The 72089-nt window shown below is 36.5% G+C and overlaps 1 protein-coding gene across 1 annotated transcript; it reads right to left on the bottom strand.

Annotated features, from left to right (window-relative positions):
* Positions 1–27451: 27451 nt before the first annotated feature.
* fut8b (fucosyltransferase 8b (alpha (1,6) fucosyltransferase)) lies at positions 27452–67240 on the bottom strand. Its single transcript, XM_067382887.1, has 9 exons — positions 67038–67240; positions 58412–58527; positions 53930–54095; positions 47182–47296; positions 43166–43403; positions 32463–32709; positions 30240–30416; positions 27963–28113; positions 27452–27781 (listed from the first exon to the last, which is right to left on the bottom strand). The coding sequence occupies exons 1-9, from the start codon at positions 67238–67240 to the stop codon at positions 27452–27454; spliced, it is 1743 nt and encodes a 580-aa protein (XP_067238988.1).
* Between the last annotated feature and the right edge of the window lie 4849 nt (positions 67241–72089).

The raw sequence follows: 72089 nt of genomic DNA, 5'->3' as shown, positions 1-72089 counted from the left end.
CAACATTGTGAATGTAGTGCGTTTGAATTTCATTCATACTACACACATACATACTACATAGAACATTTGTTTTAGCAGTTTCAAAGTAATTACTTATTCAAAATAAGTACCTACTCAAGAAAGCATGTGATTTCGAACGAGATATAGAGAATGATTGCAAGTTAAGGACATTACAGCCTGCACCATCTACAGTTTCATGACAGAAATTTGTATTTGTGACAAAATGTTCAAGAAATGTGATGCACTAGCTCATTTTAAAGAAGTAAATGGAGCAAACAACACAATTTTAGCTCTCTCAAATAATTCTTTGAAAGAAGTGTCACACAGCTCTTTTCCATTTAATGAAAATGATGCTGTCAAGCACCAAAAAGACCAAAAAAGTATCATAAAATTATCTTAATAGTAGTCCATATGCCTTGTGTGCTATATTCCAGTTCTTTGGAGGTTTAATGTCATTGATGTCAGCGGCTGCATGTAATATGTGAAAGCACAAATGAGATTCGTGAGCTACTGTGAAGGCAAGATTATCAGTGAATACTGACAAATGTCAGTTTGTTCCTCACACAGCTATCATATGAAGAATTTTCTGTTGCAGTCATTATTGTGTGTGTCTATGCAGTAGAGAGAGATCTACAGCTGTAACTGGTGTGGGATGTGTGCTGCACTTTGATGACAGACTTGCTGCAATGAGAGCAGAGAACAGAGAGAAAGACAGTGAGATGACTAATGAGAAAGTGTCTTACAGAGACAAAAGATGGGATTCTGCTAGAGAGAATGGAATTACTTATCAGGGTTGGGCAAATTCATTAGTTTGAATTTGAATTGAACTGACCGCAGCACACAGGAAATTGACCTGGAATGACAGGAAGAGGAAATTACTGAAGTCACAGTGCGAGTTGCATTAATCTGACATGCATACATAAACATAAATGATTACATGATAGAGTTGTGATTAATTATGCCCATTTATTGTATCATATTAAAAAATTAAATTATATAAACTGATTAAACATTTTATCTAAACTAAATTCAATACTGTCAAAGCAATTAACCAGCATCAGATTGCACCACATTATTTTCAAACTGTATGCTGTTTGCCTGCATTTCAAGAATTAGGGGGGAACTAGAGCATTCTGGGAATTGAAGTGCAATATAAATAGAATTTCTGCATCCTGTTTGTCATTCAACCCTATTAAGGCAAAGATAAAAGATGCACACATGATATGCAGCACATAAATATCCACACACACTTTTCACATGACCCTGTGTGCCATGATAAGCTTGTTCTGCATTCAGAAATATGCCTGCCGCATGTTAAGAGTCCTTGAGTGGGGCCCCCTGAGGCCCTTGCGTGTCTCCTGCTGCGCTGATGCATTTCTGCACACTCTGCTCTCTATCAGCCCTGCTCTCAAAAGCCTTTCTTCATCTGTCCCTTTTCTCCTCCACTCCTTTTGTGCCTGTTTCTCAGATCAGAAGAGTTAAAATCTTTCAGAAGATGCACAAACGTGAGTGTCAGTGAGGTTTTACAGGTGTTCATCAAACACCAGACCAAAGTCAAAACATGTTCTTCAAAGGCACAAATCTGATTGTTTCTCCTCTCTTTACATAATTCAGCAACACCAAAAACTGTTTGGATACTTAAAGGCACACTTAAAAATGTCTGAATGTCATATGCATTTAAATAAAACATCAAAACAAATATCATCTTATATATATATAAACTTTGTGTAAGCTTAACTATTGTTGTATATACAGTATATTCAACTATATGTATTGCTTTGGAGTTAAATTGTATATATATATATATATAGTGTAGTGCATATATACAGCATAGTTACCCGTGCTCCGTCCGCTCAGCTCTCTGGAGGACACATTTCTATCTTTCTGCCCCAGTTTCTAACCCGTTTCTCCAGTAAAACACCTCTCTGGTCTGTCCTGTCCTCTACTGCACTGCTGCAATGCGCTTTAGAGTGAAACGTGCCATCATAAGAGCACAGTACGCCCAGATTAATAATTAATAAACACTTGTGTCAGTGATAGTGTTGCAGAATATTATAACACACACACAGAGGCACTAAATATCAGCATGTGCTCCTGTATGGCGTTGTGTCAATGTCAAAACTGTCATGTCAAGTTAACCCTGTAATGAAAACATGGAAATCTGGTGGGCAGTATGACTTAATAGAGTTAATGATATAGAATACAGAATAAATATAGCTCTTTTCATCTATAGATATACTATATTGTACACTGAGTAGGTTTGTAGTGCCAATTCTGACAGTTAAAATAGACAGACAGACAGATATATTTTGTAATATTTATCCAGCCTGTATTCTCAATATCCTCCAGCAGGTGTCAGTATATCCCTGATTTTCCATTAACAGTGTTCACCGCTGGAAGCAGAGCTGCATCATGACCTGCTGGTAATTGCAAATAATCTGCTGGAAAGGCCCTGTGGCTTCACGCGTCACCCCGGCTAAGATTAACACTCTGAGGTCTGACGGTATCGCCGGCGATACCACCGTGGTTTTTTTCTTATCAGTGTGAAAGAGACTCAAAATACTCCGTCAATGTTGCACATACAATTAAGAGTTATACACCATTTTAATCTGTGGAATATCTTCTTTCATTTGTGTACACTCAGAGTAAAAACAGAATTTTGTGCTTTTTGTAAAATAAAGAAAACTAACATGATGCGTGATTTCTCCTCTCCCTCTGAACGAACTCCAATCTGATAGTTCTCAGAAAATGAACTGTAACTTAGTGAATACTAATGACAAAAAAATTACACTTATGTCTAAAAAAACGTTAAGATGTCAGGTTTTAAATCATGTAAGTCAAATCGAAAACAAACCTTCTTTGTTAATGTAATCTGTATGAAAAGAGAGCCATGTCAGAAATCCGTGATTCAGCTCATTATCTGCTAATGCGGCCACGCCCACGGAGCCAGCGCTATTCAGACGCTAATTCAGTCAATACATGCATTTATTATCTCAATCGTGTATTTATTGTCTTGAAAAGTGTTTATCTGGATGTAAAAGTCATGGTTAGCGATCTCTAGAAGACATGCAGTTACTTCCTGTTTACTTGTCTTCTACAGATGAAGTTTAGATGAGTTTTTGTTTCTTTAGCGCCCTCCTGCTGCTGTATGTATTGGAAACTCCATTCATGGAATAGCCTCTTCTTCTTTTAGATGAATTTGTGGACTAAAATGCACAGAGCGCCCTCCGACTTCAAGGATGAATTGAAAACACCAGCGCTCATAGTAATGACAGTGAATATTAAATAAAAATAACTCCTCTGTATAGAAAATTGACATAAGCATATGAGAATCCAATATTTCTCCAAATGTGCATGCTTTTAAACTAAAAGCCTATATTCAGACTCTTTGCATCACAGAAATACATTATATTTTAAAGTATAATATAAAACCATTACTTTATATTGTAATAATATTTTTCTGTATGTTTCATATATCATAATGAGCTTGAGACATCACAGAAGGTTTTTTTTCACAGCCTACCTGACTGAAATGCCTCATTAATATGCAAGTCATTTCAGCTCATTACTATCCAATTCTTTTGTCTTCTCAGGTGAGAATGGCCCATTTTCAGTGGTGATTCACGCCTCCTTGCATACTGTGTTTCTTGGCAAAAAGTGTCTTACAAAAACTAAATCAATATATTGTTAAATATGAAGGAGTAGGCAGCATAATTTTTACATAATTTTGAAGCAAAAACTCTAGTCTACAACCTCCAATACCCTAAAGTCTTATGAACACAGATTTATTATACTTTTTTTGGCCTTATTTCAGTGACTTAAGTTTTTTGTTTTTTCAACAACCACGCATAAATGTTATTCCTTCAAAAACACAAACATGTACATACATGTTCCTCACATATTATTGTAGCCTAGTTTGTGCTGAATACAGTGTAATGACACTTTTTCCATTAATATGTTTATGAACAACTGAAAAAAGCACAAATGTCAGGGCATGTCAAAAGTTCTCCAGGCCCCAAATCAGCCTCAGACTCCAGAGGGTTAATGGGGTTTCAGCCAGAGGATCCAGACAGAGTGTTATAATTTATTCCAGCTAAACAGCAAAAAGTGGTGTGTTCTTGCTGCAAAAACATCCCCTGAGCCATGAACACAATCCCACAGACAAGCAAGAGTAGACACACGTGTGAAAAACATTCAGGCCTGTTAATAAAACAGCAGCAGGGCCAAACACAGAACTCAAACCGGTCAGTGGAGGCGGGTTACGGTGGTTGTTTTAGCATGTGAAAACTGTATTTCTTCTTGCACTGAGCATCTACAGCATTTGGAGACTTTAAGGGACAAAATGCACCACAAAAGTACCGTAAAAGTAATCCGCATGACTAATTTTCCTATGACAACAGGTTGAGTAAATGAAGACAGATTTCCAATTTTGGGTGAATTATTTCTTTAATTGACTATCATACAATTTAATTTTGTTGAGAATATTTCAATTACACATTAAATAAAAAATAGCCACCCAGCCTCAACCAAAACCCTACTGACACCCTCTCACTTTGCTGAATAAGAAGCATGATTTCATTCAGACCAATTGCTGTTTTCAGATGTATTAAACACGCCATAATCTCCTTATATTTGTTCATGCTGTGTCGTTTATGACAGCAAAACTGATAAAGCTTTCCTAAAATGAAGCACACACTGTGCATGTGTGCGAGGAGAAGAACTCCATTAATGGCCAATAAGATGAAAGGGCAGCAGAGGAGGATGAGACAACATCTCATTTTTTCAATTAATCCAATTTAAAGAAGAACACAGGCCAGCTGAGACCGAGACAGAGCGCTTGTCTTCCATCTGAATTCGCTCAAGAGCCGAGCAGCATACAGGAGAAATCCTGCCAAACACACACACACACACGGCTCATCGTGACATTAATGACAATGGACAGATGTGCAGATAGACGGCTATCACACGGAGAATGAGGATTTGAGGTTAGGTCATTATCTGTAGTGCTGCAGGGGACTAGATAGAAATTTGGATCTGCATCAAGTCAAATTACACGAGACAAATGCGAATAAAAACAAAACGAAATCAGTCAACCTTCGTCTCACTCTCTTGTTATGTTTTAATAAAAACAATGCAAAGCAATCATTTTATTCTGACAATATCTAACAGCTAAAGCACATCATGTTTCATCCCAAAATCCAGAAAAAAATATTTTGCTACAGAAAATGAAGTCCATTAAGATTTGTTGCTTATTTTCATGACAATTAAGCACATTTTCATACTAAAGTCTCATTACTTTAATGTGAGCAAATGTCATTCAGAGTACTCTCTGTCTGGACATTTTAATTTGTCTGGATCTTTTAATTAAGATCAGCATTCATTTAAGGAACTGCTACATACCATGATAGTAAAAATGCAATTTAAATAATAAATAAATATATATTTTTTAGTCATAATAATTTGAATGAGATATTGTTTTTAATTATATTAATGAACATTTTGGGTGAAAGGTCAAGAAAATAATGTACTGATTCAAAACAATACATTTAATTTACATTTACATTTACATTTTTTTTTCTTTTTCTTCTAAAATGTTAAATAAGTTTCTCAGATTGGCTCAATATAGCGAAGCAAAGAAAATGTTTGCGGTCATGTTTGCAATGCCTCCGGGCAGCTATTTCGGCCATCCAAGACCAAGGCTGTGTTCCAGTTCGGTTTTTAAATGCCCTTCCCTCGCTAACTTCTCTCAGTCTCGTTGACCCAGATGTGCGTCATTGCTTACGTTGCACGAGTGCCCACTACTGGTGGAACCTTTGCATTGGGCTGAACTGGAACGTCCTAAGCCCTTGATCACTTGGAATCCGCAATGGAGCTGATTTATTATTATTTTTTCCCCTTGCAAAATAATTAATATATCATAGAGTTGTTTGTGGTGGGGTAAATTAAATGCGGTATGCCGTGACGTCACAATCGTGTTGCATTCTGGGTTATGGAGCTGCCTGAAGTGTAGATATGAAGTCTACTTCACGAAGTGGAGCAGGGATTCCCCCGAGGGTAAGTGCTTAGGGAAGTTCGCGAGGGCGTCTAAAACTGGAGTGGAACGCAGCCCAAGTCCTATCTATTTGAATGGGGGAATCCTGAAATCTCAAAAACCACTTGACAAAATCACAATTAAATAACATATTTCAAATCAGCAACAAAATCTGACACGAACTGTCAAATAAATGCTGTTTCTTATGCTCAAATAGCGTTAAAAAGCATATTTTTCAGGCTAGACAAGCCAATGCGCATGTGCAGTCGTACGCGTGAGTCTCAGGTTTCTATGGGAACCGTAGCTTTTAACGGCAGCTGCAGTGACGCAATAGCTGCGTCCGAAATCGAAAACTACTCTACTCTATAGTACACAAAAAACAGTATGCGAACAGAGTAGTATGTCCGAATTCATAGTATTCGAAAAACAGTAGGCCAAAAGTACCCGGATGACTTACTACTTCTGGCGAGATTCTGAAGTGTGCATACGATGGACGCTTTACTATCACGGGAGAGGATTTGAAGGGACGTAACTGACACTGGTAGGTCATGTGACAGTAGCGGATGTAGTACGTCCGTGAAGTAAATTTAAATTCAAATGTAGTACCTACTCAACAGTACGTGATTTCGGATGCATGAAATTATATATCAATTTTTTTTTTACTTAGAAGGGTTAGAAGTCAGAGATCTCGATAAGAACTCATTCTCTCTAAAACAAGTGATCTGATTCACTTTATAACTCTGTATGTCAGCGTAACACTTGTGTCTATTTTAAATTCTCCTAGGGCATTTTAGGAGAAGCATCTAATACTTTCATACTGAATGAAACATAAATGAGAACTCCATTAAGTTTCCTGCAATATGAAAGAGCAACCTCTGAGCGATAACATGTTTCTCTTCTCTCCTCAGTCTTTGACTTGCTTTCTGTTGTTTGCTCCACTCTGAAAGGTCTTGTTCTCTATTCTGATGTCATTTCTTCGCTATCTGACCTCCTTAACCATCATCTTCATCTCTCTTTCTATCTGACTCACAGTCACAGCAGTGCTGTTGTTCTCTCAGACTCTCTCTGAATCTGCCTTTTTGCAGCATTTGTCTAGCATACAGTAAAATCACAGCAATGTGTCCTGACATGTGTCCATTCAAGTATGCAAATAATTGCATGAATGCTTGATTAAATGCAAGCACAGGGTTCCATTTTACACCTGTCATGTGCACTCCAGCATTGCTGTGGCGGTAACACACCTCAGACACTCAAGAGGGCGCTAGAGTTTCCTTCAAAAGTCTGTGGTAGCTGAATAACAACGCAAAGTTTAACCAACTTTTAACTTGCTCAATGAAATTTTCTGCAAACTCTGCCATGACAGTAGTTGAATTAAAGGTGCAGTAAGCAATTTCTGAGAAACATTGTCGATATTTGAAATCACCAAAATAAACACGCCTCTACCCAAAAGGATCACACCCCTATCTTTATACCCTTTCAACAGCGTTTCTCAGAAATCCCTTACTGCAACTTTAAAAGAGAAAAATGACTATAGAAAAAGTTTTTGCTAATGATTTGATCAGACAGTTGAAGTTAACATTAAAGGGGACCAATAGAGTGCCCCAGGGATGACGCGTTTTTGTAGGCCAACCCGGAAGTTAGCGGCGCACGGGTTCCCTCGACTGAAAGCCTATTCATTTTTGCCATAGACTTTTGGAAAATCGAAGAAAATAAGCTCTGTGTTTAACAAAGGGTTATGACACTTACACGTTTTGTCTATCAAGATAATCTTTACAAGTTAACATAACATTTATAGATTTTGAAGCCTAAATAAAGTCGTCAGATATAAAAGGCTAACAGTAGGCTATAAACGGACTACAGCACACCATGGTCGCAGATCAACGTCGTCACCACCAAGCGTCCTCAAACTTTATTTAGAAAACAACTCTATTTAAAAACATACTCACTGATTATGATCTGCGCTGTGTATGAATACTTATCCACTTTTTCATGAGAAATGCTGTCCAAATGTCCCGTTTTTAATGATGTCTAAAGTCCCCGCCAAAGGAAGTAGTCCCTTTTAGCAATTTGTTAGCAACCGCCGATTTGAAGACACAGTAAAAGTTTTAAAAATCACAAGTGGGTTATAACTGGTGTGTTTTATGTCATAGATCAAAACGTGAAAATATTTAGAGGCTTTGTTTACCACAGACCTTATTTCAGGCGATTTAGCAAAAACCCATTCAAAAAACCCATAGACTTTACAGCATTGGAACCGGAAGCCCTAAAATGCTAACTCGCTTCCGGGTTTTGCCTACAAAACGCGTCATCCCTGGGGCACTCTATTATGGCCCTTTTCACAAGATGTAATATCAGTCTCTGGTGTCTCCAGAATGTGTCTGTGAAGTTTCAGCTCAAAATACCCACAGATCATTTATTATAGCTTGTCAAATTTGCCCCTGTTTGAGTGTGAGCAAAAACACGCCGTTTTTGTGTGTGTCCCTTTAAATGCAAATGAGCTGCTGCTCCCGCCCCCTTTCCAGAAGAGGGCGGAGCTTTAACAACTCAACAACAACAAAGCTGGAGAATCTCATGTAGCTGAAATGACGAAAGTGTTCAGCCTTACATTGTTCAAACCGGAGTCGACACTGATGGAGAGACTCAGGAAGAAGTTACAACTTTTAGACGTTTCTGAATGGTTAGTGGATAAATTGATGTAGTTGCTGTGGAGTTGATTCAACTCATTGACTAGCATGTGCCGTCATGTTAATATTTTGTGCAAATCCAGTGTTGAATTGACCCTTGTTTGTGAAGCAGTCCGGCGTAAAATGACGGCATGGTAACAACACTACAACAACTCTTCCTCTTCTCTAAAGCAGCCCAACATGGCCCCACCCCCTTTGTGGTGTTTTCTCAGGGGCGGGGTTTATGTAAATTTTAGGGTGATGTCACCCACCAGGAAGAAGCTCGTTGTAGTCCTTACCAGCTGTTAAACAGCGAATTCTTTAAAAGAAAATTTCTCCCTTTGCATTGAACTTTGAGTGTCGTAACTTTGCAGATGTTGTTTATGATCAAACAGCAACATTACACACTAACTAAAGTTAAAAAAGTCAAATCATAATCAAACACCCCTTTAATTGACCCTTTGCCGGGAGTTTGATTGACAGGCGATCTAACCAATCATAATGCCAAATCCACCATTTTGTCCGACAAAGCATTCAGGAGTTTGAAGATTAACCTTGGTGGACTTGAACTTGAAAAATGGTGTGTACTGACATCTTTCCACGTTTGAAACAACATTCCTTACCATGTTCATTCATGTTTACTTGATACTATAAATTAACTAATAGGAAGAGATGATCTGAGGTGCTACAGTGATCTGTCACGACACATTAAAGAGCCTCAAAATTGTTTGAACTTCTTTAAAAATTACACAGTTTGAAGTCTGGGACTTTGTTTAATATCATAAGTAACCTGCTCTGTCTTGTCTGTCGATGTGTTGTCAGTGTCCTCTTCGCTCCGCGATGTATTTTTCACTCTGTGTGGCGTGACAGCGCCATGGCTTGTCGGACAAAGCAACAGTAACTAAGGGGGGCGGGTCTTTGCGAAAGGTCAATTAAGATTAATAAATGCTTTAGAAGTATTTTTCATTGTTAGTCCATGTTTACTAATGCAGTAAACTAATGTTCACAAATGAAACCTTGCTGTAGTTACCGCTACCTTTATGCCAATTTAAAATACTATTAATTAAGTTGGAATTTGAAAGACAGTTTCAACTCAGTTGTGTTCAGTATCCTGTATGTTTCAGGTCTTGCAGTTACATGAAGTGGGCTGAAACAAATTCAAACACAGTCAAGTGTCTAAACAATATCGTTGTTCTTATTCACGAAGCACCCAAAATAACTTATTCTTCTTCCTGTGTCAGTGAATGTGTTTGTAGTGAAGAACAGATCTCCTGAAACTGGTTCTAACCCAATTAACAGAGACATTTTTTTGCACTTTTTACCTTCATTCAAATGAGCTGAATATGAGCTGAAGCTCTTGCTCTGTAAATTCCCATGAACATAAAATCCCTGATGGGATTTTGTTTTATTTATTATAAGACTTGAGCTTGCATAATAAAATAAGGCTTTGTGAAATGGATCAGAGGGAAAAAAAAAAATGCAAATCTCATGACACCCTTCTTTTGACCGCCTGTTTAAAAATCAAGATCCAAGGATTGACATGGGAAGATGAAACTGTATCACTTTAACCATGCATGCTACAGAAAATCACATTTACTTTACGAATATACACAGCTGGCAAGTGAAGATGGACAGATTATGATGTTCCTAGTGATCTCAAGTCCTGCTATTTGTTGAATATTTTACATGAGCTGGTACGATCAGAAGCAGATGAAGTGTTAGTTAAAAGTTGAAAGAGACCCACACATCACATCTCTAGAAATGGCTCGGGGAACCAAGTCGGTGGGATTTTTTTTCAGCCACCAGGGAAAAAAAAATCATAATCCCATCGAATGAAAGATTAAAAAAAAAGTGGCATAACACCCAATGAAACATGCTGAATGACAGGAGGATTGTTATTTGCAAATGCATCAGTCAAGTGTAAGCTACAGGCGACTTTTCTCCACCTTTCAACTGGAACGTCTCTATATTTCTGCAGTAAGAGTCTCCACCATCATTCCTCAAAAAATGGATGGTCATACTAGCTTTTTAAAAATTTATGGTGAATTTTCTCCTCTCTTTGCGGTCAGGAAGATTTGACCTCCCCAATGCATTTGTGTTAAAAATAAAGCAATAAGCTGCCGGAGGCTGTGAGTTATAGTGTTAAGAGGAGTTGTGTGAACACACAGCCTCGAGTTTTCATTTTGCTGTGTGTTCATCGCTTTAACCTGGATGACAGACCTCTGATACTGGGACATCCTACAAACACACACTTTTATATGTGGTTTACAGGGACTTTTCATAAACGTAATGGTTTTTATACTGTACAAACTGTATATTCTATCCCCCTAAACCTACCCATCACAGAAAACTGTCTGCATTTTTTTTATTTGAATTTCGAAGCCTCACTGAGCCATTGGGTTTTATCAAAAATATCTTTATATTATAAAAAGGTCTTACGGGTGTGGAACGACATGAGGGTAAGTAATTAATGACAGAATTTTCATTTCTAGTCAAGTCAAGTCACCTTTATTTATATAGCGCTTTTTACAATGCAGATTGTGTCAAAGCAGCTTTACATTGATAATTGGTATATAATTTTTCCTTTTAAAGAATAGTGTCAATGCAGGCAGATCAAAAGCACTGTTGAATAAATGTCAAGGATACTGTTGAATATCAAATGTCAAGTCAAATTAAATTAAATTAGGGCTGCACGATTAATCGTATATTATCACGATAACGATATCTGCTTCTCTCGATTGATTTTAAATAATCGTCACGATATTGGCCCGCTCTATGAAAATGAACATAATTTGGAAGTAATATTAGGAATCTCGCTGGTTTATCTTTTTAAGTTCCTAAAGGTTTTACCAGTTTTCATAATGTTGATCAGCTAGAAATGATTTTTCTTTGCTTTACGAATTTGCCGGGCAATTTGAATCTGGTTTGTCTTATTGCAAACGAATTGTGTTGCTTTAAAATCGAATGTGAATACATATTACAAAGCGCTCACCAAAACCATGTTTTGTATTGATTTACCATCTAACGAAGTTATCATAGTTGGTTAAATTTAAGTCTTTGTGCCAGCTACAGGCCTTTTTGGTGAAGAGTAGGTTGGTAAAGAATTTGCAAAATAGCCATAGTTTCATTACTCTTTTGATAGAATAAACATGATTAATAATCGTGATTATAATTTTGAGGAAACTGTGGCACTGGCTGTCGTGTTGATGATGTCTTCACAATGGATGATCTAGTCGACTCGATCTCTGCTGATACAGGGCTGCGTTGTGGTTGTGTCAAGGCAGAAAGACTCGGGAGGCAAGATAACTTTATTACCAATCAACAAGCAAAATATCACAAGATAAGGCCCCATCCGTAGCTCACATCCTGAGGGTTACGGACTTTGCGTTTCCTGCCTGCAGATGAAGGCAGGGGCATAGCCGACACCCGGGAAGTATGGACACGGACCATCCTGGTGGTGGTGGGGAGGATGGAGGTGTTCAGCAAATGCGAACTCAGACATGTTTAAGTACCGATCTTTTATACTCCAAGTGTTAGATAATGATTGGTTAGATCTGAACTAATAAATGACGTAACATTTCAGCAGAACTTGCGCTAGAGCTTCATTTTTGGGTGAACTAACCCTTTCAGATAGTCCTTCGGGCAATCCACTGGCTAGTGCAAAAGTACTCATTTTCAAAATCGACATCCCAAATTGCCAGCCAGTAAACGTGTCACTCGTGCAGAAATGCCCTGCTCTCACAGCAGGTCTTTGGGTTTGGCATCATCTATCGCATGTGACAGTCTCTCAGTTCGAGGTTGTGCTGTGATTACATTGTTCTTGTGCTGCGCCTGGAGCCATAATCAATGCTGTCGCCCTTCCAGAGCCTCCCAGTGCACTATCAATCCTCCATCTGTGATTGGAGATCGTTTGAAGCTTCCTGCCGTTTCCCTGCGCCCGCGGCCTCGGCTTCGTTCTCCGGGCCTTTCCCGTGCGTTCGGTGCGAGGAGGCGGTGCTAGTAATTGAGATTTATTATACATAAATCAGAGATCATTTCTAATAGGAGATGGGAAGTCTCCCAGCAATCTCTCTCAGCTCTGCTTTTCCCATCCGCAGTGAGTGATGGATCAGAGCGCGTGAATGGGGTGTTTGACCGACAGCCGGCTGATGGATGGAAGGAAACAGGCACTCAAAGGTGTCGCTTTTCCCCTCTATCTGACCTAAAGCTCTGCGCTCTAATGGCTCTTACGTGACGTTATTTAGTTTGGGAGGAGCACTTAAGATTTCTTGCTAGTTCCTTTTTATCCACCTTTTTTGCAACGCTTGTGTCATGAGAAATCAAGTCCCCCCTCAGATCAGAAGTTGTTATCGTGATGTCTTGACTAATTATAACCTATTTCACTATTGTATGATGTTTATTACATTAAGTGCACAAACAACATGCCTGAAATATAAAATGAATGCATATGTATTACATCATAACTCAAACTGGAAACACAACCATGCCTAAGGTAAGGATTGTTGTAAGCTACACTCTTAACATAAAGGTTAAAAAATGGGTTTTCACAGTGATGCAACATAATAACTATTTTTGGTTCCTCAAAGAAGAACATTTCAATAATCTATAGAACCTTTTTCCACTAAAAAGATCTTTTGTGCAATGGAAAGATTCCATGGATGTTAACGGAACCATCAGTGCCAATAAAGAACCTTTAACCTTATGAGTTTAAAATACTGGAAGCCTCAAGTTACAAATGGTCATGCGGCTCTTACTTAAAAAAATAAATAATAATTGGATAATCACATACATTTATAAATCACAACTTTGGAAGTTAGTTGAAAAATAACATAAAAGCAGAATTATAAAATGGAGAGTAAAACTTTGCTACCACTACTGTACTTCTACTTATATTATTTTTATTTATAAGGTGCTTTGTATAAAAGTTTCTTCTAAATGAATAAATGCAAATGCATAACAATGCCCTTGGAACCACTTAGATGACAACAGCAACTCTCTTGATAAAGGTTTTGTTATGGAAACAACTCAGATAAATGGAAAGAATCTTCAGCAAAGTCTAGATGTCCTTTATAAACTTTATAAACCGTGATACACCCCTCTCCGATAGCAGGTCATTCTGACTCAATCTGATCCAGAGCGATGGAGCTTTGATCTTGATGTCCACCTGCATCTGTCCTTTAATGTCAGAGGTAAGGAGGAATAATAATGCGATCCGTGATGTACTTCCTCTGTAAATAGTGAGCGACTAGAGGGTTTTATTTGCACTCTGTTTTGAGCTAGAGATTAGACTTTATTCTGAACATCATAACTCAATTCATCCACCCTCAAATATTCAGTAGACCCTGTCAGAACTTCAAAGTCAAACTCATGACAATTCTGTCTGAAAGTAATGCAACTCCATCCCAAATCCCTTCAACAAGAAAGGTAAAGATTATGTGCAAATCATTCTGAGCTTGGATCTTTCTTCTTTTTTCTTTCTGGTGGTCTGCTTTAGATAAGAAGACAGCAGCGTACCGTCGAGTGATGATTCTTCAGAGATGAGTGTCAAAACCATCGCAGTTTGAATGCTTTTACTACACTCTCAAAAATGCTGGGTTAAAAACAACCCAAGTTGGGTTGAAAATGGACAAACCCAGCAATTGGGTTGTTTTAACCCAGTGGTTGGGTTAAATGTTTGCCCAACGTGCTGGTTAGTTTTATTTAACTCAACTGTTGTATAAAAATTACTGTATTGCTTGCTTAAAATGAACCCAAAATATGCTGGAAATTAACATTTATTAATATGTTTAATAAATGAGCATTTATTAATAAGATAATGAATAATAAACTAAACATTTATTAAATTGCTTATTAATAAATTTACACATTTTGATTATTATTGTTGCCTCTAGTAATTATGTGTCTGATTTTTAATTTCTCACCTATTTTGGATTCATTTTAAGCTAGCCATATAGTCATTTTTAAACAATAGTTGGGTTAAATAAAACTAACCAGCACGTTGGGCAAACATTTAACCCAACCACTGGGTTAAAACAACCCAATTGCTGGGTTTGTCCATTTTCAACCCAACTTGGGTTGTTTTTAACCAAACATTTTTTAGAGTGTACACTCTCAAAAATGCTGGGTTAAAAACAACCCAAGTTGGGTTTAAAATGGACAAACCCAGTGGTTGGGTTAAATGTTTTCCCAAAGTGCTGGGTAGTTTTATTTAACTCAACTATTGTTTAAAAATGACTATATGGCTGGCTTTAAATGAATCCAAAATAGGTTGGAAATTAAAAATCAGACACATAATTACTAGAGGCAACAATAATAATCAAAAGGTGTACATTTATTAATAAGCAATTTAATAAATGTTTATTGTTTAGTTATTCATTAAACTTATTAGTGTTCATTTATTATACATTAATAAATGTTACTTTCCAACATATTTTGGGCTCATTTTAAACAAACAATACAGAAATTCTTTAACAATAGTTGATTTAAACCCATTCGCTGGATTTGTCCATTTTCAACCCAACTTGATTTGTTTTCAACCTAGCATTTTTTATATTATATAACCTAGCATATTCTTTTGAGTATGTTACCAAGACAAATGAAAGAGAACTAATGCAAACCAACCACTTCTGAGGAAGAACTAGTCATTAAAGTTGATAGATTTGCAAGGTTTTTGGCATCATTTAGTTTAAAGGTGCCCAAGAATGCTTTTTCACAAGATTTAATATAAGTCTAAGGTGTCCTGTGAAGTTTCAGCTCAAAATACCCCATAGATTTTTTTTAAATTAATTTTTTAACTGCCTATTTTGGGGGCGTCATTAACTATGCACTGATTTTTTCAGCACGCCGCCCCTTTAATTTGCTTGCTCCCTGCCACACGAGCTCTCGACTATATAACAGCACATTTACAAAGTTCACACAGCTAATATAACCCTCAAATGGATCTTTTCGTCATGCATGCTTTATGCATGCTTCAAATTATGTGAGTAAAGTATTTATTTTGATGTTTATATTTGATTCTCTATGAGTTTGAGGCTGTGCTCTGTGGCTAACGGCTAATGCTACACTGTTGGAGAGATTTATAAAGAATGAAGTTGTGTTTATGAATTATACAGACTGGAAGTGTTTAATAATGAAAATAGCGACGGCTCTTGTCTCCGTGAATACAGTAAGAAACGATGGTAACTTTAACCACATTTAACAGTACATTAGCAACATGCTAAGAAAATATTTAGAAAGACAATTCACAAATATCACTAAAAATATCATGTTATCATGGATCATGTCAGTTATTATTGCTCCATCTGCCATTTTTCGCTGTTGTTTTTGCTTGCTTACCTAGTCTGATGATTCAGCTGTGCACAGATCCAGACGTTAATACTGACTGCCCTTGTCTAATGCCTTGAACATGAGCTGGCATATGCAAATATTGGGGCGTACATATTAATGATCCCGACTGTTACGTAACAGTCTGTGTTATGTTGAGATTCGCCTGTTCTTCTGAGGTCTTTTAAACAAATGAGATTTACATAAGAAGGAGGAAATAATGGAGTTTGAGACTCACTGTATGTCATTTCCATGTACTGAACTCTTGTTATTCAACTATGCCAAGATAAATTCAAATTTTGAATCTAGGGCACCTTTAAGCAACTTAGGCAGAAAATAAACAGATATCAAGAGCAGAACTGAATATTCTGTTATGTCTGTATTATAATAAGTACTATTATTACTTTACCCAATGCTAAATGGTACATGAAAACAAAACAAACTCTGGTTGGTCACATTGGATGTCAATCAGAGCATCTCTTCCTGTTTGAGTGGGCGGTTCTTGGCCAGAATAAGCTGCAATATATGATATAGTCAAAAGTCTGGCTATAAGAAGAAGACTATTATTTTACTCTCATGCCACTACATGACACACAACATGTGTTCTTTCTTCAGCCAGGAGACCTCGAGATATATCATTGTCCTTGTGTGGGCTTGTTTGATAGTCGGGTCTGTTTGAGAAATAGTCTCATACACACACTTCCTTTCTTCAGACACCAGTGGGATTGAGGAAACTCAGTAAAGTCAGCAGTTCACACACTGTAAGAGGAAGGCCTGTATCAGCACTTACAGACACTCCGCAAGCTCAGCAAATGTGAACGTGACAGTAAAAAACAGATAAAATAAAAGAGCTAAAGGATGTGAGAGAGCACGGTTGAGTGAGCCGAGACAAAGAGAGGAACAAACACCAAGATTCAGGCCTACTCTACAACTTCAGTAGATTTAGTAAAGTGACAGATTGTGCCACATACATTGGCGAGTATTTTTCTATTGATCCAAAAGAGGAACTTGTTGAGTAATAAGTGCACAGAGCAGTTTAACAGTAATTATTCGAACCCCTAATCTTGTCATTGTGTGGACCAGGTATTGTGAGCTTGTGTGATTGAGTGGAGGCGGGTCTAATTTGCATATTTATGAATCAGTGTATACTAAATGAAGCAAGGGTGTAGAGTTACATTCAAGCTATTTTAAAGCATGAATAAAACATTTTTACAGGAAAAAAAGTTTAAATATATCAGTTTGGTGCTCAAAGATGAGTTTTAAGGGATAAAGTTACTGATTACAGGGGGACTTTAACAATAATTCAAAATATTTCCCCCACTTTATACCAAAACATTTTTTGGAGTGGCGCTGCGTCTAATGAAACTCAGCGTTGAAACATTTTCCAAGTCTCTTTTAGGACACTCTAAATAATTCAAGGTGCATCCATGCGTTTATCTCCTGGGGAACATCTCTATTCCTGCCTGCGTCACTCACACACTCACTCACTCACACACACACACACACACACAGATGCTCATGTAGATAATCTGTCTTTGTTGCATCTTTTTAAAGGTTCATTGAGTCTTCACTGGAATATTAATCAAGACAGTTCCCATCAGCCTCCGTGTCTCCCCACATCTGGACTACAGACTCCTGGGACTCTTGGGGGTTCGGGAAACACGTTATTATGACATTTTTTTTTTTTTTTACTTTGAACGGGTTGCAAAGAATAACTAGACTGTATATAAAATCTAATGACTGGTACCAAGAGACCCTGTTGAGGTGAATTACGTGAAACATGTCTGGGTCATATTTCAAACCATCATCTAAAAAAAGCACCAAGAAATTACATTTTGCAAAGAAAATGAAAGACGCTGTGACCTCTTACATACAGTATTAAAACACCATGGTGCAGCATGTTTCTTGCCTTAAATTTAAACTAAATTGAATAATAAAAAAAAATACAATATGCAGTATATTGTATAATATATTGTGGTAACAGAAAAATTATCTTTTAGTAAGTTTGGCTTTAGTTGCATTTTAGTTTTAAATTTAGTTTTCTTCTAATATTATATACCAAGACACAAAGATATAATGGATGATCTGCACTACAGAAATGAACGTATTTTTCAGGTAAATAATAGAAAGTCTGCATCAAAACTGCAAAATATTATTAATAACTGTCTCTTAAAACACTTTCTGCTGTCCATCTGTCATTTAGAGCTCATAAAAGGTTTGTTATATCAACATTTTTGTTTCTTTTGTCAAATCAACTTCAATAATTAACGTTTCTGTTGATTAAACCAATCACCTTCATTGTATTAGCTCAATTGTTTTCATTTCAATGAACTCAAAATTTTAAGGCAACCAGGTAACTTACTTTCTTAAGTTAAACCAGCAATTCTTTTTTACAGTGTACTTGCATTTATTACATACAAGGCTTTTAAAAGTTTTAAAATGTCCAATTTAGTAATATTGGAAAATTTGATTTTTCTATTAGTATCCAATTGTAAGAATACTGCTGATGCAAATAAATCACATTTTGACTAACAATAAAGCATTTTAAGAAGGAAGCTGAAACTAACGAGACATGAAGCAATATCTAATCCTATAATTTGATCAAAATCATATTTTAATATTCAACTAATCAAATGTATTGTAACTAGCAGATAATATGTCATTGCTTCATTGCTACCAGTTCTTTGTTCTCTCAGTTTTGTTGGTTTGCACATTGAGAACATGAAAGGAATTTTAAAGCTCAGTCAAACTAAGGCACATTTAAATTTTACCCTGCTGAGAGTTGTGCTGGATACAAAATAAACCTACAAGACCAGGAAAATAATGTGCTGGTGCCAGTGAAAGCACTGCACACACCTGAAGAGACAGCAATGCTTTGGGATTATTCTCACACTATTTCACAAAGATCAATCATTTTAATCTGAGATGACTGAATTAAAACCCAATGATATATTTCAGAACACTATAAAAAAGCTTGGGTTATTTTTTTCTACTCAAGTCCTGGGTTGAGCCTTTTGGGTCATTTTTTGGGGGGTTATTTTCCCAGTGTTTGGGTAGTTTTTGTGTTACCCAGATCCTGGGTCAATTGTAACAACCCAGGGGTTGAGTTATTTATCGCAGGGTTTTTGCGCCCTCTTCAGGCAAGAGCAGTGCAGTGCAGCTCCGTCAAATTGGTGCATGTCTTCGGTAAAATACAGGTTTGTGTACGTTTTATTTTATCTAAAAAATCATTATTGTTCTGTTTATCTTTCAATTTTATGCAAAGCAACATACGCGATGTGAGTCACCTAAACGAGTGTCGCTGGTCTTTGCGCGTAATGGAAACGCCTGATGCCTTGCATAAAATTATTACGATTTTATTCAAAATGATGCATACTTAGGATGTTAAAATATGTTCTCAGAATTGTACACTGATTATTTATAGGTTATGGAGTCAGAGTGAAACGCAGGTGGCGATCTGAAGTTATCAGTTCCCCCACCGAACGCGAGTCATCTCCGGCACGAGATCCAGCTCCGTTACGGTGGAAACAGGACAACGGAGACTGGTCGAATACACTTGAATTACTTCTAAATGTTTAATTTTTACTTCTTATATTTGTTAAACGAGCTAAAATGTAGGTAATATGTATCAAAAATGATACAAAATATGCTATACTATAAAATATGATTGAAAATAAAAAAATTATTTAATTGTTTGGAGTATTTAAAAAAGTTCAGAGGATTTAAGTTAATCTGTAAACATTAATTAACGTATGAAGTAAAAGAAAAAAATAAGCTAGTATTGTAGTAATCAACCCATTATACAGGGTTAAATAAACAACCTAATTTGCTGGGTACACCAGGCTTTAATTGGGTTGTTTTAACCCAGTGTTTTTTAGAGTTAAGGAAACCGAGGAAGCATCAAGTGCTCATTAAACGTTCCTCATTCAATCAATACTAAATAAAAGCATCCCATGATGCTCCTTTTGAAGTTGTGTGATGAATGACCAGAGTGAGCAGAACTGGAATCTAGACAAAAACTTTTTGTTCAGAAGGGGTCCTACTGAAGAGAGGATCATGGATCATCCTTATGAAGTCAGATTGTTGTTGAAATTATTTTTGTAGTTTTGTAGTGGACGTCTGCAGTCCTTCTTCTCAAAGCCATTAAGCTGTCAAACAACCACAACAGGGTGATTATGTGCTGATGAAAACAAAGCCGGAGCCTGAAGCACTTTGTATTGTCTGGGGACCGTCTGCTTTTTGACATTCACACTTTCCATCTGTGTGTGTGTGTGTGTGTTTAGAAAGCAAACTTTTTAAAGAACTCAGAGTTTGAAGAACTCCTATACTTTAAGGTTGCTGTTACAGCAGTTTTGAAAGATGTTAAAGCTTAAGTTTACACCTGGTAGCTTCTTCTGATGGTATGAGAACAAGTGCTGCGAAATTGTTTTTACATTGTCTGAAGGAGTCTAATGCTGTGGTGAAAGTCATATTTGAAACACTTTGAAACAACATGAAAGTGCATTAAAAAAAAAAAATCTCAGAAATTTCACAAATAAAGGGATAGTTCACACTAAAATGAAACTTAAGTCATCTCTTACTCACTCTGGTGTTGTTTTAATGCTGTATGCCCTTCTTTCTTTTATGGACCACAAAGGAGAATTTTTTATTTTTTTTTTAAATGGCGCGATCCTTCATATAATGGCAGTAAATATCAACCAACATCAAACTTTTTTTTTTTAAAGATGCAAAAGTGTCACATAATGATGACTGTATGAAACACATGTCTTATATTCCAATTGTTCTGGACATATACGATAGGGTTTGGTGAAAAACATAAACAGAGATTTGCAGTTATCATTTTGTGTCAAATTGTTGGATTTTGAGGTAACATCATACCTTTTAAATTGCTATATATTATGTTGACAACTCATCAATTAAATATTTACCATCTTATATTCTGCATTATTGTGTTTTAAAATAAACACTGACAAAAGCTATACTACAAAACTATATATGTTTTAGGGCTGGACAATATGACGATATAACACTGATATAAGTGATTACGCAGATTTAAACCTACCTATATTGTAGTTAGCCTATATAAAATATTCACAGGCAGATTTGCTTAATGTATTTCCCCGGCGTCAAATCAGGCACATATAAATGTCAGGAAACATGATTCCTGGCTGCATGTCAATATCAAAGTTGTAAAGAACACTTTTGAGACCAACCTTTAGTCTAATTCATTAGTTTTACTCGCATTTTCGCAGTTTCCTCTATTAAAGGTGCCCTAGACTTAAAAATTGAATTTATCTTGGCATAGTTAAATAACAACAAGAGTTCAGTACATGGAAATGACATACAGTGAGTCTCAAACACCATTGTTTCCTCCTTCTTATATAAAATCTCATTTGTTTAAAAGACCTCAGAAGAACAGGCGAATCTCAACATAACACCGACTGTTACGTAACAGTCGGGATCATTAATATGTACGCCCCGAATATTTGCATATGCCACCTCATGTTCAAGGCATTAGACAAGGGAAGGATGTCTGGATTTGCACAGCTGAATCATCAGACTAGGTAAGCAAGCAAGGACAACAGTGAAAAATGGCAGATGGAGAAATAATAACTGACATGATCCATGATATCATGATATTTTTAGTGATAATTGTGAATTGTCTTTCTAAATGTTTCATTAGCATGTTGCTAATGTACTGTTAAATGTGGTTAAAGTTACCATCGTTTCTTACTGTATTCATGGAGACAAGACTGTTGTTATTTTCATTTTTTAAACAATTGCAGTCTGTATAATTCATAAACACAACTTCATTCTTTATAAATCTGTCCAACAGTGTGTAATGTTAGCTTTAGCCACGGAGCACTATCAAACTCATTCAGAATCAAATGTAAACATCCAAATAAATACTATACTTATGTGATTAGACATGCGATTTGCTGCATGACAAACACTTTGTAAAGATCCATTTTGAGGGTTATATTAGCTGTGTGAACTTTATTTATGCTGTTAAAGGCAAGCACGAGCTCCGTGGGCGGGGAGCGTGAGCATTTAAAGGGGCCGCAGCCTAAATCGGCTCATAGTTAATGATGCCCCAAAATAGGCAGTTAAAAAAAAAAATCTATGGGGTATTTTGAGCTGAAACTTCACAGACACATTCAGGGGACACCTTAGACTTATATTACATCTTTTAAAAAGACGTTCTACGGCACCCTTAAATCCAGTCATGCAGGTTCTTTTGCCACTCAGTCTGAGGGAGCGCGTTCCGGCGGGAAAGTGACGTCGATGCATACGCTCTATACTATAGTCATTGGTAAAACACTGAATTTAACGTGATATTTTTAAGTAAAAAACTTAAATTATATTTTCTTGTAAAACGTAGGCCTACTCCAGTAATGATAGTCTAATTAACAGCTTCGAAAAATCATATTTACAGCGTTAGCAACAGTCAGGATTAAAGCAGACTGTTAAACTCACTTGACACCTGATTTTCATCTGTGAAAAGTGCCATGAAACATTCAAATGGGATTCCAAACGTTTTTAGTAAACACAGACATCTGGAAAGCGTATAAACATGCGGCGGGAACATGCTCACGGCTGCAGTTTTATCAAAGGCTGTGGACGTTGACAGATGGCTTTGAGCGGGACGCGGGCGTGTGCGCGTGAGACGGCAGCGCGCAGATAAGACGAGAGCTCTAAATCACCGGTTATCTCACGCGGACCGCAGCTGCGTGCTAATGGTCATCACAGTGGGCTCGCAGCGAGCTGACAGCAAACCTTTAGATGCGTTAAAACACACTCTAGGGAGAAGAAACGGCCAGAGAAGCAGAGTCTAATAATTTCAGAAATCTATGAGCAGTCTATAGGCTTATGTAATAATGCAATTACTGGGAAATCAAAGGGTGGTTAGTTTGCATGAATTAAAGATCTGACTATAACCTGAATAAGGCCTTTCAAACAGCAATAGCATAATTTCAAATGTAGAATTTAATTAGTCAAAGATGCACATCGGCTATATATACTGTAGCCTATATAAACACCGATTAGGCATAACATTATGAGCACTGACAGGTGAAGTGAATAACACTGATTATCTCTTCATCACAGCACCTGTTAGTGGGTGGAATATATTAGGCAGCAAGTGAACATTTTGTCCTCAAAGTTGATGTGTTAGAAGCAGGAGAAATGGGCAAGCGTAAGGATTTGAATGAGTTTGACAAGAGCCAAATTGTGATGGCTAGACGACTGGGTCAGAGCATCTCCAAAACTGCAGCTCTTGTGGGGTGTTCCCGGTCTGCAGTGGTCAGTATCTATCAAAAGTGGTTCAAGGAAGGAACAGCGGTGAGCAAAAATGGTTCAGGAATGGTTTGAGGTTTGGACTTGGCCTCCAATTCCATCTCAATCCAATCAAGCATCTGTGGGATGTGCTGAACAAAAAGTCAGATCCATGGAAGCTCCACCTCGCAACTTACAGGACTTAAAGGATCTGCTGCCAACATCTTGGTGACATTCAGATACCACACACCTTCAGGGGTCTAGTGGAGTCCATGCTCGATGGGACAGGGCTGTTTTGGCAGCAAAAGGGGGACCAACATCTAATCTTATTTGACTGAGTCTGTCCATGTTCACTTTTACAGCTGCATGAACATTCTGCCCTATATCTGCTTTTGTGTTCATTGTACGAAAGAAAATCATATGGCTTAGGAATATAGAACTTAGTATATGACAGAATTGTCTTTTCCTTTAATATAACAAGTAATAAAATACTGTAAAGATCAAATGAAGAGCATCTGATTAGCTCTGATTCTCTTTTACTGCTGAAACAGCTCAGTCTTGTAATAAACGAAAGGTGCGACACGCACATAAAAACAGTCTGAACACTAGGGACCAAGTTAACAGAATAATTAACCAAACTACTGTCTCTTCAGAAAAAAGGTCACAGGGCAGCGCAAACACATTTAGTGGCTTTTGATCAAAGTGCCCTCCAGGTAATGCAGAAAAACATGAGATTTTATTGCTCATCCTTCCCTGTCTGTTTTTAATGACTGAATTATTCCAGGTTCAATAGTTCCAGCTCTGTGGACAGTTTGTAAAATCAAATAAAAACATGTTTGCATGGGATTTTTTTATACATAACATAAGGCTGCTGTGCCAGACACGCTTAAAAACTCTGTTTGTGCAAAGTCATAAACCAATGAAAAACAGGTGAACCTAATTAATTATGGATGAAGGATTATGGTCCAGAACAATAGGGTAACCTAGGTAAATAAGGCACTGGAAATGAAAAATTTATCAATATGGACAAAAATTCCATCCAAAATGCATAGAAGTTGCACAATTAGATCTCCCTTTCTCTCTCTCACACACACACACACACACACACACGTCTGAAAGATGAATGTCATGCAGGCGCATTAAACCTGAACTTTGATGAAAGAAACCATTGATCGCTGTGGTGTAAAAGCCTGCAGACCTACAGCTCTGAAGTAACACAGCAGCCAATCAGATTTCTCCACTTTAATTGATCAGTGGGTTTATATAAGACAAAACCCTAGAACAAAACATGTGAAAAACATCTCGCAGACAAAGTCTCATAATAATGGACATTATTTGTCTTCATTATACAAAAGAAAGTTAAACTCCAAGTTCATTTCAGAGTTGAAAGCAGCAAATAAACTCACAAATCATGTCAATAAACAAAGAAATGATGAAAGCTGGAAGAATGTTCTGTTGGGTTTGCCTTCAGCTCCGTTCTGACACCATTCATAAAGAACATTTTGTCATTTTAAAATCATCGGTTTGTAATCGCAGCAATGGTTACTAACACAACAGCAAACACCTTAAATCTACGGTGACATTTCCATGAAACCCATTTCTCAACATGATTCAGAAACACCTAATCAATTCCTAGGGGTTAACGTCTCGTTATCAAAGAAAAGATGCTCAACCTAACTGAACATTAAACCCAAAACGATTCAGTTCAATTCACATTATAACCTTTTAAATCCAGGCTGATCTCATTAGTATACATAGGTATTCATATGTAAAGTAGGTGTGCAATGTTTTTTTACCTTTGGACTTACATTACGTTACATTAAAGAGACCATATTATGCCCTTTTTCAGTCTTGATTGTGTTTTTTGGCTCTGCTAGAACATGCTTTCATACTTGCATTATTTTCCTCATATTCTCCATTGTTGCAGCTCCTCTCTTCCCAGTCTGTCAGTAACGCTCTGTTTAGTTCCTGTCTCTATGAAGCCCCTCCTCCTGAAAAGCACACTGTGCTCTGATTGGTCAGCTGGACCAGTGTGTTGTGATTGGTCAAGTGCTTCAAGCGTGTCCTGCTACCAGTTTCAACACACTACTAACTAACTCAACCAGGCCCCGCCCCTTTATTTTGCATATGCCTTGGGCGGGAATTATTTAAATGAGGAATATTGTGACGTGTTCATTCCCAGAAGAAAACTCAAGACGTTTCAGGGAGTTCAGAAACAGTGACACTGATATAGAGAATAACTCCTACTGGAGGGACTTTGCAGCTCTTTTTCATGCTCAAGCAGCAACATTACACACTAAAGAAAGATGAATATGTAAAAAAGCATAATAGGTCCTCTTTAATGATTTGATTTTTATCCGAAGCATTTTGCATTGCATTCGAGGTGCACATTATATTAGTTCATGCATTCCCTGGGGATCAAACCATGACCTGTGTGAATGTTTGAGCTACAGTAAATACAAAAGAAGCTGTCACAATGTTTTATGTACAACATTAGAGAATTATTTACTTATTTAAAAATTCCGTCGATGAAAGGCTGGTGGGAACAGCAGGAACCTTTGAATTCAGTATTCTGTGAACCAAAACAAATGAATTTTAAACGTGTCTTCTCTGAAGCTGTACATGCCATTACATTACTGTTGTAGTGCATGTGTGTGTGCAATTGTAAAAAATGTGCTAGAGCCACACTTTACATAACAATACTTATGAATCTCTAATGAGATCACGTTTATAAATCATAACATCTAATATTTGGCTACAAAACTAATGCTAACTTTTTTTTTTAATATATGGCTGTGCTCATTTGTAAAATTGGCAAATGATTCATGGATCAGTAACAATGAGTAATTTTGACAACAATGGGTAAATTGTCAAGTTCCAACTATTTAATAATTCTTTTTTTTTATTTTTTTATTAAAATTCTGCAAAGCTTTTTCCTTTCGTCTCACCCACCGCTTTGGATGCACAATAAATAAAGCACAAATAGTTTGTGTGAACACACACACACACACACACACACACACACACACACACACACACACACACACACACACACACACACACACACACACACACACACACACACACACACACACACACACACACACACACACACACACACACACACACACACACACACACACTTAAGACTGATAAAGAACTGAGTGATGACAGAAAAATGAGAAACGCAATGTGAAGAAAATAGTTGGGTGAATTTTCACGAAAATGTCCAGATCATATTTCACCACTAAATCAAAAGAAAGAAATAAGAAATTATATTTTGCAAAAAGGTCTGTTTTAGGAATATTACAGGTTTTGCATTTTGACATTATTTTAATAATAATTAAGCACATTTTCTCTGCAATTTGAATAACATACTGTCTGTGGCTTAGCATTTAATTAAAAAACAAAAATAAATAAAACGCAGTGTATCAATTTAAATAATATATTTTAATTATATCATTATTATATATAAATGTAACATAATTGTAAGTATAAATAAATGCATTTAAAATTCATGATAAATACATTTTAACTCCGATTTGCATTACTTTAGTGTCTCAGAAAGTTTTGAGTTTGTAATTCATTCTCATTTCATTTTGTAATTCATTCTCATTCTCATCTCAAAGCCAGTATAACAAATACTACCATAATGTGAAAATAAAAAAAATAATAAAAAAAATTCATAATTGTAAGTGTGAATAAATTAAATAAACACATTATAAATAAACATATACATTATAAATGACAAAACAAATCATGAAAAAATAAAAAAAGTTAGGTATTATTTCCTAAAGGTTTAATTTTCATAATGCAAAATAATAATTTCTTACTTTTTTTGTTGATTTTGTGGATATGTGACCTGAACATATTCCTGTCATCCTCTGTGAGATTCACTTCAGTTTGAGGACAGAGAAAGTGGCAAAGAAGGCAAGAGAATATTTAAAAAACATGAAAACAATTAAAAAAAATGTTTTAATCATTTGCTTCTGCTGATGTGAGAGCCGTTTCAAAGGCTCTTGATGTCCACAGCTGTCTAAGAGATCCTTATGCGATTTATACAAACCTCAGTCAGATTAGACTAAAAGGTACATCCATCTGGCGATCCTCCGCAAGGCAAGTTTATCCGTCCTTGTGTTCATGATTCATCTCTGTTGTTCTATAAGCTTAGCAGCTTGTCTGCCTCAGGGTAAGTGGGGTACTTCACCGTCTCGATCTTCTCCTTCACTTTATAGGACGGATAGAGGCCGGTGCGTCCCAGTTTGCGGTTGACCCCTTTTGAGTATCCATCCCAGTGGTTTCCAGCCACTCCGATGACGTCTCCGGGCTCCAGCGGGATGTCCTCAGCCGTGCGCGCCTGGTGCGGGTAGATGGCGATTTGGTTGTGCGCGTTCTGTCCACCGAAGTAGTAGATGTCATCCAAAGAGCGGAAGAAAGCAGAGGCGTCCGGGTGAAGGGTCTGCATGATCTCATAAGCCACACGACACACCTGACAGATCCAGAAGAACAAAGTCAGAAAAATGGTGGGAGGGAAAAACAAGAATGGTGAAATGGTGTTTATTAACCTTTGTTAATGTTAGTTAAAAAAATACAGCAGCTCATGTCAGCTCAGCTCCATTAAATTTTGTAAGGATTTTTGTAAGAGTTTTTGTACAACTTGGTCTATGTACCTGTGAGGAGAAGGTGCAAACCAGGAAGTCAGTCTGCGACAGGAAGTGGATGTCCAGGATGACGCCTCTAAGGGAATTCTCAGTGTATCGGTTGTGTAAACTCGCTGACCAAGAGATGGAGTTATCACTGATGAACTCATAGTCGGCGTACCTGAAAAATACATTTCAATATTAGATGAGGCCAATTTAAAGGGTATTGAAACACTAAACTATATTTTCTAAGATTTTAACAATTTGTGTTGCACAGACAATGTTAACATCTGTAATTTTAAATGTAGGAGAGAAATGGTACATATAGAGATTTTTTTTCCACTATTTTTGTTTTCCAGGTTTAAAATGAACATTTTAAAAATGGAAGATGAAAATAGCACAAAACACATTCAGAATATCGATGACTCATCAAATATATACTTTTTTTTTTAAATTGTATAATTATATATAAAAGGTAACAATTGTAATTATAAATTTTCATTTATATATGGTTACAAAATAAATTCCAAACAAATACATTATAAAAAAATAAATTATAAACTATACATACATTTTAGTTCTCAAACTGGAAGACGAAAATACATTTAGAATATCAGTGACTCATCAAATATATGTTTTTCATTATAAAATTAAAATGTATAAATTACAACTGTTACATTATATTTATATACTATTACAAATAAAAAAAAATAAATAAAAAAATCTAAATAAATGCATTATAAATAGAGATGCACCAATATATCAGCCAATAATCAGTATCGGCTGATAAAAGCTATTATTTTCACTATCTATATATGTTGAATAAATTTGTCATGAAGACAAGTGCTCATGTGCAACTGAGTCATATACAAACATTTAATTTTTTTATTTGAATGTAATTATTATATCTGAAAATAAATAGCAGTTGAATAGCTCTGTAGTTAATTTTAACCTCAAATATTACAGTGTACCAAATGAGAGGGTTCCCTGAGAGATTTTTTTTTTCCTTAAAAGGTGCCCTAAAACCAGTTTTTACAAGATGTAATATAAGTCTAAGGTGTCCCCTGAATGTGTCTGTGAAGTTTCAGCTCAAAATACCCTGTAGATGTTTTTTAATTAATTTTTTTAACTGCCTATTTTGGGGCATCATTAACTATGCACTGATTCAGGCTGCGGCCCCTTTAAATCGCGCGCTCCCTGCCCCTGAGCTCTCGACTATAATACAGTGCATTTACAAAGTTCACACAGCTAATATAACCCTCAAATGGATCTTTACAAGATGTTCGTCATGCATGCTGCATGTATGCGTCGGATCATGTGAGTATAGTATTTATTTGGATGTTTACATTTGATTCTGAATGAGTTTGATAGTGCTCTGTGGCTAAAGCTAACATTACACACTGTTGGACAGATTTATAAAGAACGAAGTTGAGTTTATGAATTATACAGACTGCAAGTGTTTACACCACATTTAACAGTACATTAACAACATGCTAACAAAACATTTAGAAAGACAATTCACAAATATCACTAAAAATATCATGTTATCATGGATCATGTCAGTTATTATTGCTCCATCTGCCATTTTTCACTGTTGTTCTTGCTTGCTTACCTAGTCTGATGATTCAGCTGTGCACAGATTCAGATGTTAATACTGGCTTGTCTAATGCTTGAACATGGGCTGGCATATGCAAATATTGGGGCGTACATATTAATGATCACGACTGTTATGTAACAGTCGGTGTTATGTTGAGAAGGAAGTTTTTTCGGAAGTCTTTTAAACGAATGAGATTTATATAAGAAGGAGGAAACAATGGAGTTTGAGACTCACTGTATGTCATTTCCATGAACTGAACTCTTGTTATTCAACTATTAACTAGGGCACCTTTAAGAAAAATCTAAATATTGGTATCAGTATTTGCATCGGCAGATATTATTCAAGATAATCGGCTATTGGTATCGGTACATCTCTAATTTTAAATAAATAAATTATAAACTATAAATGCATTTAAATTTGAAGTGAAATATAAAGTAAATTATAGCTCTCACAGGAAATGTATGTATTTGTGTAATGTGAGCTTATAAAACCATGTATAATATATTTCTTCATTTTGCTGTGTGCAATGGTGAACTGCAGCGTGCATTTGTAAAACACTTTGATGCTTTTATCTCAATGAGAGCAAAATAAGACTGGATCAGAAGCTGTTTTTGTCTCCCCTCTTTCTCTGCACTTTTGTAGCATTTGTCAAAACTGTTGAGAGAACTTAAATACAGGGTTTTGTGACCCTTTAAGGACTCATAACTCACTTGGTTTTTGCTTCCTGTAACAGCGAGGGGTCGTCGGTGGCTAAATACACTCGTTTTTTATCCACATGGCCCTGTTGAGCCATGTACTGGAACTGTTCCTCCACATGGACCATGTACTCCTCTATGGGGTGAAACGCGGCCTCCGTCCCAACTTTATCTGTTCGTCTGACATGAACACTGTAAGACAGAGACACGCTTGAGTTTATACCATTCAGACCGGATTTATCTGCTTATGTCTATAGAAGTAATCGAGATTGAGTTCCCAAGAACAAGATGAGATTTAGCCCAGTATTTTTAAGAAATCCTCAATGATGAAACACATGACTGGAAAAATAGTCTGCAGGTGCATCTGAAATGTTTTAACGAATCATCTTGTAATGAATGTCATTTCAGTTCTACAATCTGAGTATGAATTATCATATGCAGTAAAAGACAACAATACTCAAGTACTGGCTCTCCTGTATGATTTCCTATGAGTCTCTTCAGACCTTAGAACCGCACATGATTTATGAGCTTCTACATCTTTTGACCTCCTAACTGAACTCCTTTCCACAAATTGATCATAGAAATAAAAACTGTATGAATGAAAATGAATAACAGATTTCTCTTAGTCTTATTAAGTGCAAACAATAAGTGCAACCATAATCAAAGCACTCTCTCAATATTCAAGTGCAAATAGAGACCAATTTTTTTTCAAGCATGATACAGAGCTGAGAGATGGTTTCAAGTACACAACCCAGCCTGAGATAACTGTCATATTGTGAGATATTTGCATGCATCAGGGAGCTGCTTTCAACATGCGTGGTACTGAAATCGCGTTTGAATGCACATTCGTGTTTTACTTTCGCTTTTCACCTCAACATGAAATCTCGTCACATTTTTATCTCACGAAATCTCGTTACACCCCTAATAAAATGTATACCATGAATGCAATGTAAGTCACTTTGGATAAACGCATCTGCTAAATGCATGAGTCAAAACCTCTGATGAAGGAATGTTTAAAATGATTTATGTACATTTGTGTATGTATTTTTAGATTTGCAAAATGCATTTATGCTTTCATCAAACCCAAAAAATACATTTGAATTCACGTTAAGCATTTTATCAGTTCAAGCATTTCCTAGGAAACAAAATCAAGATCTAGGTGTTGCTAGCATCATACTCTACTATTTGAGCAACTTAAGCATGAAAACATGTAAATTAATGTCATTTTTAATTATCACATATCACACAATGCAAACGAAGCAACACTGCAAAAAATGATGTTTATCCTCAGTATTTTAGTCTTGTTTTCCAGTACATATATATATAAACATTTTTAAATCAAGATACATTTACTTGCGAAGCAAAATGACTTTAGATATTAAGTTTTGTTTTCTGAAAAATGTATCAAAATCAAGTGAGTTTTTTGCTTAAAACAAGAAAAAATATCTGCCAGTGGGTTCAGAAAAATCATCTTGTTTCCCTTTTGAATTAAGTTTATTTTTCTGACTTTATTTGCAGATATTTTTGCATGCTGATTCATTCCTAACATAGCCAGTGCATGTTACTTCATATGAGCATATCAATTCACTGGAAGTCAATGAGAATTCTTCTTTTTTTATTTGAAAGTCTGATCACTTATTAGTGAAAATAAGTACTAGCACAGCATCAACAAACACATGATTTGAAAAATCATTCATGTCTGAAGCACAAACGCTGCAGGACACACACTGAACTTCAATACTTCACTATGAGCACTAGTAGAACTGATGCATGACATATTTGTCAAAAAGTGCATTAAAATTAAAATGACAGACTGACAGGAACATTTTCAGAAACAGGAGCAGAAATCAAGTACTTTAAACAGTATTTGTATTTGCAGTATTTGCCTATCTCACTCTTTTCAGCTGATCTCTATGCTTCACTGTAGATTAACTTTATTATATTATTTGGGTTATTATATTTCACAGCGCTGTCATGAGAGAATGGTGCTTTCTATGGGGCCGCAATCATTCAGTTCTCAGTTATTCTCATTAATTTCATCATGATTGTGAGTCATGTTCATTCTCATTATCGTGTGTCATCTTTATCTCGCAGTGTTTTATCAGCGTAACACCCACCCAGGCGCGTCTGCCACGGGCACAGATAAAAACCAACACACACAGACAGATGGAAAGAAATGTGAGAAGACAAATAAACTGATTATCTGATAGACTGAGAGAAGATGAGAGAAATACAGACCCAATAATAGGGTGTTTAAAGCCCAGTTTGACACACGTTTCTTGGATCTCCTTCTCCAGCCAGGCCTGAGGACGGACCAGGTACTTGACGAACTGAGACACCCACCAGACGGACGGGTCGCCATGCAGACGCTGCAGTCGGGGCGCAAGGTCTTCTGGGATAGCGAGCGGAAGGTACGGAGGTCTGGGGTGAAGACTGTCGACGATGGGCAGCTCCACCACCTGAATGTCCCGGTCATGATCCTCACCTGTAGAGAAACACGTTATATCATCGTTTAAAAGTTTGCATGAAACGGAAGTTACGATAGTCTTTTCTTCCCTATTGTGATGTATATCCAAGTGAAACAGCATCTGAAACAAGAACAAATGTAGGGCGGGGCTTGATTTTGTCCATGGAGAACTGATTGTATGGTTGTGGTTTGCTATTGGTGGATCTCATGTGAGTGACAGGTTGCCCCGCCCTCATGCCAGTAAACATGTCTTCAGAGAAGAGATGCTGCAAGAAGGAGGCGAAGATATTTTGATTTAAGATTATGAGGCACATGAACTAAAAAAAAATTATGTGCATGGATAAATCATTCACAATAATACTGCAATATTCCATAAAAGTACAAGAAATGGCAATTTTGCTTTAATGGATTATATGCACAATCACTTCTGCATTTAGCCTCAGTAGCAGTGCATTGAAATTGTATGTAATATGAATCTGTAAACTGTACTATCACAGAGCTCTATATATAAAGCTGGATATATATTATACTCAACTTTATCCTCATGCATACAGTACACTCGCATAAAGCGATATATATATATTATATCAAATCTCGACAGCTTGATTATTTATATAGTCGCAAAATGTAACTATCTTATCGCCCAGCTCTAATCTGCTAAATGTGACTATTAGGCATTTACAAATTAAGATATTATACAAGTTAACATCATTATTTTCTGTAAAGCTGCTTTGAAACAATGTGTATTGTGAAAAGCACTTTACAAAAATTAAGCACAAAATTAAAGGAGATCTTTTTACAAGATGTAAAATAAGTCTCAGGTGTCCTTAGAGTGTGTCTGTGAAGTCTGAGCTCAAAATACCCCACGGATCATTTTTATAACATGTTAAAATTGCCACTTTTGGGGGGTAAGCAAAAACGAACTGTTTTTGTGTGTGTCCCTTTAAATGCAAATGAGCTGCTGCTTTCAAAAAGAGGGCGGAGCTTCAAAAGCTTATGCTCCGCCATACCGGCAACAACAAAACAGGACAATCTCGCACACTGAAAATGTCAGTAGCAGTGTTCAGCCTTATATGTTTCAGAATAAACCTTTGTGAAAATCCAGCGTTGAAAAGACCCTTGTTTTTGATTGGTGCAAATGTATAAGACTTCACCGATTTTTTTCTGGACATTTTCTTCGAAAAGGAAATTTAACCATGATGTCTCAGTGACTCAGATGGCGATGGAGACTCTTATGTTCACTGGTACCTCCTAAAACACAACACTCGTAATGCATCTTTGCCGCAGACATTGTACGACTCCAGCTGCTACAGCGAGGATACAGAAATGGCGGATCTGTGCTTCTCACTCAGGGCTGCGTCTATGCTAATAGTCAAGTCAAGTCAAATTTATTTATATAGTGCTTTTACAATTGGTAATTGTTTCAAAGCAGCTTTACATATTAGAAGCACAGAAAAAAGGGAAGTGGTTAAAAATAAGCTGTACAAACAAGCGTGGTAATAACATATACAAGATGGTGCTACATTAAGCCAATGTCGGCTGACTCCCAGGGGTGGAAAAAACCCCTAGGAGAAAAACCCAGCGTGCTAGCACTGGGAAAAAAGTCCTTGGAGGGAAAAAACCCCTTGGAAGATATATATAATATATGTAAATGGATATGGAGATCAAAATCTGAATTATACATTTTTATTATAGGGCAGTCACAGGCTGTGGGCGGGGCTTCTGCCTACAATGACGTCATCATAGGGGGGAATCTGAATCATCGCATGTGAAGAGACTGCTTTTGATTTATGGGAATTATAAAAAAAAATAAGGAGTGGATTTTTACCATTATAGGCTGGCTGTTCTCACACATTGCAGACACAAATTTGTGTTCAAGTGAATTTTGCATAATTGGTCCCCTTTAAATCTTGAGGAAGTGTTACACGACAGAACACTGAAGGTATTTCAAGCTTCAGGAACTCATTATTAAAAAACGTTACACTGACTATAGTTGTTAATATATGTAATATACTACATTATAATATAATGTAATTATTTGTGATTGTCAGTTATTGGAAATATGACAAAAAATAGTTTGCTACTACCACAGTTTGCTACCAGAAGCTCGCGCTGCACTGAGATTTTACAGGAAATACGTCGTAGGCAGTTGGAGAGAATAGAGTCCATTCAATTATGCAACACTTTGGCTTCATTCCAAACCTTCTCTACTGTCAGTGAGCTTCAGGCATCCGAACCCATACACAAACACAGACACTGGCAGACGATTTTATACAAAGCTACTTGCATTGCATTGGAGATGTACATTTTCTCAGTTCATACACTCCCTGGGACTGGAAGCAATGACCAGGGCCGTCCTTAGGGCGTGCAACTGGTGCGACCACACCAGTTCCCCTGCTTTACATTGTGTCCAGTGTTGCCAAGTCTGCGTTTTTCCCGCGGAATTGGGCTACTTTAACACTGTTGCTGCAGGATGTTTTTCATGTCTGTGGGTGCGACCCTGGAATGCAAATTTTACCAAGGGAACCCTGCCAAAAAACATGGATTTTATCCCCTGGAACACGATTTTTTATCAGGGAACCCCCCCGAAACGCGATTGGGCTAGTTTTGAGTAGCAATTGGGCGGGTTTTGTTGTGAAAACCTGGCAACCCTGACCGTGTCCTAACCAGATGGCGACACACAATGATTCTATTTTAGAAATTTTCTGCGACGTTGCAGCAGGAACAACAACACAAAGTATGATAATGATAATCTCAGGTACTGTTTATATGCTTTATTTAATGTTAAAAGCATTGTGAGTTTGAATATCATTTTGTATCCTTTATAGCTGTACTGAAAGCAACAATGGACAATTAACCTCAGATCTTCGAAATAAAGGAAAGGAAGCAAGAACATTCAAACTGACAACTCATTGTGAACAGTTCAGTAATGTATTTTAATGATGTTAAAATGGTGTAATATTCATGAATTTGATTATGTACTTCGTTGTGAGTGCCGGGAGGTTGCAAAGAGAGCCCGCCCTATACGTTCTTCTGATTGGCTGTGATTTTGGATTGACTTTATCTTGTTAGTCACATCCTGTCTGGTGTGGACAGACAAATTGTTTGTCGCTCTAACTCACACTGGGCCTTGGCATTGCTAGATGTTTTACTTAAAAATGAATAAACTTTATAAAATGATGGTATGTTCCTCGAATAAATTTAACATCTGACCTGAGAACTTTTGGAAAACAGCACACAAATCACCACTTTTATGCAACCTTTATGGTCATTTTCTGGAACTCTACTTTCATTTTACACAAAATAGCAGGAATAATACAAATTTAGATGAGTAAATGATGACATCATGTTCACTTTGCTAGCTGTGTGAAACAATAGATACTGGGTGAAACGGTTCATATTTAATTGGATGGAACATTTTTTCTATCAAACCATTGTTGAATAAAACACCAAGCTAATCACAAAGCATTCCAGGATTGCAGATGCATGCAACGCTGCCAAAATGGCCAAAACAAAGCATCTAGCTCCCTACTGCATTGCCAATGATGCTTTCAAGGTAGGAAGCTCAATAGAATTTGGAAGAGAGCTGCGGCATTAGCATCAAGTAGCTGAACCTGGCACTGCTCACTCAACCCATTTATCACCATTTCAAGATGCATGCAAATGCTTGATACAAAACAACAAACCATATTTTAAAGCACAACCAATTCACAATGCATCTAGCTGAGGTAGAAACAAAAAAAAGTCCAATTTGCATGAGAAAACTCATGTTTTTAAACAAGAACGCAGCAGCCACACCTGAAGACAATCGCTCACTCCTAACAGCATCTGTCTGTGTGCACCTGTGTGCTCAAAACAACACCAACGCTGCTGCTAAATGATGAAAAATAGAGCTGCGAACATGCTTTTGCGCTGAATTCGTCTGCCATGTGATACAGTTCATTAGCCCGTAACTGTAGGCTGTTTTTGCTAGACAAATGTAGTAACTCGGAGCATTTTATTGGCATTTTAAAACAGTTCAAATGAGAATTTTCTGTTTTATATTGTAGCATAACCTCAGCTGGAGTTCAGTGCATGTCAGTGGATTTTCATCAGCTAACCGTAAAGAATAAACACTCAACCTGTCACAGGTTTTCATAAATGTTTGATGCAGATGTCTCCTGTAGCGTTTAACTGCATTAAAGCGTTGCATGGTTTATGTGGTGCCGTGCAGATGCAAAGTCACCCCTGAGAAATAAAGACTGATTAGATTTAATGGTGCGGTTTGCGTTACGCGGGGCAAAGGAAGGACGAGAGCGTGAGAGGACGGTGGTGGCAGGAGGAAACCAGAGACACTTTGATCTGCAGAAATATTCCCAAAGTGTTCCGGAGGCGAGTTTCTTCAAAAGTCGCTGCGTTTCGTGTGCCAAGGTGACCCGTTTCAGCGTTCCCGCGCACAAACAAACTCGCTCTCCCTGGTGCTGGAATGATTGGCGCTGGTCTCGGGGCAGAAGTCTGGACACGTCAGATTAAGCAGGTCACTTACCCGGAGTCCTTTCACAAACATCCTCCAGAGAAACACAGAGAGACAAAGAGACACAGGCCAAAAGAAAGAGCCAGGGAGGCAGGAGCGGCAGATATTTATTTGGTAGATGAACAGTTTTTAAAGGGACAGCTCAACCTAGCCTGGAACATGCTGCTCTTTTCCATTAAATGAAAGTGAAGGGATTGATGCTAAAATATTTTAAAGAGGACCTATTATGCTGTTTCACAGTCTTGTGCTCTGATTGGTCGGCTGGACCAGTGTGTTGTGATTGGTCAAGCGCATTGAGTGTTTTTGGAAAATGTCCCGCCCCTTAGCATAACTGCCAGTTTCAATATACTACAAACTAACTCAACCAGGCCCCGCCCCTTTGTTCTGCGCATGAATTATTTAAATGAGGAATATTGTGATGTGTTCGTTCCTGGAAGAAAACTCAATGGAGGCGTTTCAGGGAGTTCAGAAACACTGAAATAGAGAAGAACTCCTACTGGACAAACTGAAAATTTGCAGGGACACAATCAGCAAAACTAAAGAAAGATGAACTTGGAAAAAAGCACAATAGGTCCTCTTTAATAGTAGTCAATATGCCTCTGAATATTTGTTTTCTGTAGTCTTCTCAAGCCACATGACAGCTCTGTGTGCCAAACAGACCCAAAAGTCATTATTCTCAGCACAAATATTGCTTTATTTTAAAGTGGACCTATAATGCCCCTTTTCACAAGATGTAATATATGTGACACTCCAGAATGTGTCTGTGACGTTTCAGCTCAAAATCCCCCACAGATCATTTATTATAGCTTGTCAAATTTGCCCCTATTTGGGTGTGAGCAAAAACGTGCCCCTTTAAATGCAAATGAGCTGCTGCTCCCGCCCCCTTTCCAGAAGAGGGCGGAGCTTTAACAGCTCAACAACAACAAAGCTGGAGAATCTCATGTAGCTGAAATGACGAAAGTGTTCAGCCTTACATTGTTCAAACCGGAGTCGACACTGATGGAGAGACTCAGGAGGAAGTTACAACAAAACTGGACGTTTCTGAATGGTTAGTGGATAAATTGATGTAGTTGCTGTGGAGTTGATTCAACTCATCCACTAGCATGTGCCGTCATGTTCATCTTTTGTGCAAATCCAGTGTTGAATTGATCCTCGTTTGTGAAGCAGTCCGGCGTAAAATGACGGCATGACAACAATACTATACTACAACACTCTTCCCCTTCTCTAAAGCAGCCGACATGGCCCCCTTTGTTGCGTGTTTTGCCATGGCATTAGAATTGATCCAAAAAAACTGAGCGGCTTGGTTTTTTTCACATGCTTGCAGAGAAAGGCTTACCAAAACAAAGTGTCCTTTTTCATATTTTCTGGGTCGGTAGATGCACCGGGGACCCGATTAGAGCACTTAAACACGGAAAAAGTCAGATTTTCAATGATATGTCCCCTTTATTAAGTTACATTGCACTTACTCAAATAAGTACTGAGTATTAATTAACTACATGTACTTACTATAGAGTTACGGTTATGTGTTTAAAAAGTTTAAAAAGACACAAGGGTGAGTAAATGATGACACTGTGTTTCATTCTCTCACTTGGTTTACTGTCACACCAGTATTGGAGGAATGAAATGATTATGATTAGCCTACAAGAACTTGAGTTTAGAAACACAAACCGCAAATTAACCGAAGCAGAACGTGTTGGATAGGAACAGCGGCTTTGTTTTAATAATTTGTCAAAAAACAAGTTACAGCGGGTCTGCTAATTATGAGCGTTAAACCAGCTGAACACGGCTTTGACGTTCCCAACCACAAACCAACTGACATTGAGCTCATTAAAACTCTCCCTAACAATTAGAAAACAACAACAGTGGCCCGCCGGCTGTTTTACGGCCTTTCTATGAGCAAGTGCACATGTGATCGGAGTGTGCTTGAAATTTTAATTAGGTAAAGCATGAAATATTGAAGAAAAAAACTCCCAAGCCATTCCCAGGCTTACATAAGAGCACTCGCAGCTCTTTTTCTGCTTTTTTTTCTTGCGGCTGGAATGGGTTTTGACAAGAATCCTCTGATAATCTATTCCCCCAACAGATCCTCGGCTGTAATAATTAGGACACAAAGAAGAGAGGAAATTTTCACATGTCCTCATTACACTTAAATATCTGTCTTGTACTAGAGCTTCACACTTTGTCTATTTAGCTTTAGGAGCATTAGAGAAGTGGACTGTAGTTCACACGACACACATGGTGAACGAGTTTTACAGTAGAAAATGCTGCTGCATAAATTCTTGTTAAGTATGACCAGATGGATTCAGCACAGGAAGACTTCATTTATAAACAGTGGCAAGAAAAAGTATGTGAACTGCTTGCAGAATCTGTGAAAATGAGAATTATTTTAATAAAATAAGAGAGATCATACAAAATGCATGTTATTTTTTGTTTAGTACTGTCCTGAGTAAGATATTTCACATAAAATATGTTTGCATTTGGTTCACAAGACAAAACAATAGCTGAATTTATTAAAATAACCCCATTCATAAGTATGTGAAGCATTGATTCTCAATACTGTGTGTGGTTATCTGATGATCCACGACTGTTTTTGTGTTTTGTGATGGTTGTTCATGAGTCTCTTGTTTGTCTTGAGCAGTTAAACTGAGCTCTGTTCTTCAGAAAAATCCTCCAGCTCCTGCAGATTCATCAGTTTTCCAGCATTTTTGCATATTTGAACCCTTTACAGCAGTGACTGTAGGATTTTGAGATCTGTGTTTTCACACTAAGGACAACTGAGGGACTCAAACTCAACTATTAAAAAAGGTTTAAACATCCACTGATGCTCCAGAAGGAAACACGATGCATTAAGAGTCGGGGGGTGAAAACTTTTGAACAGGATGAAGATGTCACAATTTTTCTTATTTTGTTTAAATATCATTGTTTTTCATTTAGTACTGCCCTTCAGAACCAACAGAAGATACTTGCATGTTTCCCGGCAGAAAAACTAAGTACAATATACCTTGATATTTGAATTCAAAAGTTTTCACCCCCCGACTCTTAATGCATCGTGTTTCCTTCTGGAGCATCAGTGAATGTTTGAACCTTTTTTAATAGCTGAGTTTGAGTCCCTCAGTTGTCCTCAGTGTGAAAAGATGAATCTCAAAATCCTACAGTCACTGCTGGAAAGGGTTCAAATATGCAAAAATGCTTGAAAACTGATGAATCTGCAGGAGCTGGAGGATTTTTCTGAAGAACAGAGCTCAGTTTAACTGCTCAGGACAAACAAGAGACTCATGAACAACCATCACAAAACACAAAAACAGTCGTGGATCATCAGGTAACCACACAGTATTGAGAATCAATGATTCACATACTTATGAATGGGGTTATTTTAATAAATTCAGCTATTGTTTCGTCTAGTGAACTAAAATCTTTTATGTGAAATATCTTACTCAGGACAGTACTAAACAAAAAATAACATGCATTTTTTATTATCCCTTTTATTTTATTAAAATTATTCACTTTTCACAGATTCTGCAAGTGGTTCACATACTTTTTCTTGCCACTGTATAGCACATTTCAAACATAGAGGTAATTAAAAGTGCTTAATTGGCATAATAAAGAATACAATTATAATCTGATCTGAGGATTGGAATATATAAGCAATGACAAATGTTAATTTAAAAATTTATTAAAATGAATTATACGGAAAGAAAAAAATCAGAGAATGGAGAAAAAAAAAATGTGTTTTAAATAATTAGGGACGCCTGCATACATCAATACATTTATAGAGTGTTCAAAAGTATGTTTCAAAAAGATTGTTAAATGTTATTGAAAAATGCAATATAAACAGTACAATTGTGAAATTATTATGGTTTAAAATAACTGTTTTCTATTTTAATATATATTAAATTGTAATTTATTCCTGTGATCAAAGCTGAATTTTCAGCATCATTACTCCAGTCTTCAGTGTCACATGATCCTTCAGAAATCATTCTGATATGATGATTTGATGCTCAAGAAACATTTATGATTATTACCAATGCTGAAAACAGTTGTGCTGCTATATATCTCTTTAGAAACTGTGATACATTTATTTGTAATAGAACTCTTTTTTATTTATCATTATGTCTTTACTGTCTATTTTGATCAATTTAATGCATCCTTGATTAATAAAAATGAATGAAAAAAATCAAAAACATACTGACCCCAAATTTTTGAGACGAGATGTTACTGTAAAAAATAAACTTATCACATTGGTTATGCTGCTAAATTCAAGAAATATGTCTTTTATATTGAGCAATTATGATAAAATACAGTACCGTTCAAAATTTTTTTGAAAGAAATTAATAATTTAAATAAGTTAAAATTGATCAAAAGTGACAGTATCGTCTTTATAAGGTAACAAAAGATTTCTACGTACTTCAAATCAATGCTGTTCTTTTGAACTTCTATTCATCAAAGAAACGTATCACGGTTTCCACAAAAATATGAAGCAGCAAAAACGGTTTTCAACATTGATAATAATCAGAAATATTTCTTGAGCAGCAAATCATCATATTAGAATGATTTCTGAAGGATCATGTGACACTGAAGATGCTGAAAATTCAGCTTTGATCACAGGAATAAATTACATAGCAAATGAACCCCCAAACTCATTTGATTGGTTTCTTTTTATTTGATTCAAAACAGTCAAACTAACATTCTAAAACACTAGATGAGCCACATTTGAAGTCGTGGTAATTAGTCATGGTTTCCAGACAGACTTTATGATTTTTTTGCTTTCTCTGGAATAACATGCACTGACGAATCATTCACAATATGACAAGCTGGTCTTTAACAGGAAGGCTTATTTTAATGTTGACTTACTGACTTTTTATGGGATATTTTGTAGTAATTATTATAAATGATTTATCCGTGCACATCATTATTTTTGTTAAATTCATGTGCCGCATAAACATTAATCAAAATATCTTCCCCTCCCTCTTGCAGCATCTCTTCTCTTCTCTGATGATGAGGGCGGGACAATCTGTCACTAACATGAGATCTAAAAATGGCAAACCACAACCATCCAATCAATTCCCCATGGACGCAAATCTACATTTGTTCTTGTTCCAGAAGACGTTTCACTCGGATATGCATCACAATATGGAAGAAAGGATTAGTGCAACTTCTGTTTCATGCCCTCTATGGTACGGTGTTGCCTCCAGGCAACATGGTTTATTTTAGTTTGTTTTTAATAAAATAAGGCACCAATTGATTGATCAAACGTATTTTACGACAGTATAACTCAGATACTAATCAATAAAAGTGCAAAATAGACCAAAACTTGACCAGCAGGGGTCCATTTTGTGTCCTGTTTCAGAACATGTGCACAGAACATATTTTCTCCAATGAAAAGTGCTTTTTTTTCCACTTGATTGTATTCATTTAATCACCTACAAAAAATAAGAGTCACCTTCACTGGCAAGTAAAGAAGTATTTTCAAGAACTTTACATTATATATCATCAAATGTTTTACAGAAAATAACAAAAAAACTGTGTTGCCTCAAGGCAACATTATACCATAATGGAATCGCATAAGGCCATACAGGCAAAATAGGTTTGCATACAGATGTATTATATTTGTAAGGAAGTATATGAAACTTTTAATACATTAAAAACTGGATAAATTTGTTTGTTCAAGTGTCTAGTTAAAGAAATTGATGTTTTCAAGAAATATATTTATTTTTTCTACAGGAAAATGCCAAATGTTTCAATTTTTCCATTGTGGTACAATGTTGCCTCGAGGCAACAAACTTATAAAAAATAAATAAATAAAAATGTTTATGTTTATTGATATAAAATGTTTATTGATATTGTTAAAGTGTCCAAAGCAGGAAAAACAATACAAATTATTTTTTCCACATTGATATCATATTGCATACCATAGAGGGAAAGAAAGAAATATTCTGAGATCTGATCATTTACAGAACTCACCTGACCAGTGTCCGGTCGTGGCTCCGGATCGATCCGTACAGGTGTCGCTGACTGGCCGGAAGACCGTTTCCCATCCTTTGGGAGCGTAGCGCCAGTTGTGGGACTCGAGGATCAGAACTCTCTGTGTGCCGTAAGCGATCATAAAGCAGTAAACCACGTGATGGAGCTGACAGCCGTATCCACAGCCCTTATTAATGTTACAGACCAGCTTACGAGCTTTACTGCAATCCTGCGGGTTCTGATCGAGACAAAGACATACTATTACTGTTACTATTATGACTGCATTTTAGGTTAAATGACTTTGTACCAATAGACACTTAAAAAATAAAGGTTCCTAAAGGTTTTTTTTGCAGTGATGCCATAGAAACGTTTAGGTTCCACAAAGAATCTTTCCGCAAACAGTTCTTCAAAGAACCATTTATTCTTAGTGTGAAGAACAGTTTAAAATCTTAAGAAACTTTTTTTTTCTGCTTTAAAGAACCTTTTGTGGAATGGAAAGTTCTATGGATGTTAAAGGTTCTTCATGGAACCATCAATGTCAATAAAGAACTGTTTTTATGAGTGTAGTATGTATACATCAAATGCAACACACTGCTAAACTTCAGAAGACGGTTTTTCCACAGTCCCCTCACCAGGCAAAGCATGTTTTCAGTGCAAGCTTTCAGGTTTTATGCAACAATCTGTGACGAGTTTATAGTCTCTAGTGAGAGCTGTCTGACTTCATCATGATATCACATTCACTGCGTGTATCGGGATCTCAAAGAAAGAGACAAGAGAGAGATATACAGACAGAAAGAGAGACAGACGGAAGGACAAAGACAGAGAGAGCCACAGGTTCTGTGAGTCAGATGGCTCTTTGTAAATTCACATGGTGAGATTATAACGACGAGCTCTGAGGTAAGAAAGGGCTTTACGAGATGCTTGTTGGATGGATCTATATATTTAATTCAGTGTTTTATGAACTGGCAAAGACTGAGGTTAAATAAAGTGCTCCAGCCATCTAAGCTGGGTCACTAAACTAAACTAAACTAAATTAAACTAAACTAAGTCAGTTTTTAAAAGAAATCATTATTTTTATATAGAAAGGTCGCATTAAATTGATCAGCAGTTACAGTGAAGACATTTATAATATTACAAAAGTTGTTATAAAGTTCTGTTTCAAATAAATGCTGTTCTTTTGAACTTTCTGTTCATTAAAGAATCCTGAGAAATAAAATGCATCACAAAAATATGAAGCAGCGGAACTGTTGTCAACATTAATAGTAATCAGAAATGTTTTTTTGAGCAGCAAATCAGCATATTAGAATGATTTCTGAAGGATCATGTGACAAAGAAGACTGAAGTAATGATGCTGAAAATTCAGCTTTGATCACAGGAATAAATTACAGTTTACTAAATATTCACATAGAAAACAGTTATTTTAAATTGTAATAATATTTCACAATATTACTGTATTTTACTTATAATATATAATTTTATAAATACAGTAATATATATTTTATAAATAAATAAATCCAGCCTTAGAGAGTAGAACAAATTTCTTTAAAAAAAAAAATGAAATAATAATACCCATAATAAATAAGTAAAATCCATAAATAAATAAGAAAATAAATAAATAAAATAAAAAGGTGCTGAAACTTTTTGAAAGGAGATATGTAAATCAATATATTGTTTTATGTGAATGAGTGGGCATGATGATTTTCACATCATTTTGAAGCAAAAATTCTAGGCTACCACATACATTTTTACAAATAATCAGTATGGGTTTTATGGCCTTATTTCAGTGACAATTTTTTTCCACAAACCATGCATAAACAATTTTCTCAAAACTACAAACGGTTACACATGCTGCTCACATATTATTGTAGCAGAGTTTGTGCTGAATACAGTGTAATCCGATTTTAGCCATGAAAATGTTAAAATTAACAGAAATAAGTACAAATGTCAGGGCATGTCAAAACACCTCAGACCCCATGGGTTAATTATTATTGTACAGTACTAACGAAACCTGCAGTTAAAGTATTGGGCAGGAATTATGGTTATCCTGATACGCATTTGTAAATGATGAACTGATTCTGTGTGTCCAGCAGGGGGAATTTCTTAGCTCCCATTATTTACCCACAGAAATGCTTTTTCGTTTTTATTGTGCTATTAAAGGAAATGAGTTACGATAATCAAATTGTCTGGCAGCCCTTTTACATTGGTGTATTTTTTATTTTTTTATTTTTTTGGAGTTAGGGCTATATAGATTTCACTCTTGATTCAAATTCAATACTGTTGGCAAAGAGTTTGCTATGACAGCAGATGAAGCACTTTAATTTCAAAAAGCCCTCAAAGTGCTGCCTTAGCAGAAAACAGGAGGAGAAAACACTTACAAAAATGTACTGGGGTGGTTCTATTACAGTGATGGTATGGAAATCAGTGATCAGATAGTATTTGGTATATAACATGATACTGAATGATAACCAGATCATTCCTGCTGAGAAAAACAGACACCAAGCTGGTTTGTGCTGGTCTAGTTTGCTAGACTTGTGGCTTACCATCTAAACCAACTGAAAACCATCTAAACCAACCCTCTAAACCAACTGAAAACCAGATATCTAATCTAACAATAAAGATATCTAATCTAATCTAAACCAACTGAAAACCACCTAAACCAATTAAAAACCATCTAAACCAACCAAAAACATTGCTAATTAGCAGCTATAATTATTATTATGTTAAATAAAGTGGAATCATTAATGATTCCTGATTTGACAAACTTGTGCTTCTTTGCAGAAAACGAATAATGCATGATGGAGGCATCAGAGTGGAGATTCAAAAGATCCTGCAAGTCTTTAAGATAGGATGAAAATAAGTTAAATAAATCAATAAAAGACTGACTTCAATTGATCTTACACTTTGACTTTCATTAGCGGCAGTTTGTAAAGAAAACCTATATCTCAAACGGCATCAGTATTTCCTTTTACCAGCCTTGTAGTGCGATCACACTGACATAAGGTCACAGATTTCAGTATAAAGAGAAAGACGCAGAGAAAAAAGTCAGACAAACCCCTTTGACCTAAAATATTTTCTTTAAATACCCCCTGAGGTTATAAATTAATATTTCAATATTTTGTTTTTAATTTTTATTATAATGTTTCAAACACATTCACATTTTTACGGTCCCTATTATGTTAATGTTCAAATGACATACAGATAAACATATGCAATGTTTCATCTTTTTTTAGTGTTTTATTTAGATTTTTAAAACTATTTTGTTACATTTATTTAAATTTTACATATTAATGATTTAATTCAATTAATTTAATTTAATTTAATTCTAAGAAAAGTAAGTAAAAATAAGTCAGAATGTACTGTGTTATTATGAAGGAATTTTTCCGTATTGATTTTTTTCAGGTGCTTTGAATTAAGCATTGCATTGTGTTGTGTTTTAGAGTTAATGGAAATGTCCGTAAACTTAACAGATAATGTCCTGGCAGAATGTTTCCTGGCAGAAAAGCTAACAAACACACCTCTCCTCAACAAACCGCATGATTTGATGGATCCATCATATCTAGGGCATCGAAATATTATGCAGCAAAAACTGTTTTTTTTTTAACATTGATAATAATAAGAACCATCATTAATAATTGTGCACCAATGAAAATGTATAATAACTGAGCAGCAAATCAGCATATTACAATGATTTCTGAAGGTTCATGTGGCTCTGAAGACTGCACTCCAAAAAATGTTCTTCCTCACTTGTTTTCCAGTACAAATATCTAAACATTCTTATATCAAAATACATTTACTTGAGAAGCAAAGTACAAGTCAAAAATACTCAAAACATATATATATATATATATTTTTTTTGCAGTGTGGAATATGACTGCTGAAAATTCAGCTTTGCCATCACATGAATAAATGACATTTTAAAATATACTCAAATAATAATAATAATAAAAACGGTTCTTTTTAAATTGTAATAGTTTTTTCACAACATTACATTATTTTAGGAAGAGTAACAATGGTACCTGCAGGTAGGAGATCCTGTTCTGCACCAGACTGGAGAGATCTCTGGCCTCCTTCTCTCTCCAATCACCCGCTCTATCTGCCTGACTGAGCTGGTGCAGGTCTGTCATGATCGTCCTGACAACATACAAACACAAAGGAGAGACGTGTTGACAATGCATTGATGACCAGAGCTGGGTAGTAACTGAATGTACAGTGGATACAGAAAGTATTCAGACCCCCTTAAATTTTTCACTCTTTGTTATATTGCAGCCATTTGCTAAAATCATTTAAGTTCATTTTTTCCCTCATTAATGTACACACAGCACCCCATATTGACAGAAAAACAAAGAATTGTTGACATTTTTGCAGATATATTAAAAAAGAAAAACTGAAATATCACACGGTCCTAAGTATTCAGACCCTTTGCTGTGACACTCATATATTTAACTCAGGTGCTGTCCATTTCTTCTGATCATCCTTGAGATGGTTCTACACCTTCATTTGAGTCCAGTTGTGTTTGATTATACTGATTGGACTTGATTAGGAAAGCCACACACTTGTCTATATAAGACCTTACAGCTCACAGTGCATGTCAGAGCAAATGAGAGTCATGAGGTCAAAGGTACTGCCTGAAGAGCTCAGAGACAGAATTGTGGCAAGGCACAGATCTGGCCAAGGTTACAAAAAACATTTCTGCTACACTTAAGGTTCCTAAGAGCACAGTGGCCTCCATAATCCTTAAATGGAAGATGTTTGAAGACCAGAACCCTTCCTAGAGCTGGCCGTCCCGACAAACTGAGCTATCTGGGGAGAAGAGCCTTGGTGAGAGAAGTAAAGAAGAACCCAAAGATCACTGTGGCTGAGCTCCAGAGATGCAGTCGGGAGAAAGTTGTAGAAAGTCAACCATCACTGCAGCCCTCCACCAGTCGGGGCTTTATGGCAGAGTGGCCCGACGGAAGCCTCTCCTCAGTGCAAGACACATGAAAGCCTGCATGGAGTTTGCCAAGATGGTGAGAAATAAGATTCTCTGGTCTGATGAGACCAAGATAGAACTTTTTGGCCTTAATTCTAAGCGGTATGTGTGGAGAAAAGCAGGCACTGCTCATCACCTGTCCAATACAGTCCCAACAGTGAAGCATGGTGGTGGCAGCATCATGCTGTGGGGGTGTTTTTCAGCTGCAGGGACAGGACGACTGGTTGCAATCGAGGGAAAGATGAATGCGGCCAAGTACAGGGATATCCTGGACGAAAACCTTCTCCAGAGTGCTCAGGACCTCAGACTGGGCCGAATATTTACCTTCCAACAAGACAATGACCCTCAGCACACAGCTAAAATAACGAAGGAGTGGCTTCACAACAACTCCGTAACTGTTCTTGAATGGCCCAGCCAGAGCCCTGACTTAAACCCAATTGAGCATCTCTGGAGAGACCTAAAAATGGCCGTCCACCAACATTTACCATCCAACCTGACAGAACTGGAGAGGATCTGCAAGGAGGAATGGCAGAGGATCCCCAAATCCAGGTGTGAAAAACTTGTTGCATCTTTCCCAAAAAGACTCATGGCTGTATTAGATCAAAAGGGTGCTTCTACTAAATACTGAGCAAAGGGTCTGAATACTTAGGACCATGTGATATTTCACTTTTTCTTTTTTAATAAATCTGCAAAAATGTCAACAATTGTGTGTTTTTCAGTCAATATGGGGTGCTGTGTGTACATTAATGAGGAAAAAATGAACAAATGATTTTAGCAAATGGCTGCAATATAACAAAGAGTGAAAAATTTAAGGGGATCTGAATACTTTCCGTACCCACTGTATGTAATCTAGATTATGTAATCAGATTCCAAAAATTACATTTTAAAATACTCTGACTACATTTACTTTTTATTGATTTCGTGATTACATATTACTGACAGAATGGCAGTGGATAATTCATATTTCATTGATTCTCCCTAATCTAACCATACATTACTGTCTTTGGTATAGGCTTTTGTCTTTCAAACACATTAAAATGCACAAATTCATGCCATTTTGTATTTATGTTATTTCCAAACTTTTTTTTTGTCAGCCAAACCTCTTTCCTTTTCTTTGTATTTTTAAATCAATATGGTACATGATTATCCTGTTCAAATCAATCTGATCTTTTAATCTCAAAGTAATCAAAAACGATTCAAGATTATATTACTTGGATTCTGTAATGTAAAAGATTGTTACACTGCAATGATATTTTTGTCTTGCTTTCCAGTACAAATATTTTTAAATCAAGATATATTCACACTGTGTGCAGAATATTAGGCAAGTTGATTTTCTGATCATATAGACAGAGAGAGAGAGAGAGAGAGAGAGAGAGAGAGATAGTGACTCCTGAAGGACCAGCACCACATCCTCTTGTACCACTGTTTGAAGAATTTATCTTCCAGAATCTGGCAGTAAGGTGTGGGAGTTCACTTTTAGTCCATCTCTTATCCTGAAATGTCCTTCTTGCAGATATGGACTAAAAATGATCTTCCAAAACTTACTGCCAGATTCTGGAAGATAAATTCTTCAAACAGTGGTACAAGAGGATGTGGTGCTGGTCCTTCAGGAGTCACTCTCAAGCTGTCTGTCTATAAGGCCTATAAAAACCCAGTCTTCATGTACTTTATAACACTTCAGCTTGTGATTCTTATTAAGAGCGGGTCATTTTTTAGGATTCTTCACCTAACCTAAGTCTCTGAGATCCTGACACCTCACACTTCTGAAGACTCCAGGTAGGTTTCAGTACTGGGAAATGGTGGCGCTGGAGACTAAAGGGTTCCTGATGGTTTCACACTTAATTCTTCACCTTAATTCTTAATTATTTTGCAGTTAACATGTCTTTTCTTCTCCAGCTGTTTTTGTATGACCCCGCTGACCCAATGAGCATTTCACTGTCCAATGGTCATGCTTTAACTTTGCAATTTCTAGTATTACATTAGTATTGCGTCCTTCTCATGAGTATTTAATCATTTTTGACCTTTCAGTCAGAGTTAAATCTCTTTTTTGGCTCATTTTGCCTGTAAAAGAAAACCTGCCTAATAATTCTGCACGCCTGAATATAAGGCATTTTTCATTTCCAGCCTTCATGAACAATTATATATCACTTATAAATGATTAAAAACAATATTAATAGTAGTTATTAAGATTGATGTGGATTGGAATTGGTAGAATGTGCTTGGAAAAAAATATGATCAGAAAATCAACTTGCTTAATTCTGCACACAGTGTACTTAAGCAAAATGACTTAAATATTAAGCATTAATTCTTGCTGTCAAAAACATATGTGAGTTTAATCTTAAAACAAGAAAAATATCAGCATCACTTTACTTCACACCTTTATATATAATGCATTATAAAAGTATATTTAATGTATTAATTACGCCTTGTAATGCACCTTAAAATGGATTGTATGAGCTCATGAATAATTATGACCACAATTATAATATATTATAATATGTATCTATTTAATTTTATACCGTCAGAAAGTACAATGCATGACAAACAACCAATTTCAGATGTAACAAGGAATCTGCAAATATTATAATGTATTTTATCTTGATTACAACATTTATGAAAAGATATAAAGCATTACAATGTACATTATGAATCCCTTTATAATGCATTATACATAAAGGCTTCAAGTTACCAAAATATCTACCAACAGGGTCAGAAAAATCAACTTCACTCAAAAGAAAACAAGACGATTTTTCTGACACCACTGGCAGATATTTTTTATGGTTTTATGCAAAAACTTTCAAGGATTAATATATTAGGTCATTTTGCTTCTCAAGTAAATGCATCTCGATTTAAAGTGCCTCTATTATGGATTTTTGAAATTGACCTTTCATGTAGTGTGTAACAGCTCTAAGTGAATGAAAACATCCTGCAAAGTTTTAAATCTGAAAGTGCACCATATATTAAGTCATGTCATTGTCTCTCAAAAGTAATAGTCGACTCTGATTCAATTAAATGAGTCATTTGTAAAACGAATCCCAAGATGTTTCGTTGTGACGTCACAACGAAACGTTAGCATACTGCCCGCCCACTTAGAGTGGGTGTTTCTGAATTTGTGGGTGTTTTCAAAATGGTGGGTGTTTACTGTCCTACAGAGACCTGTACTTGAAGGATTGGGCCATCTGACCAATCAGAGCATTGTAGGCTCACGGAAAGTAGGGGTTTAGAGAGACTGATTCTTTAAACTGCTTCTAACGAATCATTTACCTATCATTGAGAACTGAGATTAAATTAAATGTATATTATGAGAAAACAAAAGTGTTTTTTGACCTTGCATGCATGTATAAACCTCAAAGTGCCTCGTCCTTTCCTTTAGCCTTCGTCTTGATGTATTTTGCAGCATTTTAATGTGAACCGAGGAAAAGAACAACATGCACATTCAGCACAACATCTCCTTTTGTGTTCTACAGTGGAAATAAAGTAGCCTAATATAGGTTTGGAATGAGTAAATGATAATAATTTAATTTTTTGGATGATTCATTACTTTATATCAAATAATACATCAAAAAGTCAGAATTACAGTTTAGTTTTAGACACTAGTAATGCATGAATTCTGATCATTTGCTAATTCAAACAGATGAGCTTATGCTGAGTTTATGAGGAGTTTAATTATTACTTCATCAATGAGAGACTCCTCAGGGAGCCGTTCGCTCCAACACAGCACAGCGTTAAATGTGTATCGAGCGTTTCTCTTTGTCAAAACAGAAAAACAGGTGTGAATGTGCTGATTGACCGCCTGAGAGACGCCGAGATAATGAGATATTGACAGCGCCTCTATCCGTAATTAGTCTAGCGGGTGATAACTCAAAATTAAGTGCTGCTATATTTCTATTATGCCACTATTAATGTCTGGAGCTGTTTCATAATGGAGAAACTAGAGACGCACATCAATTCTTCATCATCCATCTCATCAAAAAACAATTCTGAATGTTATGAAACCAGTTGAGAACGTGCTCAACTCATATTTCACCCCAAAATCAGAAGAAAATAATGTTTTGCTGAAAACCTACTTTAGAAAGTGTTTTTTTTGCATTTTGACAATTAATTATATAAATAGTATGGTTTTTGCTGCTTAATATTTTATTGTGGAAAATGTGATACACTACCTAAAAGATTTCAATTTTAAATAAATACTGTTCATTTGAACTTCATATTCATTAAAGAAGCAGTGCTTGAAGTAGCATAGACATTGATGATAATAATAATCATAATTAATAAGTGAGCACCAAAAATAATAAACAAATCAGCATATTAGAATGATTTCTGGAGGATCATGTGACACTGAAGACTGGAGTAATTCAGCTTTGATCACAGATATAAATTACATTTTTAAATATATTGAATTGTACTAATATTTCACAATATTACTGTATTTTTGATCAAATAAATGCAGCCTTGGTGAGCAGAACAGACTTCTTTCAAAAACATTTAAAAATCTTACTGATTCCACACTTTTGACCGGTCAACTTTTTTGCAATTATTATTTTTTATAATGCTGATTCTAATTAAATCAGTGCAAGCCGATCATGTTTGAGTCTATTATAATAAAAAATAATATCATAATGTGTTTTTTAATCAAAGGCAATACAGAAAACATATCCTTTATGATTTCAATAACAAATTTTTCTCTTATTTTTTTGCATTACATTAAAAATAGGCTTCATGTTCTTTATGCAATATGTAATATACTTTTGACTACGGGGCAAAACATAGTTTGAAAGATTCACAAATGAGATATAAATCATCATTTTAATTGTTTATCCAAGACGATAAGATTAAATGAGAGCAAATGAATTTCAGATGTGAAATGCATGTCATTTTTTGACATGCATGAAAAGTTTTTGACATGCATGAAATGCATCATTTTTTGTTCTAAAGAATTAAAATAAAGTCTTATGCCCCTTTGTACAAGATGCAATATAAGTCTCTGGCATCCCCAAAATGTGTCTGAGAAGTTTCAGCTCAAAATACCCCACAGATCATTTATGACACTAAGCCCAAAATGTCCCTTTTTGGTTGAAAGCAAAAACATGCTATTTTCATGTGTGTATCTTTAAATGCAAATGAGTTGCTTCTACCCGCCCCTCTTTCCAGAAGAAGGTGGAGCCTTTACAGCTCATGCCTTGATGTTTGTTATTTGATTAACATATCTATCGCGGTTACGCTTACGTGAGACTGCAGCTCTTCGCCATCGTGAAAGTTTATTATTTGCAAGCATTTTAAAGCCATAAGAGTTTAAACTTCTGATATATCGTCTTCTGAGTGCATAGAAAGCAATCAAGTACACACAAACTCACATAAACACAGTCGTTTTAGTCTGTGAACGTAAACAGCTGTGAAAGAAATCGCATGTGTATAAAAGAAAAACAGAAAATCGCTCACTGCTCTTGACTGAATAACTTTAGTAGCTTTAATAAGAATATATTTCTTACTTGAATGCTGCTGTTAAATGCTCTGGTGAGGACATAAACATGGCAGATTATGTACAGCAAGCTCAGGGGAGGAGCTAAGCTAATAGGGCTTTCAGTTGTGGGCGGGGCCTGATACAATGTGATGTCACAATGCATTTCTGAATAGGAGAGACTGTTTCAGATTAACGGGGAAAATAATAAACGGAGTGGATGGATTTGTGTACATACATACCGGCACATAATTATGTTTTTTTGCACAATAGTTGAAATGAACAAAACATGTTCAGCCAGAGTCGCCTGAGCAATAAATGAGCAATAGCGTCTGACCTCTGTTGATGACCCAGGTCCTGCAGGAGTGCGTCAGTGTGTTTCTGTCTGTCAGTCGGATTGATGTGACTCAGCTTCTGGATCTCGCTGTGAATAAAATACCACAGCTCTTTCACTCCGTTCTCCACCTTCCTCCGCAATTCTTCCTGTTCTCGACCCGGACCAACTGAGAAAGAGAAAGAGAGATTCAAAAGTGCTCTAATTAAGGTATAAGGTCTGAGAGGATGTGATGTAATGTGAAGATAATCACAGCTAAAAGGCCTTAGACCAGAAAAGTATCTAGTATGCAGTTGACTTGGAAGCTATTACTGTTGACATGTGTTTTATATAAAAAGATGGCAGGTAGATTTGTAATAGTGTGTGAGTTTTGAAGTAAATTGCAAAAAAAGTTACAATTGCTGTCAATCTCCCCTACAGATTTAGTCTGTCCTCTTTTTGATTCTGTTCTCATTCGTCTCTCACTCTTTTCTGTCTCCATCTTTGGCTCTTATGTAATAAGTTCAGTTCAGTGCTTTTCAAGAAATCCCTCCTGGGAATAATCTCTGCGGGACGGGTGACCCTGAATGGAAGATCTGTTCCAAACCCTGGTGAGCTACCCAGCTGTATACTGCCTACATACAGTATACAGTACAGTGTATACTCACCAGTATACAGTATACTCTAGGTTTTCTAGCATCTTCTGCACATTTTAAACCCTATGCATATGATTCACAATGAGAACAATTGAGGGATTCATTCACAACTATTAAAAAAGGTGAAAACATTCACTAATGCTTAAGATGGCAACGCAATGGATTAAGAGTGGAAGGATGGGGTTGTGTATGTTTTTCTTATTTTGTTTGAAGATCATATTTTTTCATTTAGCACTGCCCTTCTGAAGCTACCCAAGATGTTTACCCCGAAGACAAAATAAGCCCAATCTACCCTGATCATCCAATTGCAAAAGTTTACACCCCCGGCTCTTAATGCATATTCTGCAAGGGGTGTGTAAACTTATGAACAAAGCTGTATAAACACATTCTTATTTCTTAGATTTAAACATATACATAAAACTACATCAACAAATGCTAATCTAGTCTAGTAAAGAATCGTTTCAATAAGTACCATCACTATGGCTATAAATCTCTTCAACTTGACTTCAGGTGCTGTGTAGGTGGGAAGCTCACTAGGGTTTTCTAACAGAGCTGGTTTATCCTCTAATCCGTCCTCTCATTACTGCAGAGGTGACCTAAGTGAGACACACAGCATCTATCTGTCTTTTTATAGGGGTCAGAGCACCATGTGAAGCAGCACGGGGAGAGCGAGAGAGAGAGAGACTTTAAGGATGATTCTTATATATCTGTGACCTCTGGCCCAGGGTGATGATAATGATGTTCGTAGTTATTTTTGGCAGATCCTGCAGCAAGGAAATTTCACCGACCCTGACCCGTTCCCTACCCATGATTATGCATGCGAAGACTTGAATACAGACAAACATTAAAACTCTACCTACACAATGACTCATTCTGTTGTGATTCTCTTAAACCTACATGGATGTCCATCTGCAAGTCTAGGCCAGTATATAAACACAGCTAATTTTTTAACCGATAATGCTATATTAAAGGTTTCTAGTTTTGTTTTGGAGTCTCCTACAATAGGTTTACATGCATCTAAGGTAAAAAAAAAAAAACACTTTTAAATTTCTCATAATATACATTGCAGCATCAACCCCTTTCTCAGTGTCTGAAACGGTTTGATCAAGAATCTGTCCTCTCTAAGCCCCTCCTTTCCGAAAGCCTACTCTGCTCTGATTGATCATACAGTCTAGTCTGTTGGAAACCAAATGTCCATTATCATATGTGAATTTTAGCTCTGGATCTTCCTCAGCACTTAAACACACAGTCATATGAAAAGTAATGATGGCATCCACTTTACCATAGCAATTCCAACGTGAGTAATAATACTTTTAAAATGAATGCAAAGTGGATTTGCTTTCATAGTAGGGTTGTCAAAAGTACTGGTACTTCGGTACCAAGTCGGTACTGAAATGTTAAAAATGTGACGATACCAGCATTTCTGCAGTACCGGTAGTATTGAGTATATTTGCGTTGATCATTGTAGCCAATCACAGACATATCTGTTGAGCACGTGAACACAATGGCCAATCAGAGGCATTTAAGTTAGTCAGAATTCGCTCAACACCGCTCAAAACACATGAGCTTTCATTCACCAAGCAGTTTAGAGTTCTGTACACTCGTGATGTAAATAAGAGATTCATTATGCAGTATAGACAGCTTTTTTGATCATAGATGGTGTTTTCGCAGGAGTATAGATCAAGTGAGCAGGTGCTGAACGTAGCCTAAAGGCCAGAACACACCAAGCTGGCAATGTCGGACCATTTTTAAGAGTAGGTCACTGTTATAATTTTTATAATTCCAATGCACAAATATTTTCATAATAACATGAGCTGACGGGAATAAAGAAAGTGATCAGCGTGATTGATATTGAAAATGGTAAACAAGTGCTGCTTTGTTAACAGTTTGTATATATCTGCTGTTCTAGTTTCGGTTTCCCTTTTTGAATGATCAATATAGACTATTGATACCCGCTGATATAGACAGATATTTACATTTGAAGGCTACATGCTGTTTAAAAAAGGTATTTTTTACTTAAAATTATTATCATCATAAACTAATGTAATTTGACTTTATTAATATTTATTTTCAAACACCCGAAATTACGGGAATTACGGTGCCATGGCTGGGAGCATCAGACCAACTGCAACTGTGAGCAATTAAAGACCTATTAAGATCATTTTAGGCAAAAGAGCAAAAAAATTATTAAAAATGAGGATTTGCTGGTTCATCACTTTCGACCAATAGGTGGCGCTGTGACCGTATTAATGTGGTATATTCGGAGTGAGGTGACAATGACATTTGCTTCAAATTCGTTGCTCTGGTATACGAAAACTGTTTGACGTATCGATTTGAAATCCTTTTTTGTTGGCATGATCTGAAGATGATACGGTTCAATTTTGGTGAAAATCGGAGCAACGGTCTAGGAGGAGTTCAAAAAAGTAGGTTTTTAAAGAAAAACAATATGGCGGCCAGGAAGTTCAGCCGACTGTGGCAAATTTGATATCTATGTTCTCAGAATGACCCAAGGAATCTACTGAGTCCAGTTCCACTACAATCGGTTTATATAGTCAAAAGTTATTAGCATTTTTGTAAATTATGTTATAACTTTTAACCACAAGGTGGCGCTGTGCCAAATCTTTTTGAGTATGGTCAGGGTATGGTGCCAAAGATGCATACAGAGTTTTGTAATGATACGCTAATGCATTCGTAATATAAAGCATTTTAGCACAAAATTCAAAATGGCCGATGGCCAAAATGGCTGATATGGAAAAATTGGATATCATTTGTTTTGGCATGAAGCCCCGAATCCAACAAGAGTTATAACAAATATATAATTTTTGGACAAACCCATCAGAAGTTATAAACAAAAATAGCCATTTTTCATATCTCTGGACCAGTAGATGGCGCTGCGCCGAAACGCTGCATGTTGCCTCAGGTCAGGCTTGTGATGACATGTACCAAGTTTGGTCTGAATACAATAAAGCGTTACAGAGATACAGCCTTACAGCAAGCGCTGCGTAAAATTCGTTCACGTGTTTTTCAAAAACGGTAGCGCTAGAGGGGTTGAGTTAGTGATTCCAAATTTGCTATGGACAAAGGTCAGACTGTCCTCTAACTGCGTGCCAAATTTCACAACTTTTCTGCAAGCGGTTCTATGGGCTACCATAGACTCCCAGAGCGGAAGAAGAAGAAGAAGAAGAAGAAAGAAATCTAACGATTACAATAGGTGCCTACACACATTTGGTGCTTGGACCCAAATTTCAAATAAAATTTTTACTGGTATTTGGTACCGACTACTGGAATTTTAGTACCGTGACAGCTCTATTTCGCAGTGCTGAAAACAGCGTCTTCTCAACATATCGACAACACAACCCAAACTCTTCAAATCTCAGCTACAACTAGTGTTTGAGGGCGGGGCAAAGCAGATGCTGTTCACGGGCAGCCAATGAAGACCTGAGGCTGGCATTATGCAAATCTGCTTCTTTATTTTGGGAGACAAGACATCCACTAATCTGCACTAGGTCTTTAAAACTTTACAGACCTTTTACATTCACAAACAGCCATATTACACACTACATGAAAGGTAATATCTAAAAAAAGCATAATGGGGCACTTTAAAATACGCTCTTGTATCCAATTTTCAAATGCAACTATAAGTATGGCATTCATAGGCTGATTCCCCCCTGAATTGTACAAACACTGCGACTCACTGACCTTATCAAAATCAGCCCAAAACAACAACTCTGCCTCAAATAGTGGTGCGAGTTTGGGTCAGACCTGTTTATCTGACCAATGTAAGACCTTGAGTATTTGGTTATGTATGGACAAGGGTCCGGTTAGGGTTTCTGTTTATTTCTTCTCTTGCCTTCTCCAGATAATCTCTGAAAACTGTGGATCTTCTGTTTGGCTCGGCTTAGCTGCTCCTCAAGAGTCCGGAGTCTTCCTGACGATATCGGCCCATCCGATTGTCCTTCTGGAATCCTGCAAAACACACACGGTTTGTTAGCGAACCCTTCCACGGTTTAAAGAGTTTGCAAACAGCGGATCTGTCTGCGTTCTCACGCCGCCTATGAAGAAAGCAATCAGACCGCCAACGCTGCATAAACAAACTGAGAGCGACACGGAAAACGACAGCCTCCAAACACTGATTCACTGGAGCCTGATTATGAATTGGCCATGAATAAAATAATCATAAACGTCTGCTGTGATGTTCAATAGCGTTTAGTGCGCTGCATAAATTTTCTTCCTACATTCGTCTAAGGCATAATTGCTAATTACAGTTCGACAGTGTTGGTTTCTATTCAGCTGATTTAGATGAAATCACCTCTTAACTAATGCGCATTTGGGAAACTCTGCATGACACAAACAACTGCTCGTTTAATATCACATATTATCATATTGATATTTTATTTTATAACTCAATGTTTACTGAATATTTCCATTTGTTTTTAGGGGCGGTAAATGGGTCAATATGCGTCCAAATGTTGAAACCACTGAGTAGATCGCTTATATTATGTATTAATATGGTAATCATACATTAATATTAATACTTCTGCTGCATGCATATGCATGAGAGGGTATATATGCAAAGGAACAAAGATTAGCGTGGAGAAATCAATAAAGCATGTTAGCACAATTTGCAAGAGTGGAGGAGGGAATACTAATTGATTCAAAAGATGCAAAAAGGGCTTTAATTTTAAAGCAAATAACAAAAACAACCAAGAGTGCTGAGAAAACGCAAAAACAAAAAGCAAGGCATAAGAAAGAAAACACACTGCTGTTCAATTGTTGGGGTCAGCAAGGCTTTTTTCTTTATTCTTTATGAATAACACTTCTTCTTAAGTCTACGATTTAATAACGTCAACAGATTTAATGTATTGGAGTTACATGAACATTCAAGTATTTTATCATAAATTTTGGATTCCAGACTTCATGAAGCCGTTTTGATTTCCCAAGGTTCTTTAAAGGAAGCACATAACTAAAAGAAAAATAAAGACCCCTGAAGATTAACTTGGCCTTTTAAGTCCTGAAATGAACATAGATATCTGAAAGACATCTCTCTTACTGCAATCTGGAAAAGAAGTCGGTTGGCCCCTTATAAGCAGCTGTGAATCATGATAAAGTGCTATCTAGAATCCAGTTAATAATAATAACACCCTAGCAATGTGTCAAGACCACCCAGAACACTAAAGCTGCTACATATAAATGTGTTAAAAACACCCAGAACACTCTAGAAATCAACATGTTTAAACCACTCAACCACATTTATAATGACTGTAAGCTTAGCATAGACTCCATTAAGTATCTAGGAAACCAGCAGAGAGGTATTTGCGGCACGGCAAGAATGGAAAAAGAGAGAAATCTATAATCTTGTGGCCCTCAGGTGAATCTCTTTCCCTTTGGCCCCTGAACATTCTTTAGAGATTATACAAGGACCCAATCAGCTCCTTCTGGTACTGTCTGCTAGATACTCATAACACTCTTCAAAGAGCGCAGATGTATAATATATATATGCAAATGTGGACTACATATATATAAATATATGCAAATGCAAATGCCTGACTGAGGACTATTGAATTTAAGTATAAATAAAACCTGTTATTATTGTGCAGAAATGCTCAGTTCAATTTAGAGTTGTGTCCTCCTAAACGACAACAGTTTGGCTCTGTCTATTAAATCTTTGACAAGTATAACACAGCGAACATTTAAATCTACGTTTGTGCCGCCGCTGAAATAGAGAGAGACGTTGTCATGTATAGATATAAAACAGCTTCACAAAGTCTGTTCACAATATCATTATTTCTGTGCTACAAACATTCAAATTATCAAAAGTACTGGGATAAAAGTTTATAGTTCGGATATAAACACTGATGTAATATTGAATGTGTCTGTGAAGTTGCAGCTCAAAATACCCCACAGATTTTTTTTAATTAATTTTTTTAACTGCCTATTTTGGGGCATCATTAACTATGCACCGATTCAGGCTGCGGCCCCTTTAAATCGCGCACTCCCTGCCCCCTGAGCTCTCGACTATCTCTCGACTATAATACAGTGCATTTACAAAGTTCACACAGCTAATATAACCCTCAAATGGATCTTTACAAGATGTTCGTCATGCATACTGCATGCATGCTTCGGATCATGTGAGTATAGTATTTATTTGGATGTTTACATTTGATTCTGAATGAGTTTGATAGTACTCCGTGGCTAAAGCTAACATTACACACTGTTGGAGAGATTTATAAAGAACGAAGTTGTGTTTATGAATTATACAGACTGCAGGTTAATAATGAAAATGACAGTCTTGTCTCTGTGAATACAGTAAGAAATGATGGGAACTTTAACCACATTTAACAGTACATTAGCAACATGCTAATGAAACATTTAGAAAGACAATTTACAAATATCACTAAAAATATCATGATATCATGGATCATGTCAGTTATTATCGCTCCATCTGCCATTTTTCGCTGTTGTTCTTGCTTGCTTACCTAGTCTGATGATTCAGCTGTGCACAGATCCAGACGTTAATACTGGCTGCCCTTGTCTAATGCCTTGAACATGAGCTGGCATATGCAAATATTGGGGGCGTACATATTAATGATCCTGACTGTTACGTAACAGTCGGTGTTATGTTGAGATTCGCCTGTTCTTCGGAAGTCTTTTAAACAAATGAGATTTACATAAGGAGGAGGAAACAATGGAGTTTGAAACTCACTGTATGTCATTTCCATGTACAGAACTCTTGTTATTCAACTATGCCAAGATAAATTCAATTTTTAATTCTAGGGCACATTTAACATATTGTCAGAACCTCTAGTAAATTCCATGTTATTTCATTTTGTGGTCTGTTCAGAATTGTGGGAGAATCGTGATCTCTATTTTAAACAATTTTTTTTTTGGGGATTCTCTAATTAATCCAGAATCGTGCAGCTTTAGTTCAATTCCATCTAACGGGCGTGTGACACGAGCTTCAGATGGGGCAGAACTTCAGAACTGCTGATGGAGAGCAAAAGAGAGTCTGATACAGGAGGGAACGGCGGCCAAATGACATTACAGCGAGTGAATTACTGTCAGTCACTGCTGCAGCACTCCGAGAGGAAATTACAAGAGTCGCAAGATTAGTCAGGAGACTGAAGCCTGAAGATCACACAGATTTGGCGATGAAAAAGAGGCAAGGACGATCTGAATACTGCAAAATGATTAGTGAATATGAACAAACCCCTAAACCTACAGTAAAGTGTGCTGTTACTTTTTTCACCTGGTGGATGATGAAATAGGTGGAAAAAATCCCACAGACCTACATTGAAGAAGGGACCGCAGCCGTATCTAGAGACCAGAATACACAGAACTCTGTTCAATTGGACAAGCAAGAAAGAATACCAGAGCAACTGCATGGCAATATGTTAAAATCACCCAGAACGCCCTAGCAACTGCATATCAACATGTTAAGACCAATACCCTAGTAACTGCACATAAATGTGTTAAAATCACCCAGATGTCTACAGTAACCACTCCAAACACCTCAGCAAGTGCATAACAACATGCTAAAGAACACCCTAGCAAACGCATAACAATGTGGTAAAACAAGCACTCAAAACACCCTAGCCACTGTATGACAATGCCTCGCCAATCATCCTAAATATCATGTCAACACAAATCTGTGATTGGTCACTTGTGATGTCAGTCAGATGGTCTCTTCCTATCTAAGTGACCAAAATAAGCTCCAATGTGGGCTGACCTTTATGCTGATAGTCAGAAGTCTGGCTACGCATATTAAGAGGACTAGGGCAATATTCTTAATCATAAGAGTGCTTTTAGTGCAGGGAAGCTGTTTTCTTTCTTTTTCAAGTTTATTGTGTGTGTTCTTGGCAAATGCCATTATGAAGAATGTTTGTGGCAGAATATTTTCCAGGGCTCGGTGGCAATTTTAATTGCTCATATAATGATATTGACAGAAAGCACACATATCTTCACCCAGCCTGAGGGTGTGGACCACTGCGTCTCGATGAAACAAATGAACGTTATGATGTGTGGCGAAACCTTCATAATAATGCACGGCAGCACACGCGGGCCATTGTCAGAAACCATTCCATTTCTGGGAAACATTTTATTGCTTTGAGCATCAATTCCCATGTTAAGGTTTTTTTTTTTATCATCACTTTATGATAGTAGTATGTGCATATATAAATTACATAAAACATAAAAGTGCCTTCAGGCATTTGAACAGTGCTTTGCTGAAGATATTTGTTTAAGAAAAAAGAGAAATGAAGGTCCTCAATACTTGGTTCACATCAGAGCAGCAGTACTTGGACATAACATTTTTATACTATATGATTACCGCTGTTGTTGTTATTATTTAAATATATATTATATAGAACATTACATACAGTGGAAAGTATTCAGACCCCCTTAAATTTTTCACTCTTTGTTGTATTGCAGCCATTTGTTAAAATCATTTAAGTTCATTTTTTTCCCCTCATTAATGTACACACAGCACCCCATATTGACAGAAAAACACACAATTGTTGACATTTTTGCAGATTTATTAAAAAAGAAAAAGTGAAATATCACATGGTCCTAAGTATTCAGACCCTTTGCTCAGTATTTAGTAGAAGCACCCTTTTGATCTAATACAGCCGTGAGTCTTTTTGGGAAAGATGCAACAAGTTTTTCACACCTGGATTTGGGGATCCTCTGCCATTCCTCCTTGCAGATCCTCTCCAGTTCTGTCAGGTTGGATGGTAAATGTTGGTGGACGGCCATTTTTAGGTCTCTCCAGAGATGCTCAATTGGGTTTAAGTCAGGGCTCTGGCTGGGCCATTCAAGAACAGTCACGGAGTTGTTGTGAAGCCACTCCTTCGTTATTTTAGCTGTGTGCTTAGGGTCATTGTCTTGTTGGAAGGTAAACCTTCGGCCCAGTCTGAGGTCCTGAGCACTCTGGAGAAGGTTTTCGTCCAGGATATCCCTGTACTTGGCCACATTCATCTTTCCCTCGATTGCAACCAGTCGTCCTGTCCCTGCAGCTGAAAAACACCCCCACAGCATGATGCTGCCACCACCATGCTTCACTGTTGGGACTGTATTGGACAGGTGATGAGCAGTGCCTGGTTTTCTCCACACATACCGCTTAGAATTAAGGCCAAAAAGTTCTATCTTGGTCTCATCAGACCAGAGAATCTTATTTCTCACCATCTTGGCAAACTCCATGCAGGCTTTCATGTGTCTTGCACTGAGGAGAGGCTTCCGTCGGGCCACTCTGCCATAAAGCCCCGACTGGTGGAGGGCTGCAGTGATGATTGACTTTCTACAACTTTCTCCCATCTCCCGACTGCATCTCTGGAGCTCAGCCACAGTGATCTTTGGGTTCTTCTTTACCTCTCCCACCAAGGCTCTTCTCCCCCGATAGCTCAGTTTGGCTGGACGGCCAGCTCTAGGAAGGGTTCTGGTCGTCCCAAACGTCTTCCATTTAAGGATTATGGAGGCCACTGTGCTCTTAGGAACCTTAAGTGCAGCAGAAATGTTTTTATAACCTTGGCCAGATCTGTGCCTTGCCACAATTCTGTCTCTGAGCTCTTCAGGCAGTTCATTTGACCTCATGATTCTCATTTGCTCTGACATGCACTGTGAGCTGTAAGGTCTTATATAGACAGGTGTGTGGCTTTCCTAATCAAGTCCAAGCAGTATAACAGCTGGACTCAAATGAAGGTGTAGAACCATCTCAAGGATGACCAGAGGAAATGGACAGCACCTGAGTTAAATATATGAATGTCACAGCAAAGGGTCTGAATACTTAGGACCGTGTGATATTTCACTATTTCTTTTTTAATAAATCTGCAAAAATGTGAACAATTCTTTTTTTTTTCTGTCAATATGGGGTGTTGTGTGTACATTAATGAAAAAATGAACTTAAATGATTTTAGCAAATGGCTGCAATATAACAAAGAGTGAAAGTCTAGAGTGATAGTCATATTGTATTTAATTATAAGTTAATTATTATATTTCATTATAAAGTTCCCTCCTGTATCTTATAATATTTTATTGTATTTTTAATAATAATAATTAAAAATACATAAATGAACAGTGTTTGTGGAAGATATTTATGTAAGAAAATGTTTTCTTTTTTAGGAGAAATGGATGTCCTCAACACTTGTTTCACATCGGTGAGCAGTACTTGGATGTTACATTTTTATAGTGTATTGTGATTATTATTGTTACTATTATTATTTAAAATAAATATACAAAATTATTGAATTATTAAGTAAAATGTTATTGTTTTATTTATATATAAATAAACTCACACTCACAAACACTCACTCACTCACTCACTCACTAAAGAATAATTCATGCCAGAAGCACAAATGCTGCAGGACTGTATAAGCACTAATTCTAGTGAATTTAGCCTGAGTAAACCACACTAAATACAGCTGTTTTATACTCGATACTCTTCCAGTTCCACAGTACAAGGACACTGCTGGATCTATCAGAGATCTGGGGATTGATTTTGTGGACCTCCAGGTTTAGAGCAGATCAATGGGAGACTGAGACCCCAATTGAGGCTCGAAGACATATAAGAGCCACATTGGACGATCTGTTTGGAATTAAAGCACAGAATACATTGATCAGATCAAGATTTATATCTGAAATAGATGCCCCTCCTTCAGCCTGACAAAGACAAATGACCAAAGCAGCTCTATTCACTGCTTCTGGACAATAGCTTGGCTCTCAGGATCCATAGAAGAGCTGTTTTTGAGAAACTATTTGCTTGTGTGACACGGACAATCAAACGCAGGTTCAGTTTCAAACACACTTCACACTAAAAAACAGCACTATGGTCGGACTAATACTAATAAAAATGTGACTTCACAATTAACTACTTGTGGCAGCTGTAATCTGTAATTATTTCTTCAATTGATTTGTGCAGCCCTACTTCACTGATGAGATCTACTTTTAGGATCTAATTTACATGCATGAAAAGTATGAAAGCCCCTCCCTTCTGAAAAGCACAATGTGATCTGATTGGTCAGCTGGACCAGTGTGTTGTGATTGGTCAAGCGTTTTTAGCGTGTTTGGGAATACCATAACCGCCAGTTTCAACACACTACTAACTAACTCAACCAGGCCCTGCCCCTTTATTTTGCATATGCCTTGGGTGGGAATTATTTAATTGAGGAATATTGTGACGTGTTCCTTCCCGGAAGAAAAAGCATTATACTGTTCACTTTCTCCACGCCAACCAAGTACCTTTGCAAATCTCTACATATCACTTTTTCTCTACCTGTGAGAGTACCAAATTTTCCTCTATCTTCTTTCCTCAGGATAAGCTCTTTATTAATCTTGACTTTCTCCATCAAAACCTGCCTCGTGTCTCGTGTCTGAACATCCTGCAAAACACTCGGAGTCACATGTCACAAATCTGTTCACTGTCTGCACTGCAAGAACTGCATGTGCTTCAATAGAAACAATAGTTATTGACGGAAAAATAAATATGATTTCAGTATACATCTTGCGTTTTAGCATTTTAATTAAGATAGGTAATTGAAATGAATAATAAATATTAATTATTTTAAAAAGTCACATTTTAATATTAATATTACATTTATGCATTTAGCAGATGCTTTTATCCAAAGCAAAATATTAGTAGTTTATATTGAAATATTAAATATATAATATAATTCAATATATTAATAATTAAAATTTGAATTATATACATTATATGTTATATTAATTACATAAATATAATAATTTTAATTTTAAGTCATTCTGCAGGCTGGTTGAGAACCACTGTTTTTTTGGGATTTTGGGACACTGGGATTTTGTTTCTATAGAAGCGCATACGTTTCCATTTCCCTTGTTCTGTTAAGAGCACAAGTGTTGACATTGTATCCAGAGTACAAAACTCACATCAGACAGAATCGGGTCAAATACTGCAAATGTTAGAAAGGGTCTTTAGTGGCAGTGCACACAGCCTTGACATCACAAACCATAGATATAACAGTCAATTTAAACTATGAAAGCACAATGCATCTTCATGCAAGGACTGTAAAATCGACTAAAAGTTTGCACACTTGCAACAGCAGACATGGTTTCAGCAGACAAAAGCACTGAATAACTTGCTAAGACTTTAGATGATGCCAATTTAGGATATACAACATACAACACTGTCAAATATTATCCTGATATATTGTAAACATATGAGCACATGAATACGCAAGAATACATGATGACCATTATACGCATTATATTATTGCTGTATATTACTGCCATAATGACACACTCATCTCTAGCTAATAACTGAATACTTCCTAATATTTCCTAATTGTAACATTATTTTCCTCATCTTCATGTTGTTGCAATTCCATACGCTGCTTTTTCTAAAATTTTTACATTTTCGACAAAATTTCGACAGTGAGAAAATAAAGAAACAGTTATTTTTAGTTGAACTATGATATATTTGACTACATTTTGAATACATTAAAGCAGGCATTTACCGTAGAGACTGGGCCATGCGCCGCAGGTCTTCATTTTGCTGTTTCAGTCTCTCCAACTTGGTGAGGATCTTCGCCAGCTCACGGCTGGAGCGCGGCGCATGTTCGTTGTCTCTCACCAGATGACCCCCGATATAAAAGAGCAACGTCCCCCATGCCAGCAGGACTAGCGCTATCCAGCGCCACGAGCCCGTCCATGGACGCATGCTGCCGCCAAACTCTAGTCACAAATGACACAAGGGCATGATGGGTCTGCCGATTAAAGTAGAGGTTAAAAGCAAGGCGTCCAAATGTGGAAGTTGACAAAAGAACTGGTGCGTCTAGGTAAGTACGTCAACACACCATGGATATTCATGCATCGTGGCTCGTCAAGAAGGCAGATCTTCCATTCTGTTCCTATAGTTGATGATTGTGGTGTTTTTGGCTTTGTAGGTTTCACTGGTGTGTCATTGGCTTTGTTGGGTTCTCTGAATCCATTATTGTCCTGCAGAAAGAAAGAGAGAAAGATGTTACAGAAGAGTGGTTCTTAATAGGTCAGTCAGTTAGTGGACAGCAGAGAAAACAATGCTGAATGCAAATGCCAGCATAAAAATCATAGATGACTAAACAAGATAAAAAAATAGACTTATAAACCTTTAAAAGAAAGGAGAAAATGCTTTGAAAGGAGAATATCCTCTGTTGTTGACATCAAAGGTTGTGTGTCCAATCAAATTCATCTATCACTAGACAAATTAGATATGCTATGGCATGGCTTCATCCTCAAAATCCAAGAACAAAATGGTGCAGTTAAAATAAAATACAGCCCAGGGTACAGTAAATACAGGTTCACTCGTAATAAGGAAGAATGTGGTTTGGGTCAACCAAAATGCGTCCAGTTTACTGATAATCATGTAAAAGTTCTTACTTAACTCGACTGAAAAGAAGTTTAGCAGTTTGATAGGAGAGCCGAATCACTGATTCGATTCGTAAAGCTCCGAAGCAGTGTTGTTATTTTGTTTTTTTGGCACACCAAAAACATTCTGGCTGCTTTATAATATTAATATTGAACCACTGAACTCACATGAACTGATTTAAATATGTTTTTAGTAGCTTTATGGATCTTGAGAGAGGAAATGTCATTGCTGGCTATGCAGGCCTCACTGAGCCATCGGATTTAATCAAAATATCTTAATTTGTGTTCTGAAGATTAATGAAGGTCTTACGGGTGTGGAACGGCATGAGGGTGAGTAATTAATGACATTATTTTCATTTTAACTAACCCTTTAAGTCTAGAAATAAGAGTAAAATTTCATAATTCTTAGAATTTTGACACTTAAGACTAAAATTTTACTCTGAGCGGCTTTATACATACATCCCCAGATACATAATTACTAAAGGGAACAGTAATAATCAAAAGGTGAACATTTCTAAATAAGCAATTTAATAAATGTGTATTATTTAATTGTTATTTATTAAACTTATTAATAAAAGTACATTTCCAACCTATTTTAGGTTCATTTTAAGTGAGCAATATAGTTATTTTTAAACAATAGTTGAGTTAAATAAAGCTACCCAGCAGGCTTGTCAAACATTTAACCCAACTGCTGGGTTTGTCAATTTTAACCAACTTAGGTTATTTTTAACCCAGCATTTTTAAGAGTGTTCCCTTGTTTTAATGTTGATGAATCTGAATTATTATATATAACATTTTGTCATGTTATGTTTCTAAGACCAACAGAAGTTTATTGTAGATGATAAAAGAAAATAAATATAATAATAATAATAATAATACTATATATATATAATATTTAATATATATATATATAAGTATTATTATTATTATGGTTGTGTATTATGTATGTACAGTACAGTCCAAAAGTTTGGAACCACTAAGATGTTTTTAAAAGAAGTTTCTTTTGCTCACCAAGGCTACATTTATTTAATTAAAAATACAGTAAAAAACAGTAATTTTGTGAAATATTACAATTTAAAATAACTGTTTTCTATTTGAATATATTTGACAAAGTAATTTATTCCTGTGATCAAAGCTGAATTTTCAGCATCATTACTCCAGTCTTCAGTGTCACATGATCCTTCAGAAATCATTCTAATATGCTGATTTGCTGCTCAAGAAACATTTAATGTGTACAATTGTACAAAATATTTGTGTACAATATTTTTTTTCAGGATTCTTTGATGAATAGAAAGTTCAAAATAACAGTGTTTATCTGAAATCTAATCTTTTGTAACATTATAAATGTCTTTACTGCCACTTTTGATTGATTTAATGCATCCCTGCTGAATAAAAGTATTCATTTCTTTAATTTCTTTTCAAAAAAATAAAACTAAAAATTCTTACTGACCCCAAACTTTTGAACGGTAGTGTATAATGCTACAGAAGCTTTGTATTTCAGATAAATGCTGTTCTTTTGAACTTTCTATTCATCAAGGAATCCTGAAAAAAAGTACACAACTGTTTTCAACATTGAAAATAATCATAAATGTTTCTTGAGCAGCAGATCAGCATATTAGAATGATTTCTGAAGGATCATGTGACACTGAAGACTGGAGTAATGATGCTGAAAATTCAGCTTTGATCACAGGAATAAATTACTTTGTCAAATATATTTAAATAGTACACAGTTATTTTAAATTGTAATAATATTTCACAAAATTACAGTTTTTTCCTGTATTTTTAATTAAATAAATGTAGCCTTGGTGAGCAGACGAAACTTCTTTTAAAAACATTAAAAATCTTAGTGGTTCCATATATATATATATATACACACACACACACCTTTGTGTGATAAACAATGTAGCTGTGATGGTACAAACATCTGCGCCCTGAAACAAAGCCAGCTGAGAGTACTGCTATAGTGTGCCAATGAAGATGAATTGAATACAACTAAAACACAAAAATAAAAATGCTGTTCCTCACCCTCCTGACGCAGCTCTGCCTCAACACCCACGGGGATTGATCAAAATGACAATCTCACGATGGTGCAATCTCATGACAGATGTGAGGAGACTCCTAAAACGTCTGGACCCGCTGTTCGTTTGGGAAACACTGTCGCTCCTCACCATGTACATCTGTACTGCACTCAATCTCCCGTCTCAACACTTTCCTTCTCACAGATTCAGACTCTGACAGCTAAATCCCCCCCTCATTCCCCTAGACATGTCCCACAGATGTCGACACATGTTTTGTGACCAACTGCCATGCTGGCAAACTGACGCGATATGCGCACTGGAATGACCCTAGAAAACCCTGTGTCATCAGTTTCCCTCCAGGAATGAGTGAGAATGACGTTGTGTCTACACTGCAAGCAAACACAAGAAGAATGTTGTGTTATAATCAACAGCACGGACTGTAAGTGCATGACATTGCAATTGATGTGACAGAACTAGAACGCTCCTTTTATCATCAATAAAAGCTGTCTACACCGCAAGTGTGCAATGCAACAAAACTAGAAAGTTTCTGTTTTAAAGGGGTCATGATGTGAGAAATCTAATTTTCTTTGATCTTTTGACATTTAAGAGGTCTCTGCAGCATCCTGCACATTTCACAAATGAAAACATCCTCCTCCTTATAAACAAAGCATCAAGCTCCAAAAATTGCTCGTTTTAATATTGACATCATCGTACCATAGGCCCCGTCCACTAGCAATCAAACAGCAAACAGAAGCTATTACAATGACTGACGCTGTCTACACTGATACAGTATACGGATGTGTGTTCAGTTTCTGACATACTCCACGCTCTTTGATGTGTCCAGTTTAAACAGTTAGTTTGTGTCTCTGTATAGACTTCAGAAGGATCTCAGTGTTGCAAACAAGTGGATGGTTTATTTTAATGGCGTTCCAGATCATGTTGGAGGATTATGTGTTTGTTCAGCATTTTGTTTTGTAAACGAGGCACCGTGTAATAGGGAGTGTGCAAAGAAACTGTTGAAAGATGAAGTGGTCAGCTTTATTGGATCTGACAGCAGCTGCCTCACAAACCATAAGTAAATGATGTTTTCAAAGCACTTGCAATAGCGCGTGCAGTAGCGAGTGGGCGTTGATACTGTTTCCTATTAAATAACGTTAGCCAATCATAACAGTGGCTGTTTACTGACAATGGATCATTTCAGACAGGGTCAGAATGAAGGTTGAAATAAACAAATACATTTTTTTTTTTTTTTTGAGCAAAAAAATTTATTGACCTTTTATGTGAACCTCAAGGATCATATATTTAAATAATAAAAAAAATTGCTACACTACAAGCATGCAAATCTGCAACACCTCAAGTGAACACAAAACAACTAGAATGTTCCATTTTAATCATTTAAGTCGTTTACACTGCAATTGCATAACCATGCAACCCCCTGGAGCCGTGTGGGATATGTTTATGATGGATGGATTTGGACACTTTCTTCAGCACATACTTGTTTGGTAACCCTTACTGCCATTATAAAGCTCGGATTAATTCAGGATATTTATTAATATTTCTCTGATTGTGTTCATCAGAAAAAATACAGTCATATAGACAAGGCAAGGCAAGGCAACTTTATTTATATAACACATTTCATATAAAATGGTAATTCAAAGTGCTTTCCATAAAGAGGAAACAAATACATAAGAATTAAACCAAAAAGAATTAAAAGAATAAAAAAAAGAATAGATAAAAAGATACACCTAGGATGGCTTGAGGGTAGGGCTGTCAAACGATTAATCGCGATTAATCGTATGCAAAATAAAAGTTTGCATAATATATGTGGGTGTACTGTGTGTGTAATTATTATGTATGTTTAAATACACACAAATTAATGTATATATTTAAGAGAAATATGTTATTTATGTACAACATATTTTTATTTATATATAATATAAATTATATAAAAATATAAATACATACACTCTAATAAATGCTGGGTTAAAAACAACCCAAGTTGGGTTAAATATGGACAAACCCAGTGATTGGGTTGTTTTAACCCAGTGGTTGGGTTAAATGTTTGACCCAACCTGCTGGGTAGTTTTATTTAACTCAACTATTGTTTAAAAATGACTATATGGCTGGCTTAAAATGAACCCAAAA

This window comes from Chanodichthys erythropterus, chromosome 4, assembly GCF_024489055.1.
Source record: "Chanodichthys erythropterus isolate Z2021 chromosome 4, ASM2448905v1, whole genome shotgun sequence".
NCBI classification, from domain to species: Eukaryota; Metazoa; Chordata; class Actinopteri; order Cypriniformes; family Xenocyprididae; genus Chanodichthys; species Chanodichthys erythropterus.
This window is presented reverse-complemented; position numbering and strand designations above follow the sequence as displayed.

Coding starts and splice junctions, on each gene's coding strand:
- fut8b (XM_067382887.1), bottom strand. CDS start 67,240: ATGCGTCCATGGACGGGCTCGTGGCGCTGGATAGCGCTAGTCCTGCTG. Junction 47,297..53,929: donor GACCTGGGTCATCAACAGAG/GTCAGACGCTAT, acceptor GTATGTTGTCAG/GACGATCATGACAGACCTGC. Junction 28,114..30,239: donor TTACAGGAAGCAAAAACCAA/GTGAGTTATGAG, acceptor TGTATTTTTCAG/GTACGCCGACTATGAGTTCA.